This window comes from Rissa tridactyla, chromosome 6 (genome assembly GCF_028500815.1).
Source record: "Rissa tridactyla isolate bRisTri1 chromosome 6, bRisTri1.patW.cur.20221130, whole genome shotgun sequence".
In the NCBI taxonomy this organism is placed as follows: Eukaryota; Metazoa; Chordata; class Aves; order Charadriiformes; family Laridae; genus Rissa; species Rissa tridactyla.
The window spans coordinates 11,044,057-11,110,064 of NC_071471.1; the positions used below are offsets into that span (position 1 = coordinate 11,044,057).

A 66,008-nucleotide genomic window follows, 5' to 3' on the forward strand; every position below is an offset into this window, starting at 1 on the left:
TGCAGCCCCCAGGTCTGTGGGGCCACGCAAGCGGTTCCCAAAGAGCTTTAGAACAAGGCATAGTTTTCCCTGCTGGCTCTTTGGGCGAGGGACCAATCTCCAGCCATATGGCCATTTTTGTGCCTGGCGCGGCGCCAAGTGGGAAAGGGTGGTTTTGAGGCTGAAGGCAGCAGGAAAGCCTGCAGCCCCCAGGTCTGTGGGGCCATGCAAGTGGTTCCCAAAGAGCTTTAGAACAAGGCATAGTTTTCCCTGATGGCTCTTTGGGCGTGGGACCAGTGTCCAGACATATGGATATTTTAGATGTTGGCGCAGCACCAAGTGGGAAAGGGTGGTTGTGAGGCTGAAGGCAGCAGGAAAGCCTGCAGCCCCCAATCTGGGGAGCTATGCAAGCGGTTCCCAAAGAGCTTTAGAACAAGGCATAGTTTTCCCTGCTGGATCTTTGGGCGTGGGACCAATCTCCTGCCATATGGCCATTTTTGTGCCTGGCGCAGCGCCAAGTGGGCAACGGTGGTTTTGAGGCTGAAGGCAGCAGGAAAGCCTGCAGCCCCCATGTCTCTGGGGCCACGCAAGCGGTTCCTAAAGAGCTTTAGAACAAGGCATAGTTTTCCCTGCTGGATCTTTGGGCGTGGGACCAATCTCCAGACATATGGATATTTTGGAGGCTGGCGCGGCGCCAAGGGGGAAAGGGTGGTTTTGAGGCTGAAGGCAGCAGGAAAGCCTGCAGGCCCCAGGTCTGTGGGGCCACACAAGCGGTTCCCAAAGAGCTTTAGAACAAGGCATAGTTTTCCCTGCTGGCTCTTTGGGCGTGGGACCAATCTCCAGACATATGGATATTTTGGAGGCTGGCGCGGCGCCAAGGGGGAAAGGGTGGTTTTGAGGCTGAAGGCAGCAGGAAAGCCTGCAGGCCCCAGGTCTGTGGGGCCACACAAGCGGTTCCCAAAGAGCTTTAGAACAAGGCATAGTTTTCCCTGCTGGCTCTTTGGGCGTGGGACCAGTCTCCAGACATATGGATATTTTGGAGGCTGGCGCGGCGCCAAGTGGGAAAGGGTGGTTTTGAGGCTGAAGGCGCCAGGAAAGCCTGTAGCCCCCAGGTCTGTGGGGCTACGCAAGCGGTTCCCAAAGAGCTTTAGAACAAGGCATAGTTTTCCCTGCTGGCCCTTTGGGCGTGGGACCAGTCTCCAGACATATGGATATTTTGAAGGCTGGCGCGGCGCCAAGTGGGCAAGGGTGGTTTTGAGGCTGAAGGCAGCAGGAAAGCCTGCAGCCCCCAGGTCTGTGGGGCTACGCAAGCGGTTCCCAAAGAGCTTTAGAACAAGGCATAGTTTTCCCTGCTGGCTCTTTGGGCGTGGGACCAATCTCCAGACATATGGCCATTTTTGTGCCTGGCGCGGCGCCAAGTGGGAAAGGGTGGTTTTGAGGCTGAAGGCAGCAGGAAAGCCTGCAGCCCCCAGGTGTGTGGGTCTACGCAAGCGGTTCCCAAAGAGCTTTAGAACAAGGCATAGTTTTCCCTGCTGGCTCTTTGGGCGTGGGACCAGTCTCCAGACATATGGATATTTTGAAGGCTGGCGCGGCGACAAGGGGGAAAGGGTGGTTTTGAGGCTGAAGGCAGCAGGAAAGCCTGCAGCCCGCAGGTCTGTGGGGCTACACAAGCGGTTCCCAAAGAGCTTTAGAACAAGGCATAGTTTTCCCTGCTGGCTCTTTGGGCGTGGGACCAATCTGCAGACATATGGCCATTTTTGTGTCTGGCGGGGCGCGAAGTGGGAAAGGGTGGTTTTGAGGCTGAAGGCAGCAGGAAAGCCTGCAGCCCCCAGGTCTGTGCGGCTACGCAAGCGGTTCCCAAAGAGCTTTAGAAGAAGGCATAGTTTTCCCTGCTGGCTCTTTGGGCGTGGGACCAGTCTCCAGACATATGGATATTTTGAAGGCTGGCACGGCGCCAAGGGGGAAAGGGTGGTTTTGAGGCTGAAGGCAGCAGGAAAGCCTGCAGGCCCCAGGTCTGTGGGGCCACACAAGCGGTTCCCAAAGAGCTTTAGAACAAGGCATAGTTTTCCCTGCTGGCTCTTTGGGCGTGGGACCAATCTCCAGACACATGGCCATTTCTGTGCCTGGCGTGGCGCCAAGTGGGAAAGGGTGGTTTTGAGGCTGAAGGCAGCAGGAAAGCCTGCAGCCCCCAGGTGTGTGGGTCTACGCAAGCGGTTCCCAAAGACCTTTAGAACAAGGCATAGTTTTCCCTGCTGGCTCTTTGGGCGTGGGACCAGTCTCCAGACATATGGATATTTTGGAGGCTGGCGCGGCGCCAAGTGGGAAAGGGTGGTTTTGAGGCTGAAGGCGCCAGGAAAGCCTGTAGCCCCCAGGTCTGTGGGGCTACACAAGCGGTTCCCAAAGAGCTTTAGAACAAGGCATAGTTTTCCCTGCTGGCTCTTTGGGCGTGGGACCAGTCACCAGACATATGGATATTTTGAAGGCTGGCGCAGCGCCAAATGGGCAAGGGTGGTTTTGAGGCTGAAGGCAGCAGGAAAGCCTGCAGCCCCCAGGTCTGTGGGGCTACGCAAGCGGTTCCCAAAGAGCTTTAGAACAAGACATAGTTTTCACTGCTGGCTCTTTGGGCGTGGGACCAAACTCCAGACATATGGCCATTTTTGTGCCTGGCGCGGCGCCAAGTGGGAAAGGGTGGTTTTGAGGCTGAAGGCAGCAGGAAAGCCTGCAGCCCCCAGGTCTGTGGGGCTACGCAAGCGGTTCCCAAAGAGCTTTAGAACAAGGCATAGTTTTCCCTGCTGGCTCTTTGGCCGTGGGACCAGTCTCCAGACATATGGATATTTTGAAGGCTGGCGCGGCGCCAAGGGGGAAAGGGTGGTTTTGAGGCTGAAGGCAGCAGGAAAGCCTGCAGCCCGCAGGTCTGTGGGGCTACACAAGCGGTTCCCAAAGAGCTTTAGAACAAGGCATAGTTTTCCCTGCTGGCTCTTTGGGCGTGGGACCAATCTCCAGACATATGGCCATTTTTGTGTCTGGCGGGGCGCCAAGTGGGAATGGGTGGTTTTGAGGCTGAAGGCAGCAGGAAAGCCTGCAGCCCCCATGTCTCTGGGGCCACGCAAGCGGTTCCCAAAGAGCTTTAGAACAAGGCATAGTTTTCCCTGCTGGCTCTTTGGGCGTGGGACCAATCTCCAGACACATGGCCATTTCTGTGCCTGGCGTGGCGCCAAGTGGGAAAGGGTGGTTTTGAGGCTGAAGGCAGCAGGAAAGCCTGCAGCCCCCAGGTGTGTGGGGCTACGCAAGCGGTTCCCAAAGAGCTTTAGAACAAGGCATAGTTTTCCCTGCTGGCTCTTTGGCCGTGGGACCAGTCTCCAGACATATGGATATTTTGGAGGCTGGCGCGGCGCCAAGTGGGAAAGGGTGGTTTTGAGGCTGAAGGCGCCAGGAAAGCCTGTAGCCCCCAGGTCTGTGGGGCCACGCAAGCGGTTCCCAAAGAGCTTTAGAACAAGCCACAGTTTTCCCTGCTGGCTCTTTGGGCGTGGGACCAGTCGCCAGACATATGGATATTTTGAATGCTGGCGCGGCGCCAAGTGGGAAAGGGTGGTTTTGAGGCTGAAGGCGCCAGGAAAGCCTGTAGCCCCCAGGTCTGTTGGGCTACGCAAGCGGTTCCCAAAGAGCTTTAGAACAAGGCATAGTTTTCCCTGCTGGCTCTTTGGGCGTGGGACCAGTGTCCAGACATATGGATATTTTGAAGGCTGGCGCGGCGCCAAGTGGGAAAGGGTGGTTTTGAGGCTGAAGGCAGCAGGAAAGCCTGCAGCCCCCAGGTCTGTTGGGCTACACAAGCGGTTCCCAAAGAGCTTTAGAACAAGGCATAGTTTTCCCTGCTGGCTCTTTGGGCGTGGGACCAGTCTCCAGACATATGGCCATTTTTGTGTCTGGCGCGGCGCCAAGTGGTAAAGGGTGGTTTTGAGGCTGAAGGGATCAGGAAAGCCTGCAGCCCCCAGGTCTGTGGGGCTACGCAAGCGGTTCCCAAAGAGCTTTAGAACAAGGCATAGTTTTCCCTGCTGGCTCTTTGGGCGTGGGACCAATCTCCAGACATATGGATATTTTGAAGGCTGGCGCGGCGCCAAGTGGGAAAGGGTGGTTTTGAGGCTGAAGGCAGCAGGAAAGCCTGCAGCCCCCAGGTCTGTGGGGCCACGCAAGCAGTTCCCAAAGAGCTTTAGAACAAGGCATAGTTTTCCCTGCTGGCTCTTTGAGCGGGGGACCAGTCTCCAGACATATGGATATTTTGATTGTTGGCGCAGCGCCAAGTGGTCAAGGGTGGTTTTGAGGCTGAAGGCAGCAGGAAAGCCTGCAGCCCCCAGGTCTGTGGGGCTACGCAAGCGGTTACCAAAGAGCTTTAGAACAAGGCATAGTTTTCCCTGCTGGCTCTTTGGGCGTGGGACCAGTCGCCAGACATATGGATATTTTGAAGGCTGGCGCGGCGCCAAATGGGCAAGGGTGGTTTTGAGGCTGAAGGCAGCAGGAAAGCCTGCAGCCCCAAGGTCTGTGGGGCTACGCAAGCGGTTACCAAAGAGCTTTAGAACAAGACATAGTTTTCCCTGCTGGCTCTTTGGGCGAGGGACCAATCTCCAGACATATGGCCATTTTTGTGCCTGGCGCGGCGCCAAGTGGGCAAGGGTGGTTTTGAGGCTGAAGGCAGCAGGAAAGCCTGCAGCCCCCAGGTGTGTGGGTCTACGCAAGCGGTTCCCAAAGAGCTTTAGAACAAGGCATAGTTTTCCCTGCTGGCTCTTTGGCCGTGGGACCAGTCTCCAGACATATGGATATTTTGAAGGCTGGCGCGGCGCCAAGTGGGAAAGGGTGGTTTTGAGGCTGAAGGCAGCAGGAAAGCCTGCAGCCTGCAGGTCTGTGGGGCTACACAAGCGGTTCCCAAAGAGCTTTAGAACAAGGCATAATTTTCCCTGCTGGCTCTTTGGGCGTGGGACCAGTCTCCAGACATATGGCCATTTTTGTGTCTGGCGCGGCGCCAAGTGGGAAAGGGTGGTTTTGAGGCTGAAGGCAGCAGGAAAGCCTGCAGCCCCCAGGTCTGTGGGGCTACGCAAGCGGTTCCCAAAGAGCTTTAGAACAAGGCATAGTTTTCCCTGCTGGCTCTTTGGCCGTGGGACCAATCTCCAGACATATGGATATTTTGGAGGCTGGCGCGGCGCCAAGTGGGAAAGGGTGGTTTTGAGGCTGAAGGCAGCAGGAAAGCCTGCAGCCCCCAGTTCTGTGGGGCCACACAAGCGGTTCCCAAAGAGCTTTAGAACAAGGCATAGTTTTCCCTGCTGGCCCTTTGGGCAGGGGACCAATCTCCAGACATATGGATATTTTGGAGGCTGGCGCGGCGCCAAGTGGGAAAGGGTGGTTTTGAGGCTGAAGGCAGCAGGAAAGCCTGCAGCCCCCAGGTGTGTGGGGCTACGCAAGCGGTTCCCAAAGAGCTTTAGAACAAGGCATAGTTTTCCCTGCTGGCTCTTTGGGCGTGGGACCAATCTCCAGACATATGGCCATTTTTGTGCCTGGCGCGGCGCCAAGTGGGAAAGGGTGGTTTTGAGGCTGAAGGCAGCAGGAAAGCCTGCAGCCCCCAGGTCTTTGGGCCTACGCAAGCGGTTCCCAAAGAGCTTTAGAACAAGGCATAGTTTTCCCTGCTGGCTCTTTAGGCGTGGGACCAGTCTCCAGACATATGGATATTTTGAAGGCTGGCGCGGCGCCAAGGGGGAAAGGGTGGTTTTGAGGCTGAAGGCAGCAGGAAAGCCTGCAGCCCGCAGGTCTGTGGGGCTACACAAGCGGTTCCCAAAGAGCTTTAGAACAAGGCATAGTTTTCCCTGCTGGCTCTTTGGGCGTGGGACCAATCTCCAGACATATGGCCATTTTTGTGTCTGGCGGGGCGCCAAGTGGGAAAGGGTGGTTTTGAGGCTGAAGGCAGCAGGAAAGCCTGCAGCCCCCAGGTCTGTGCGGCTACGCAAGCGGTTCCCAAAGAGCTTTAGAAGAAGGCATAGTTTTCCCTGCTGGCTCTTTGGGCGTGGGACCAGTCTCCAGACATATGGATATTTTGAAGGCTGGCACGGCGCCAAGTGGGAAAGGGTGGTTTTGAGGCTGAAGGCAGCAGGAAAGCCTGCAGTCCCCAGGTCAGTGGGGCCACACAAGCGGTTCCCAAAGAGCTTTGGAACAAGGCATAGTTTTCCCTGCTGGCTCTTTGGGCGTGGGACCAATCTCCAGACACATGGCCATTTCTGTGCCTGGCGTGGCGCCAAGTGGGCAAGGGTGGTTTTGAGGCTGAAGGCAGCAGGAAAGCCTGCAGCCCCCAGGTCTGTGGGGCTACGCAAGCGGTTCCCAAAGAGCTTTAGAACAAGGCATAGTTTTCCCTGCTGGCTCTTTGGGCGTGGGACCAGTCACCAGACATATGGATATTTTTGTGCCTGGCGTGGCGCCAAGTGGGAAAGGGTGGTTTTGAGGCTGAAGGCAGCAGGAAAGCCTGCAGCCCCCAGGTCTGTGGGGCTACACAAGCGGTTCCCAAAGAGCTTTAGAACAAGGGATAGTTTTCCCTGCTGGCTCTTTGGGCGTGGGACCAGTCGCCAGACATATGGATATTTTGGAGGCTGGCGCGGCGCCAAATGGGCAAGGGTGGTTTTCAGGCTGAAGGCAGCAGGAAAGCCTGCAGCCCCAAGGTCTGTGGGGCTACGCAAGCGGTTCCCAAAGAGCTTTAGAACAAGACATAGTTTTCCCTGCTGGCTCTTTGGGCGTGGGACCAATCTCCAGACATATGGCCATTTTTGTGCCTGGCGCGGCGCCAAGGGGGAAAGGGTGGTTTTGAGGCTGAAGGCAGCAGGAAAGCCTGCAGCCCCCAGGTCTGTGGGGCCACGCAAGCAGTTCCCAAAGAGCTTTAGAACAAGGCATAGTTTTCCCTGCTGGCTCTTTGGGCGTGGGACCAATCTCCAGACATATGGACATTTTTGTGCCTGGGGCGGCGCCAGGTGGGAAAGGGTGGTTTTGAGGCTGAAGGCAGCGGAAAGCCTGCAGCCCCCAGGTGTGTGGGGCTACGCAAGCGGTTCCCAAAGAGCTTTAGAACAAGGCATAGTTTTCCCTGCTGGCTCTTTGGGCGTGGGACCAATCTCCAGACATATGGATATTTTGGAGGCTGGCGCGGCGCCAAGTGGGAAAGGGTGGTTTTGAGGCTGAAGGCAGCAGGAAAGCCTGCAGCCCCCAGGTCTGTGGGGCCACGCAAGCGGTTCCCAAAGAGCTTTAGAACAAGGCATAGTTTTCCCTGCTGGCTCTTTGAGCGGGGGACCAATCTCCAAACACATGGCCATTTCTGTGCCTGGCGCGGCGCCAAGTGGGAAAGGGTGGTTTTGAGGCTGAAGGCAGCAGGAAAGCCTGCAGCCCCCAGGTCTGTGGGGCTACGCAAGCGGTTCCCAAAGAGCTTTAGAACAAGCCACAGTTTTCCCTGCTGGCTCTTTGGGCGTTGGACTCATCTCCAGACATATGGCCATTTTTGTGCTTGGCGTGGCGCCAAGGGGGAAAGGGTGGTTTTGAGGCTGAAGGCAGCAGGAAAGCCTGCAGCCCCCAGGTCTGTGGGGCTACGCAAGTGGTTCCCAAAGAGCTTTAGAAGAAGGCATAGTTTTCCCTGCTGGCTCTTTGGGCGTGGGAGCAGTCTTCAGACACATGGGGAAAGGGTGGTTTTGAGGTTGAACGCAGCAGGAAAGCCTGCAGCCCGCAGGTCTGTGGGGCTACGCAAGCAGTTCCCAAAGAGCTTTAGAAGAAGGCATAGTTTTCCCTGCAGGCTCTTTGGGCGTGGGACCAATCTCCAGACATATGGCCATTTTTGTGCCTGGCGCGGCGCCAAGTGAATTCCCTCCTGGCACTTTCCATGTTGGAGACACAGCAAGACGATTTTCTGATTGTTTTGCACCTATCTCTTTGAAGAATGTAGCCAAGGAGATAACTAGGTGACTTGAAGCAGATCCTATCGAGTCTAAGAACAGTCCCCATTTTTCCCTGCTGGCACTTTCCATGTGGGAGCTATGTCAAGATGTGTGTTGGTTTTGAGGGCAACTCCCTGGAGAGAATGTTAGCAAAGACTTAACCAGGAGAGTAGAAAGCAGTATTCAAAGATAGGCAGAGCAAGTCCTATATTTCCCTCCTGACACTTTCCATTTAGGACATATAGCAGGATGCTTATTGGTTTTGAGGAAATGGCCCTGGAGACTGTAGGCAGGAAAGTTTCTGGCACATTGAATGCCATTCTTGGAGGCACTGCGATGAATTCCTGCAATTCTCTCCTGGCACTTTACATGTTGGAGATAGCGCAAGATTTTTGTGTATATAGGGCACAGCGCTCTGCAGGGTGAGAGACACTGAGAACAAGATCGACAATTCCCTCTTGGCACTTTCCTTGTAGGAGATACCGCAAGACGTTTCTGTATATTGGGCACTGCGCTCTGCAGGGTGTTAGCAGAGACTTTCCCGGGACAGTGAAACCCGATGTCAGAGACACTGAGAAGAAGCCCCAATGTTCCCTCCAGGCGCTTTCAGTGTGGGTGCCTTCTCCACGTGGTTCCTGGTTTCACTGCAGCTCTGAAGAGAATGTTAGCAAAGAGGTAATCGGGACAGTGAAAAGAGTACTCAAAGACAGGGAGAGCAAGCTCTACATTACTCTCTTGGCACTTTGGATGTGGGACATACAGCGAGATGTTTGCTGCTTTTGCGTTTGGCTGTTGGGAGACTTACAGCACAAAGATATCTCATTGATTTGAAGCAGTTCCGAGAAAGTCTAAGCATAATCCCCACTTTTCCCTCCTGGCACTTTCCATGTGGGAGATATAGCAAGATGTATATTGCTTTTGAGGACAACTCAATGGACAGTGTAGGGAGAAAAGTTCCTGGCTCCTTGAATGCCGTTCCTGGAGACACCGCGATCAATGAGGGAGATCTGTCAAGATGTGTGTTGGTTTTGAGGACGTCTCTCTGGAGAGTCTTAGCAAAGAGGTCACACGGATAATCAGAGCAATTCTCAGAGACACTGAGAACAGGATCGACAATTCCCTCTTGGCACTTTCCTTGTAGGAGATACCGCAAGACGTTTCTGTATATTGGGCACTGCGCTCTGCAGGGTGTTAGCAGAGACTTTCCCGGGACAGTGAAACCCGACGTCAGAGACACTGAGAAGAAGCCCCAATGTTCCCTCCAGGCGCTTTCAGTGTGGGTGCCTTCTCCACGTGGTTCCTGGTTTCACTGCAGCTCTGAAGAGAATGTTAGCAAAGAGGTAATCGGGACAGTGAAAAGAGTACTCAAAGACAGGGAGAGCAAGCTCTACATTACTCTCTTGGCACTTTGGATGTGGGACATACAGCGAGATGTTTGCTGCTTTTGCGTTTGGCTGTTGGGAGACTTACAGCACAAAGATATCTCGTTGATTTGAAGCAGTTCCGAGAAAGTCTAAGCATAATCCCCACTTTTCCCTCCTGGCACTTTCCATGTGGGAGATATAGCAAGATGTATATTGCTTTTGAGGACAACTCAATGGACAGTGTAGGGAGAAAAGTTCCTGGCTCCTTGAATGCCGTTCCTGGAGACACCGCGATCAATGAGGGAGATCTGTCAAGATGTGTGTTGGTTTTGAGGACGTCTCTCTGGAGAGTCTTAGCAAAGAGGTCACACGGATAATCAGAGCAATTCTCAGAGACACTGAGAACAGGATCGACAATTCCCTCTTGGCACTTTCCCTGTAGGAGATACCGCAAGACGTTTCTGTATATTGGGCAAAGCGCTCTGCAGGGTGTTAGCAGAGACTTTCCCGGGACAGTGAAACCCGACATCAGAGACACTGAGAAGAAGCCCCAACGTTCCTTCCCTGGGGATTGGTCCCACGCCCAAAGAGCCAGCAGGGAAAACTATGCCTTGTTCTAAAGCTCTTTGGGAACCGTTTGCGTAGCCCCACACACCTGGGGGCTGCAGGCTTTCCTGCTGCCTTCAGCCTCAAAACCACCCTTTCCCACTTGGCGCCGCGCCAGCCTTCAAAATATCCATATGTCTGGACACTGGTCCCACGCCCAAAGAGCCAGCAGGGAAAACTATGCCTTGTTCTAAAGCTCTTTGGGAACCGCTTGCGTAGCCCCACAGACCTGGGGGCTGCAGGCTTTCCTGCTGCCTTCAGCCTCAAAACCACCCTTTCCCACTTGGCGCCACGCCAGGCACAGAAATGGCCATGTGTCTGGAGATTGGTCCCACGCCCAAAGAGCCAGCAGGGAAAACTATGCCTTGTTCTAAAGCTCTTTGGGAACCGCTTGCATGGCCCCACACACCTGGGGGCTGCAGGCTTTCCTGCTGCCTTCAGCCTCAAAACCACCCTTTCCCACTTGGCGCCGCGCCAGCCTCCAAAATATCCATATGTCTGGAGATTGGTCCCACGGCCAAAGAGCCAGCAGGGAAAACTATGCCTTGTTCTAAAGCTCTTTGGGAACCGCTTGCGTAGCCACACAGACCTGCGGGCTGCAGGCTTTCCTGCTGCCTTCAGCCTCAAAACCACCCTTTCCCACTTGGCGCTGCGCCAGGCACAAAAATGGCAATATGTCTGGAGATTGGTCCCACGCCCAAAGAGCCAGCAGGGAAAACTATGCCTTGTTCTAAATCTCTTTGGGAACCGCTTGCGTGGCCCCACAGACCTGGGGGCTGCAGGCTTTCCTGCTGCCTTCAGCCTTAAAATCACCATTTCCCACTTGGCGCCGCGCCAGCCTCCAAAATATCCATATGTCTGGAGATTGGTCCCCTGCCCAAAGAGCCAGCAGGGAAAACTATGCCTTGTTCTAAAGCTCTTTGGGAACCGCTTGCGTAGCCCCACAGACCTGCGGGCTGCAGGCTTTCCTGCTGCCTTCAGCCTCAAAACCACCCTTTCCCACTTGGCGCCACGCCAGGCACAAAAATGGCCATATGTCTGGAGATTGGTCCCACGCCCAAAGAGCCAGCAGGGAAAACTATGCCTTCTTCTAAAGCTCTTTGGGAACCGCTTGCGTAGCCCCACAGACCTGGGGGCTACAGGCTTTCCTGCTGCCTTCAGCCTCAAAACTACCCTTTCCCACTTGGCGCCGCACCAGCCTTCAAAATATCCATATGTCTGGACACTGGTCCCACGGACAAAGAGCCAGCAGGGAAAACTACGCCTTGTTCTAAAGCTCTTTGGGAACCGCTTGCGTGGCCCCACAGACCTGGGGGCTGCAGGCTTTCCTGCTGCCTTCAGCCTCAAAACCACCCTTTCCCACTTGGCGCCGTGCCAGCCTCCAAAATATCCATATGTCTGGAGATTGGTCCCCTGCCCAAAGAGCCAGCAGGGAAAACTATGCCTTGTTCTAAAGCTCTTTGGGAACCGCTTGCGTAGACCCACACACCTGGGGGCTGCAGGCTTTCCTGCTGCCTTCAGCCTCAAAACCACCCTTTCCCACTTGGCGCCGCGCCAGCCTCCAAAATATCCATATGTCTGGAGATTGGTCCCCTGCCCAATGGGCCAGCAGGGAAAACTATGCCTTGTTCTAAAGCTCTTTGGGAACCGCTTGCGTAGCCCCACAGACCTGGGGGCTGCAGGCTTTCCTGCTGCCTTCAGCCTTAAAATCACCCTTTCCCACTTGGCGCCACGCCAAGCACAAAAATGGCCATATGTCTGGAGATGGGTCCCACGGCCAAAGAGCCAGCAGGGAAAACTATGCCTTGTTCTAAAGCTCTTTGGGAACCGCTTGCGTGGCCCCACAGACCTGGGGGTGCAGGCTTTCCTGCTGCCTTCAGCCTCAAAACCACCCTTTCCCACTTGGCGCCGCGCCAGGCACAGAAATGGCCATGTGTCTGGAGATTGGTCCCACGCCCAAAGAGCCAGCAGGGAAAACTATGCCTTGTTCTAAAGCTCTTTGGGAACCGCTTGCGTGGCCCCACAGACCTGGGGGCTGCAGGCTTTCCTGCTGCCTTCAGCCTCAAAAGCACCCTTTCCCACTTGGCGCCACGCCAGCCTTCAAAATATCCATATGTCTGGACACTGGTCCCACGCCCAAAGAGCCAGCAGGGAAAACTATGCCTTGTTCTAAAGCTCTTTGGGAACCGCTTGCGTAGCCCCACAGACCTGGGGGCTGCAGGCTTTCCTGCTGCCTTCAGCCTCAAAACCACTCTTTTCCACTTGGCGCCACGCCAGGCACAAAAATGGCCATATGTCTGGAGATTGGTCCCACGCCCAAAGAGCCAGCAGGGAAAACTATGCCTTGTTCTAAAGCTCTTTGGGAACCGCTTGCGTGGCCCCACAGACCTGGGGGCTGCAGGCTTTCCTGCTGCCTTCAGCCTCAAAACCACCCTTTCCCACTTGGCGCCGTGCCAGCCTCCAAAATATCCATATGTCTGGAGATTGGTCCCCTGCCCAATGGGCCAGCAGGGAAAACTATGCCTTGTTCTAAAGCTCTTTGGGAACCGCTTGCGTAGCCCCACAGACCTGGGGGCTGCAGGCTTTCCTGCTGCCTTCAGCCTTAAAATCACCCTTTCCCACTTGGCGCCACGCCAAGCACAAAAATGGCCATATGTCTGGAGATGGGTCCCACGGCCAAAGAGCCAGCAGGGAAAACTATGCCTTGTTCCAAAGCTCTTTGGGAACCGCTTGCGTGGCCCCACAGACCTGGGGGCTGCAGGCTTTCCTGCTGCCTTCAGCCTCAAAACCACCCTTTCCCACTTGGCGCCGCGCCAGCCTTCAAAATATCCATATGTCTGGACACTGGTCCCACGCCCAAAGAGCCAGCAGGGAAAACTATGCCTTGTTCTAAAGCTCTTTGGGAACCGCTTGCGTAGCCACACAGACCTGCGGGCTGCAGGCTTTCCTGCTGCCTTCAGCCTCAAAACCACCCTTTCCCACTTGGCGCCACGCCAGGCACAAAAATGGCCATATGTCTGGAGATTGGTCCCACGCCCAAAGAGCCAGCAGGGAAAACTATGCCTTGTTCTAAAGCTCTTTGGGAACCGCTTGCGTGGCCCCACAGACCTGGGGGCTGCAGGCTTTCCTGCTGCCTTCAGCCTCAAAACCACCCTTTCCCACTTGGCGCCGTGCCAGCCTCCAAAATATCCATATGTCTGGAGATTGGTCCCCTGCCCAAAGAGCCAGCAGGGAAAACTATGCCTTGTTCTAAAGCTCTTTGGGAACCGCTTGCGTAGCCCCACACACCTGGGGGCTGCAGGCTTTCCTGCTGCCTTCAGCCTCAAAACCACCCTTTCCCACTTGGCGCCACGCCAGGCACAAAAATGGCCATATGTCTGGAGATTGGTCCCACGCCCAAAGAGCCAGCAGGGAAAACTATGCCTTGTTCTAAAGCTCTTTGGGAACCGCTTGCGTAGCCCCACAGACCTGGGGGCTACAGGCTTTCCTGCTGCCTTCAGCCTCAAAACTACCCTTTCCCACTTGGCGCCGCACCAGCCTTCAAAATATCCATATGTCTGGACACTGGTCCCACGGACAAAGAGCCAGCAGGGAAAACTATGCCTTGTTCTAAAGCTCTTTGGGAACCGCTTGCGTAGCCCCACAGACCTGGGAGCTGCAGGCTTTCCTGCTGCCTTCAGCCTCAAAACCACCCTTTCCCACTTGGCGCCACGCCAGGCACAAAAATGGCCATATGTCTGGAGACTGGTCCCACGCCCAAAGAGCCAGCAGGGAAAACTATGCCTTGTTCTAAAGCTCTTTGGGAACCGCTTGCGTAGCCCCACACACCTGGGGGCTGCAGGCTTTCCTGCTGCCTTCAGCCTCAAAACCACCCTTTCCCACTTGGCGCCGCGCCAGCCTCCAAAATATCCATATGTCTGGAGATTGGTCCCCTGCCCAAAGGGCCAGCAGGGAAAACTATGCCTTGTTCTAAAGCTCTTTGGGAACCGCTTGCGTGGCCCCACACACCTGGGGGCTGCAGGCTTTCCTGCTGCCTTCAGCCTAAAAACCACCCTTTCCCACTTGGCGCCGCGCCAGCCTTCAAAATATCCATATGTCTGGCGACTGGTCCCACGCCCAAAGAGCCAGCAGGGAAAACTGTGGCTTGTTCTAAAGCTCTTTGGGAACCGCTTGCGTGGCCCCAGAGACATGGGGGGTGCAGGCTTTCCTGCTGCCTTCAGCCTCAAAACCACCCTTTCCCAATTGGCGCCGCGCCAGGCGCAAAAATGGCCATATGTCTGGAGATTGGTCCCACGCCCAAAGAGCCAGCAGGGAAAACTATGCCTTCTTCTAAAGCTCTTTGGGAACTGCTTGCGTGGCCCCACAGACCTGGGGGCTGAAGGCCTTCCTGCTGCCTTCAGCCTCAAAACCACCCTTTACCACTTGGCGCCGCGCCAGCCTTCAAAATATCCATATGTCTGGAGATTGGTCCCCTGCCCAAAGAGCCAGCAGGGAAAACTATGCCTTGTTCTAAAGCTCTTTGGGAACCGCTTGCGTAGCCCCACAGACCTGCGGGCTGCAGGCTTTCCTGCTGCCTTCAGCCTCAAAACCACCCTTTCCCACTTGGCGCCCCGCCAGACACAAAAATGGCCATATGTCTGGAGATTGGTCCCACGCCCAAAGAGCCAGCAGGGAAAACTATGCCTTGTTCTAAAGCTCTTTGGGAACCGCTTGCGTAGCCCCACAGACCTGGGGGCTGCAGGCTTTCCTGCTGCCTTCAGCCTCAAAACCACCCTTTCCCACTTGGCGCCGCGCCAGGCACAGAAATGCCCGTATCTCTGGAGATTGGTCCCACGCCCAAAGAGCCAGCAGGGAAAACTATGCCTTGTTCTAAAGCTCTTTGGGAACCGCTTGCGTAGCCCCACACACCTGGGGGCTGCAGGCTTTCCTGCTGCCTTCAGCCTCAAAACCACCCTTTCCCACTTGGCGCCGCGCCAGCCTCCAAAATATCCATATGTCTGGAGATTGGTCCCCTGCCCAAAGGGCCAGCAGGGAAAACTATGCCTTGTTCTAAAGCTCTTTGGGAACCGCTTGCGTGGCCCCACACACCTGGGGGCTGCAGGCTTTCCTGCTGCCTTCAGCCTAAAAACCACCCTTTCCCACTTGGCGCCGCGCCAGCCTTCAAAATATCCATATGTCTGGCGACTGGTCCCACGCCCAAAGAGCCAGCAGGGAAAACTGTGGCTTGTTCTAAAGCTCTTTGGGAACCGCTTGCGTGGCCCCAGAGACATGGGGGGTGCAGGCTTTCCTGCTGCCTTCAGCCTCAAAACCACCCTTTCCCAATTGGCGCCGCGCCAGGCGCAAAAATGGCCATATGTCTGGAGATTGGTCCCACGTCCAAAGAGCCAGCAGGGAAAACTATGCCTTCTTCTAAAGCTCTTTGGGAACTGCTTGCGTGGCCCCACAGACCTGGGGGCTGAAGGCCTTCCTGCTGCCTTCAGCCTCAAAACCACCCTTTACCACTTGGCGCCGCGCCAGCCTTCAAAATATCCATATGTCTGGAGATTGGTCCCCTGCCCAAAGAGCCAGCAGGGAAAACTATGCCTTGTTCTAAAGCTCTTTGGGAACCGCTTGCGTAGCCCCACAGACCTGCAGGCTGCAGGCTTTCCTGCTGCCTTCAGCCTCAAAACCACCCTTTCCCACTTGGCGCCCCGCCAGACACAAAAATGGCCATATGTCTGGAGATTGGTCCCACGCCCAAAGAGCCAGCAGGGAAAACTATGCCTTGTTCTAAAGCTCTTTGGGAACCGCTTGCGTAGCCCCACAGACCTGCGGGCTGCAGGCTTTCCTGCTGCCTTCAGCCTCAAAACCACCCTTTCCCACTTGGCGCCGCGCCAGGCACAGAAATGCCCGTATCTCTGGAGATTGGTCCCACGCCCAAAGAGCCAGCAGGGAAAACTATGCCTTGTTCTAAAGCTCTTTGGGAACCGCTTGCGTAGCCCCACACACCTGGGGGCTGCAGGCTTTCCTGCTGCCTTCAGCTTCAAAACCACCCTTTCCCACTTGGCGCCGCGCCAGGCACAAAAATGCCCGTATCTCTGGAGATTGGTCCCACGCCCAAAGAGCCAGCAGGGAAAACTGTGGCTTGCTGTAAAGCTCTTTGGGAACCGCTTGCGTAGCCACACACCTGGGGGCTGCAGGCTTTCCTCCTGCCTTCAGCCTCAAAACCACCCTTTCCCACTTGGCGACGCGCCAGGCAAAAAAATGGCCATATCTCTGGAGTTTGGTCCCACGCCCAAAGAGCCAGCAGGGAAAACTATGCCTTGTTCTCAAGCTCTTTGGGAACCGCTTGCGTAGCCCCACTGATCTGGGGGCTGTAGGCTTTCCTGCTGCCTTCAGCCTCAAAACCACCCTTTCCCACTTGGCGACGCGCCAGGCACAAAAATGACCGTATCTCTGGAGATGGGTCCCACGCCCAAAGAGCCAGCAGGGAAAAGTATGCCTTCTTCTAAAGCTCTTTGGGAACCGCTTGCATAGCCCAACAGACCTGGGGGCTGCAGGCTTTCCTGCTGCCTTCAGCCTCAAAACCACCCTTTCCCACTTGGCGCCGCGCCAGGCACAAAAATGCCCGTATCTCTGGAGATTGGTCCCACGCCCAAAGAGCCAGCAGGGAAAACTATGCCTTCTTCTAAAGCTCTTTGGGAACCGCTTGCGTAGCCGCACAGACCTGGGGGCCGCAGGCTTTCCTGCTGCCTTCAGCCTCAAAACCACCCTTTCCCCCTTGGCGCCGCGCCAGGCACAAAAATGGCCATATGTCTGGAGATGGGTCCCACGTCCAAAGAGCCATCAGGGAAAACTGTGGCTTGCTGTAAAGCTCTTTGGGAACTGCTTGCTTGGCCCCCCTGACCTTGGGGCTGCAGTCTTTCCTGCTGCCTTCAGCCTCAAAACCACCCTTTCCCACTTGGCGCAGCGCCAGGCACAAAAATGGCCGTATCTCTGGAGATTGGTCCCACGCCCAAAGAGCCAGCAGGGAAAACTATGCCTTGTTCTAAAGCTCTTTGGGAACCGCTTGCGTGGCCCCACAGACCTGGGGGCTGCAGGCTTTCCTGCTGCCTTCAGCCTCAAAACCACCCTCTCCCACTTGGCGACGCGCCAGGCACAAAAATGCCCGTATCTCTGGAGATTGGTCCCACGCCCAAAGAGCCAGCAGGGAAAACTATGCCTTCTTCTAAAGCTCTTTGGGAACCGCTTGCGTAGCCCCACAGACCTGGGGGCTGCAGGCTTTCCTGCTGCCTTCAGCCTCAAAACCACCCTTTCCCACTTGGCGCCGCGCCAGGCAGAATAATGGCAATATGTCTGGAGATTGGTCCCAAGCCCAAAGAGCCAGCAGGGAAAACTATGCCTTCTTCTAAAGCTCTTTGGGAACCGCTTGCGTAGCCCCACAGACCTGGGGGCTGCAGGCTTTCCTGCTGCCTTCAGCCTCAAAACCACCCTTTCCCCCTTGGCGCCGCGCCCGGCACAAAAATGGCCGTATCTCTGGAGATGGGTCCCACGCCCAAAGAGCCAGCAGGGAAAACTATGCCTTGTTCTAAAGCTCTTTGGGAACCGCTTGCGTGGCCCCACAGACCTGGGGGCTGCAGGCTTTCCTGCTGCCTTCAGCCTCAAAACCACCCTTTCCCACTTGGCGCCGCGCCAGGCACAAAAATGCCCGTATCTCTGGAGATTGGTCCCACGCCCAAAGAGCCAGCAGGGAAAACTATGCCTTCTTCTAAAGCTCTTTGGGAACCGCTTGCGTAGCCCCACAGACCTGGGGGCTGCAGGCTTTCCTGCTGCCTTCAGCCTCAAAACCACCCTTTCCCACTTGGCGCCGCGCCAGGCACAAAAATGCCCGTATCTCTGGAGACTGGTCCCACGCCCAAAGAGCCAGCAGGGAAAACTGTGGCTTGCTGTAAAGCTCTTTGGGAACCGATTGCGTAGCCCCACACACCTGGGGGCTGCAGGCTTTCCTGCTGCCTTCAGCCTCAAAACCACCCTCTCCCACTTGGCGACGCGCCAGGCACAAAAATGCCCGTATCTCTGGAGATTGGTCCCACGCCCAAAGAGCCAGCAGGGAAAACTATGCCTTCTTCTAAAGCTCTTTGGGAACCGCTTGCTTGGCCCCACTGACCTGGGGGCTGCAGGCTTTCCTGCTGCCTTCAGCCTCAAAACCACCCTTTCCCACTTGGCGCCGCGCCAGGCAGAATAATGGCCATATGTCTGGAGATTGGTCCCAAGCCCAAAGAGCCAGCAGGGAAAACTATGCCTTCTTCTAAAGCTCTTTGGGAACCGCTTGCGTAGCCCCACAGACCTGGGGGCTGCAGGCTTTCCTGCTGCCTTCAGCCTCAAAACCACCCTTTCCCCCTTGGCGCCGCGCCCGGCACAAAAATGACCGTATCTCTGGAGATGGGTCCCACGCCCAAAGAGCCAGCAGGGAAAACTATGCCTTCTTCTAAAGCTCTTTGGGAACCGCTTGCATAGCCCAACAGACCTGGGGGCTGCAGGCTTTCCTGCTGCCTTCAGCCTCAAAACCACCCTTTCCCATTTGGCGCCGCGCCCGGCACAAAAATGCCCGTATCTCTGGAGATTGGTCCCACGCCCAAAGATCCAGCAGGGAAAACTATGCCTTCTTCTAAAGCTCTTTGGGAACCGCTTGCTTGGCCCCACTGACCTGGGGGCTGCAGGCTTTCCTGCTGCCTTCAGCCTCAAAACCACCCTTTCCCACTTGGCGCCGCGCCAGGCACAAAAATGCCCGTATCTCTGGAGATTGGTCCCACGCCCAAAGAGCCAGCAGGGAAAACTATGCCTTCTTCTAAAGCTCTTTGGGAACCGCTTGCGTAGCCCCACACACCTGGGGGCTGCAGGCTTTCCTGCTGCCTTCAGCCTCAAAACCACCCTTTCCCACTTGGCGACGCGCCAGGCACAAAAATGACCGTATCTCTGGAGATGGGTCCCACGCCCAAAGAGCCAGCAGGGAAAAGTATGCCTTCTTCTAAAGTTCTTTGGGAACCGCTTGCATAGCCCAACAGACCTGGGGGCTGCAGGCTTTCCTGCTGCCTTCAGCCTCAAAACCACCCTTTCCCACTTGGCGCCGCGCCAGGCACAAAAATGCCCGTATCTCTGGAGATTGGTCCCACGCCCAAAGAGCCAGCAGGGAAAACTATGCCTTCTTCTAAAGCTCTTTGGGAACCGCTTGCGTGGCCCCACTGACCTGGGGGCTGCAGGCTTTCCTGCTGCCTTCAGCCTCAAAACCACCCTTTCCCCCTTGGCGCCGCGCCAGGCACAAAAATAGCCATATGTCTGGAGATGGGTCCCACGTCCAAAGAGCCATCAGGGAAAACTGTGGCTTGCTGTAAAGCTCTTTGGGAACTGCTTGCTTGGCCCCCCTGACCTTGGGGCTGCAGTCTTTCCTGCTGCCTTCAGCCTCAAAACCACCCTTTCCCACTTGGCGCAGCGCCAGGCACAAAAATGGCCGTATCTCTGGAGATTGGTCCCCTGCACAAAGAGCCAGCAGGGAAAAGTATGCCTTGTTCTAAAGCTCTTTGGGAACCGCTTGCGTAGCCCCACACACCTGGGGGCTGCAGGCTTTCCTGCTGCCTTCAGCCTCAAAACCACCCTTTCCCACTTGGCGCCACGCCAGGCACAGAAATGGCCGTATCTCTGGAGATTGGTCCCACGCCCAAAGAGCCAGCAGGGAAAACTATGCCTTCTTCTAAAGCTCTTTGGGAACCGCTTGCGTAGCCCCACAGACCTGGGGGCTGCAGGCTTTCCTGCTGCCTTCAGCCTCAAAACCACCCTTTCCCACTTGGCGCCGCGCCAGGCACAAAAATGCCCGTATCTCTGGAGACTGGTCCCACGCCCAAAGAGCCAGCAGGGAAAACTATGCCTTCTTCTAAAGCTCTTTGGGAACCGCTTGCGTAGCCCCACAGACCTGGGGGCTGCAGGCTTTCCTGCTGCCTTCAGCCTCAAAACCACCCTTTCCCACTTGGCGCCGCGCCAGGCACAAAAATGGCCGTATCTCTGGAGATTGGTCCCACGCCCAAAGAGCCAGCAGGGAAAAGTATGCCTTCTTCTAAAGCTCTTTGGGAACCGCTTGCGTGGCCCCACAGACCTGGGGGCTGCAGGCTTTCCTGCTGCCTTCAGCCTCAAAACCACCCTTTCCCCCTTGGCGCCGCGCCAGGCACAAAAAGGGCCATATGTCTGGAGATGGGTCCCACGTCCAAAGAGCCATCAGGGAAAACTGTGGCTTGCTGTAAAGCTCTTTGGGAACTGCTTGCTTGGCCCCCCTGACCTTGGGGCTGCAGTCTTTCCTGCTGCCTTCAGCCTCAAAACCACCCTTTCCCACTTGGCGCACCGCCAGGCACAAAAATGGCCGTATCTCTGGAGATTGGTCCCCTGCACAAAGAGCCAGCAGGGAAAAGTATGCCTTGTTCCAAAGCTCTTTGGGAACCGCTTGCGTAGCCCCACACACCTGGGGGCTGCAGGCTTTCCTGCTGCCTTCAGCCTCAAAACCACCCTTTCCCACTTGGCGCCACGCCAGGCACAGAAATGGCCGTATCTCTGGAGATTGGTCCCACGCCCAAAGAGCCAGCAGGGAAAACTATGCCTTCTTCTAAAGCTCTTTGGGAACCGCTTGCGTAGCCCCACAGACCTGGGGGCTGCAGGCTTTCCTGCTGCCTTCAGCCTCAAAACCACCCTTTCCCACTTGGCGCCGCGCCAGGCACAAAAATGGCCATATGTCTGGAGATGGGTCCCACGCCCAAAGAGCCAGCAGGGAAAACTATGCCGTGTTCTAAAGCTCTTTGGGAACTGCTTGCATAGCCCCACAGACCTGGGGGCTGCAGGCTTTCCTGGCGCCTTCAACCTAAAAAACCACCCTTTCCCACTTGGCGCCACGCCAGCCTCCAAAACAACCATATGTCTGGAGATTGGTCCCTCACCCAAAGTGGCAGAAGGGAAAACTATGCCTTATTCGAAAGTTCTTTGGGAACCGCTTGCGTAGCCCCACACACCTGGGGGCTGCAGGCTTTCCTGCTGCCTTCAGCCTCAAAACCACCCTTTCCCCCTTGGTGACGCGCCAGGCACAAAAATGGCCGTATCTCTGGAGATGGGTCCCACGCCCAAAGAGACAGCAGGGAAAACTGTGGCTTGTTCTAAAGCTCTTTGGGAACCACTTGCTTGGCCCCACTGACCTTGGGGCTGCAGGCTTTCCTGCTGCCTTCAGCCTCAAAACCACCCTTTCCCACTTGGCGCAGCGCCAGGCACAAAAATGGCCGTATCTCTGGAGATGGGTCACACGCCCAAAGAGCCAGCAGGGAAAACTGTGGCTTGTTGTAAAGCTCTTTGGGAACCGCTTGCTTGGCCCCACTGACCTGGGGGCTGCAGCCTTTCCTGGCGCCTTCAGCCTAAAATACCACCCTTTCCCACTTGGCGCCGCGCCAGTCTCCAAAACAACCATATGTCTGGAGATTGGTCCCTCACCCAAAGTGGCAGGAGGGAAAACTATGCCTTGTTCTAAAGCTCTTTGGGAACCGCTTGCTTGGCCCCACTGACCTGGGGGCTGCAGCCTTTCCTGGCGCCTTCAGCCTAAAATACCACCCTTTCCCACTTGGCGACGCGCCAGGCACAAAAATGGCCATATGTGTGGAGATTGGTCCCACGCCCAAAGAGCCAGCAGGGAAAACTATTCCTTCTTCTAAAGCTCTTTGGGAACCGCTTGCGTAGCCCCACAGACCTGGGGGCTGCAGGCTTTCCTGCTGCCTTCAGCCTCAAAACCACCCTTTCCCACTTGGCGCCACGCCAGGCACAAAAATGGCCGTGTCTCCGGAGATTGGCCCCACGCCCAAAGAGCAAGCAAGGAAAACTATGCCTTCTTCTAAAGCTCTTTGGGAACCGCTTGCGTAGCCCCACAGACCTGGGGGCTGCAGGCTTTCCTGGCGCCTTTTAACCTAAAAAACCACCCTTTCCCACTTGGCGCAGCGCCAGCCTCCAAAACAACCATATGTCTGGAGATCGGTCCCTCACCCAAAGAGCCAGCAGGGAAAACTGTGGCTTGTTGTAAAGCTCTTTGGGAACCGCTTGCATGGCCCCACATATTTCGGGGCTGTGGGCTTTCCTGCCACCTTCAGCCTCACACCCACCCTTTCCCACTTGGCGCCAGGGATGGTCTCCAAAATTTTCATATCTCTGGAGATTGCTGCCATGTCCTAGAGCCAGGAGGGAAAACTGTGGCTTGTTCTAAAGCTCTTTGGGTACTACTTACATGGCCCCACAGACTTTGGTGCTGCGGGCTTTCCTGCCGCCTTCAGCCGCAAAACCACACTTTCCCACTTGCGCCGTGTCAGCCTCCCAAATATCCATAGGTCTGCAGATTGCTGCCACGCCCAAAGAGCCAGGAGGGAAAGCTGTGTCTTGTTCTAAAGCTCTTTGGGAATCGCTTGCATGGCCCCACAGACCTTGGGGCTGTGGGCTTTCCTGCCGCCTTCGGCCTCAAACAACCCTTACCAAATTGGCGACGTGCCAACCTCCCAAATTTCCATATCTCTGGAGATTCCTGCCACGCCCAAAGAGCCAGGAGGGAAAGCTGTGTTTTGTTCTAAAGCTCTTTGGGAATCGCTTGCATGACCCCACAGACCTTGGGGCTGCGGGCTTTCCTGTCGCCTTCAGCCTCAATCCACACTTTCCCAATTGATGCCGTGCCAGCCCCCAAATTTACATATGTCTGGAGATTGCTGCCACGCCCAAAGTGCCAGGAGTGAAAACTCTGACTTCTTCCAAAGCTCTTTGGGAACCGCTTGCATCGTACCACACAACTTGGGGCTGCACCTTTCCTGGCGCCTTCAGCCTACAGACCACCCTCTACCATATAGCGCCTCGAAGTGTTTTCAAAATTTCCATATGTCTACAGGTTGCTGCCACCCCCAAAGAGACAGGAGGGAAAAATGTGACTTGTTCCAAAGCTCTTTGGGAACCGCTTGCATGGCCCCACAGACCTTGGGACTGCGGGCTCTCTCGGTGCGTTCAGCCTCAATACCACCCTTTCCCAATTGGCGCCAGGGACGGTCTACAAAATTGCCATATCTCTGGAGACTGCTCCTACGCCCAAAGAGCCAGTAGGGAAAACTGTGGCTTCTTCTAAAGCTCTTTGGGAACCGCTTGCATGGCCCCACAGTCCTTGGGGCTGTGGGCTTTTTCGGTGCCTTCAGCCTCAATACCACCCTTTCCCAATTGGCGCCAGGGACGGTCTCCAAAATTTCCATATCTCTGGAGATTGCTGCCACGCACAAAAAGCCAGGAGGGAAAACTGTGGCTTGTTCCAAATCTATTTGGGAACCGCTTCAATGGCCCCACAGAACTTGGGACTGCGGTCTTTCCTGCCGCATTCAGCCTCAAACGACCCTTTACCACGTGGCGCCAGGGACGGTCTCCAAAATTTTCATATGTCTGGAGATTGCTTCCACGCCCAAAGAGCCAGGAGGGAAAACTGTGGCTTCTTCTAAAGCTCTTTGGGAACCGCTTGCATGGCACCACAGACCTTGGGGCTCTTTGCATTCCTGGCACCTTCATCCTCAATACAACCCTTTCCCACTTGATGCCGTGCCAGCCCCCCAAATTTCCGTATATCTGGCGATTGCTGCCACGCCCAAAGAGCCAGGAGGGAAAACTGTCGCTTTTTCTAAAGCTCTTTGGAACTACATACATGGCCCCACAGACTTTGGGGCTGCGGGCTTCCCTGCCGCCTTCAGCCTCAAAATCACCCTTTCGCACTTGCACCGTGCCAGCCTCCCAAATATCCATATGTCTGGAGATTCCTGCCATGCACAAAGAGCCAGGAGGGAAAACTGTGGCTTCTTCTAAAGCTCTTTGGGAACCGCTTGCATGGCCCCACAGGCCTTGGGGCTGTGGGCTTTCCTGCCGCCTTCAGCCTCAGAACCACCCTTTCCCAATTGCACCAGGGACAGTCTCCAAAATTTCCATATCTCTGGAGATTGCTGCCACGCCCAAGGAGCCAGGAGGGAAAACTGTGGCTTCTTCTAAAACTTTTTGGGAACCGCTTGCATGGCCCCACAGACCTTGGGGCTGTTCGCTTTCCTGGCACCTTCAGAATCAAAACTAGCCTTTGCCACTTCGCGACGTGCCAAGCTCCCAAATTTCCATATATGTGGAGCTTGCTGCCACGCGAAAAGAGCCACGAGAGAAAACTGTGGCTTGTTCCAAATCTCTTTGGGAACCGCTTGCATGGCCCAACATAGCTTGGGGCTGTGGGCTTTCCTGCCGCCATCAGCCTCAAAACAACCGTTACCAAATTGACACCATGCCAGACTCCCAAATTTCCATATGTCTGGAGATTGCTGCTACGCCCAAAGAGCCAGGAGGGAAAACTGTGGCTTGTTCTAAAGCTCCTTAGGAACAGCTTGCAAGGCCCCACAGACTCCGGGGCTGTGGGCTTTCCTCCTGCCTTCAGCCTCAAAACCACCCTTTCCAACTTGGCGCCATGCCAGCCTCCCAAATTTCCATATGTCTGGAGATTGCTGCCATGCCCAAAGTGCCAGGAGGGAAAACTGTGGCTTGTTCCAAAACTCTTTGGGAACCGCTTGCATGGCCCCACAGTCCTTGGGGCTGTGGGCTTTTTCGGTGCCTTCAGCCTCAATACCACCCTTTCCCAATTGGCGCCAGGGACGGTCTCCAAAATTTCCATATCTCTGGAGATTGCTGCCACGCACAAAAAGCCAGGAGGGAAAACTGTGGCTTGTTCCAAATCTCTTTGGGAACTGCTTCAATGGCCCCAGAGACCTTGGGATTGCGGGCTTTCCTGCCGCATTCAGCCTCCGTACCACCCTTTCCAAATTGGCGCCAGGGACGGTCTCCAAAATTTCTATATGTCTGGAGATTGCTGCCACGCCCAACGAGCCAGGAGGGAAAACTGTGGCTTGTTCTAAAGCTCTTTGGGAATCGCTTGCATGGCCCCAAAGGCCTTGGGGCTGCTGCTTTCCTGCCGCCTTCAGCCTCAAACAACCCTTACCCCATTGGCGCCGTCCCAGTCCCCCAGATTTCCATATGTCTGGGGGGATTGCTACCACGCCCAGAGAGCCAGGAGGGAAAACTATAGCTTCTTCTAAAGATCTTTGTGAACCGTTTGCATGGCCCCACAGAACTTGGGGCTGTTCGCTTTTCTGGCACCTTCAGAATCAAAACTAGACTTTCCCACTTGGCGACGTGTCAACCTCCCAAATTTCAATATATGTGGAGATTGCTGCCACGCCCAAAGAGCCACGAGAGAAAACTGTGGCTTCTTCTAAGGCTCTTTGGGAACTGCTTGCATGGTCCCACAGACCTGGGGGCTGCGGGCTTTCCTGCCGCCTTGAACCTCAAAACCACCCTTTCCCAATTTGCGCCATGCCAGCCCCCCAAATTTCCATATGTCTGGAGATTGCTGCCACGTCCTAGAGCCAGAAGGGAAAACTGTGGCTTGTTCGAAAGCTCTTTGGGAACCGCTTGCATGGCCCCACAGACCTTGGGGCTGTGGGCTTTCCTGCCGCCTTCAGCCTCAAAACCACCGTTACCAAATTGACACCATGCCAGACTCCCAAATTTCCGTATGTCTTTAGATTTCTGCCAAGCCCAAAGAGCCAGGGGGTAAAACTGTGGCTTGTTCTAAAGCTCTTTGGGAACTGCTTGCATGGCCCCACAGACTTCAGGGCTGCGGTCTTTCTTGGTGCCTTCAGCCTAAACACCGTGCTTTCCCACTTGGCGTCGTGCCAGCGCCCCACATTTCGATTTGTCTGGAGATTACTACCATATCCAAAGAGCCAGGAGGGAAAACTGTGGCTTCTTCAAAAGCTCTTTGGGAGCTGCTTGCATGGCCCCACAGACCTTGGTGCTGTTCGCTTTCCTGCCGCCTTCAGCCTCAAAACCACCGTTACCAAATTGACACCATGCGAGCCTTTTAAATTTCCATATGTCTGGAGATTGCTACCACGCCGAAAGTGGCAGGAGGGAAAACTGTGACATGTTCCAAAGCTCTTTGGGAACCGCTTGCATGGCCGCATAGACCTTGGGGCTGTGGGCTTTCCTGCCGCCTTCAGCCTCAAAAGCACCGTTACCAAATTCACACCATGCCAGACTCCCAAATTTCCATATGTCTTGAGATTTCAACCACGCCCGAAGAGCCAGGAGGGAAAACTGTGGCCTCTTCTAAAGCTCTTTAGGAACGGCTTGCATGGCCCCACAGACTTCGGGCTTGTGGGCTATCCTGCCGCCTTCAGCCTCAAAACCAACCTTTCCCACTTTGCGCCAGGGACAGTCTCCAAAATTTCCATATGTCTGCAGATTGCTGCCACCCCCAAAGAGCCAGGAGGGAAAACTGTGGCCTCTTCTAAAGCTCTTGGGGAACCACTTGCATGGCCCCACAGGCCTTGGGGCTGCGGGCTTTCTCAGTGCCTTCAGCCTCAATACCACCCTTTCCCAATTGGCGCCAGGGACGGTGTGCAAAATTTCCATATGTCTGGAGATTGCTTCCACACTCAAAGAGCCAGGAGGGAAAACTGTGGCTTGTTCCAAATCTCTTTGGGAACCACTTCAATGGCCCCACAGACCTTGGGACTGCGGGCTTTCCTGCCGCATTCAGCCTCAAAACCACCCTTTCCCACTTGGCGCCAGGGACGGTCTCCAAAATTTCTGTATGTCTGGAGATTGCTGCCACGCCCAAAGAGCCACGAGAGAAAACTGTGTCTTGTTCTAGGGCTCTTCAGGAACCGCTTGCATGGCCCCACAGACCTTGGGGCTGCGGGCTTTCCTGCCGCCTTCAGCCTCAAAACCACCCTTTCCAAATTGGCGCCAGGGATGCTCTCCAAAATTTCCATATGTCTGGAGATTGCTGCCACGCACAAAGAGCCAGGAGGGAAAGCTGTGGCTTCTTCTCAAACTCTTAGGGAACGGCTTGCATGCCTCCAAAGACCTTAGGGGTGTTCGCTTTCCTAGCACCTTCAGAAACAAAATTAGCCTTTCCCACTTGGTGTCAGGGACATTCTCTCAGATTTTCATATGTCTGGGGAATGCTGCCACGCCCAAAGAGCCAGGAGTGAAAACTGTGACTTGTTCGAAAGCTCTTTGGGAACCGCTTGCATGGCCCCACAGACCTTGGCACTGCAGGCTATCCTTCTGCCTTCAGCCTCCATACCACCCTTTCCCAATTAGCGCCAGGGACGGTCTCCAAAATTTCCATGTGTCTGGGGATTGCTGCCACGCCCAAAGAGCCAGGAGGGAAAACAGTGACTTGTTCTAAAGCACCTTGGGAACTTCTTGCATGGCCCCACAAATCTTGAGCATGTGGGTTTTCTTGCTGCCTTCAGCCTCAATACCACCCTTTTCCTGCTTGCTGCCGTGCTAGTCCCCAAATTTCCGAATGTCTGGAAACTGCTGCCACACACAAAGAGGCAGGAGGGAAAACTGTGGCTTCTTCTAAAACTCTTAGGGAACAGTTTGCATGGCCCCACAGACCTTGGGGCTGCGGGCTTTCCTGCTGCCTTCAGCCTCAAAACCACCATTTCCCAATCAGCGCCGAGTCAGCCCCCCAAATTTCCATATGTCTGGAGATTGCTGCCACGTCCTAGAGCCAGGATAGAAAACTGTGCATTGTTCTAAAGCTCTTTGGGAACCGCCTGCATGGCCCCACAGACCTTGGGGCTGCGGGCTTTCCTGCCACCTTCAGCCTAAATACCACCCTTTCCCACTTGGCGCGGTGCCAGCCCTCCACATTTCCATATGTCTGGAGATTACTGCCACGCCCAAAGAGCCAGGAGGGAGAACTGTGACTTGTTCTAAATCTCTTTGGGAACGGCTTGCAAGGCCCCACAGACTTCGGGCTGTGGGCTTTCGTGCCGCCTTCAGCCTCAAAACCACCCTTTCCAATTCGGCACAGTGCCAACCCCCCAAATTTCCGTGTGTCTGGAGATTGCTGCCATGCCCAAAGAGCGAGGAGGGGAAACTGTGGCTTGTTCCAAAGCTCTGTGGGAACTGCTTGCATGGCCCCACATACCTTGGTGCTGCGGGCTCTCCTAGCGCCTTCAGCCTCCAGACTGCCCTTTCCCACTTGGCGCCAGGGAGGGTGTCGCGTTAAAAGGACTGTAGTTTCGATATTTGTCTGTCAGAGTCCCAGGACTTTCACCGATTTACTATCAGAGTCCCACCAAGGGACTTTCACTGAATCGGATTCACAAATAATCAAAATTAGTTACTTTATTGAGAGCAACAGTTGCAGATTCGGGATTGCCGTTGATAAATTCACTGACTACAATAGCGCTAATAACTTAAGGTTAATTTTGCTAGCAAATATAATGATAGTACAACAACCCGGGCTAACATCCACCAAAGCGTGAACGGCACAGCGCTTACCCAGGAAGGCGTCCCTGCCTGGGGTAGAGGAAGAGAATGCAGCCCCTCGACTGGTCCGTCAGGTATCAAGTTTCTTCTTTCCCAATTTACCAGTCATTTTAACCATCCTTTTATGCCCAAAATTACGAGGTTTCCCTCCCCTAGGTGATGTGTAGTATGATTTGGGTGGAGAGACGAGTGCTATAGTAATATATGTTTAGCATGATCTCTAAAATCTTCATTAGCATATACAGGGGTGTCAACTTTAATATGCATTTCACAGGTAATGAGGCAAAGGTCAATTATCGGGCATGGTAGCCTCTCAAGGAAACAAAGAGCTACACAAAGTCTCTGTTAACTTGATTGTACTACCTCTACTGACGAAAAGCAGGGCTGTCCTGCCTCCACAACACTACCCCATTATTTATGTATCCTGTGATAGACAGACAAGCTTTCACTCCCCTGGGTTGCACAAGAGATAGTAAACCCAGTCTTAATTGCTCTTTGAGCACAGAGACTTCACCTCATTATGCAAATTCCACAGAGGATCTCAAAATTTCCATATGTCTCGAGGTTCCTGCCACGTCCAAAGTGCCAGGAGGTAAAAACTGTGGCTTGTTCTAAAGCTCTTTGGGAACCGCTTGCATGGCCCCACAGGCCTTGGGGCGGGGCGCTTTCCTTGCGCCTTCAGACTCAAAACCACCCTTTCCCACTTGGTGCTGTACCAGCCTCCCAAATTTCCATATCTCTGGAGATTGCTGCCATGCCCAAAGTGCCAGGAGGGAAAACTGTGGCTTGTTCTAAAGCTCTTTCGGAACGGCTTGCATGGCCCCACAAACCTTGCGGCTGTTCGCTTTCCTGGCGCCTTCAGCCTCCAGACCACCCTTTCCCAATTGGCGCCAGGGACGGTCTCCCAAATTTCCATATGTCTGGAGACTGCTGACACGCCCAAAGTGCAAGGAAGGAAAACTGTGGCTTGTTCTAAAGCTCTTGGGGAACCGCTTGCATGGCCCCACAGACCATGGGGCTGCGGACTTTGCTGATGCCTTCAGCCACAAAACCACCTATTCCCAATTGGTGCCAGGGAAAGTCTCCCAAATTTCCATATCTCTGGAGATTGCTGCCACACACAGAGACCCAGGAGGGAAAACTGTGCCTTGTTCTAAAGCTCCTTGGGAACCGCTTGCATGGCCCCACAGACCTTGGGCCTACGGGCTTTAGTGCAGCCTTCAGCATCCAGACCATCCTTTCCCAATTGCCACCAGGGAGGGACTCAGAAATTTCCATATGTCTGTAGATTGCTGCCATGCCCAAAGAGCCAGGAGGGAAAACTGTGGTTTGTTCTAAAGCTCTTTGGGAACCGCTTGCATGGCCCCACAGACCTTGGGGCGCCGGGCTTTCCTGACGCTTTCAGGCTCAAAAACACTCTTTCCCACTTGCTGCCGGGCCAGCCTCCGAAATTTCCATATGTCTGTTGACAGCTGCCACGCCCAAGGAGCCAGGAGGGAAAACTGTGGCTTGTTCCAAAGCTCTTTGGGAACCGCTTGCATGGCCCCACAGACCTCGAGACTGTGGGCTTTCCTGGCGACTTCAGCACCAAAACCACCCTTTCCCACTTGGCGCCAGGGACGGTCTCCAAAATTTCCATATGTCTGGAGCTTGCTGCCAGGCACAGAGATCCAGGAGGCAAAACTGCGGCTTGTTTAACAGCTCTTTGGGAACTGCTTGCATGGCCCCACAACCTGGGGGCTGCGGGCTTTCCTGCCGCCTTCCGCCTCAAAATCACCCTTTCCCACTTGGCGCCGTGCCAGCCCCCCAAATTTCCATATGTCTGGAGATTGCTGCCACGCCCGAAGAGCCAGGAGGGAAAACTGTGGCATGTTCTAAAGCTCTTTGGGAACCGCTTGCATGGCCCCACAGACCTTGGGGCTACGTGCTTTACTGCTGCCTTCAGCCTCCAGACTACCCTTTCCCAATTGGCGCCAAGGACAGTCTCCAAAACTTCCATATGTTTGGAGATTGCTGCCACGCCCAAAGAACCAGGAGGAAAAAGTGTGGCTTCTTCTAAAGCTCTCTGGGGGCACCTTGCATGGACCCACAGAACTTGGGGCTGCGGCTTTTCCTGCCGCCTCCAACCTCAAAACTACCCGTTCTCTCATGTCCAAGGACCCATTTGAAAAATCGGCATCTATCCGGCAATATGTTTTTAGGGCAGCTCCTTTGGGAGTGATAGCACAGAGGTAGCTGGTCCAATTGGATACAGTTTGCGGAGACAGTGAGGAGAAGCCCCACTTTTCCCTCGTGGCTCTTTCTATGTGGGAGGAACCTCCAATGTTTCCTGCTTTTCAGTGCAGCTCTCACGTGAGTCTTAGCAAAGAGATGACTGGGGCAGCGAGAGCAGTTCCGAGAGACAGTGAGAACAAGCCCCACTTTTCCCTCCCGGCACTTTTTGTGTGGGAGCAATCTCCACATGCTTCCCGGTTTTCAGTGCAGCTCCGAAGAGAGTGTGAGCACACAAGTTCCTCGGACAGTGAAAGCACTTCTAGAGACACTGAGAACAAGCCTTACTTTTCCCTCACGGGCCTTTCCATGTGGCAGATATCCCCAGATGTTTGCTTGGTCGGTTGGTTGTTTTGAGGAAGGCTCTCTGGAGAGGGTTAGCCCAGAACTGCCTGAACCAGTGAGAGCAGTTCCTAGAGACCGTGAGAAGAAGCCCTACATTTCCCTCCGGGCACTTTCCATATGGGAGCAAAACACCGGGACACTCCTCCGAGACCCAGCGCTGACCCCCGACCGCGTTGGCTACTGTCGCTTTACGGGCACCGGGAGCGCAGTTTTGGTGTAACTTCTGGTGCACCTTTTCTCTCCGCGGAGAGAAAAGGCGGGGGGAGTGAATTCGGACCCGCCGTCGCGACCGGGGTGCCCCGCTTTAAAGAGACAGTGGCCGAACAGGAGAGCTGGCAGGACCCGACGGGGTGGGCGGGGAGGGTTGGGTGGGGGTGGTTAAAGGCTGTGTTGGGTGTGGCCGGGCGCTGCCCGGGGGTGCGGCGGGGAAGAAGCGCCGCGGGCAGAGCTGCAGGGGTGGGGAGGGGGCGAGCCGCCCGCCCGACCGCCCGCTCGCCCACGCACACTTCTCTCCCATCCCCGGCGGAGAAGTAAAAGAGGTTTGTTTTGTTGAGCGGTGTGCAGTGCGGGGGTTTTTTTTGTTGTTGTTTGTTGGTGGTGTTTTTCTTTTTTTTTCTTCCTCTTAAAAAAGGTTGCGTGGTTTTTGCGTTTTTCTTTTTTCATTATTTTTTTTTTCCCTTTCCTCCCCCCTTTTTTTTCCCCGATAACTTTCTTCGCACGCACACACACCGATAAGACCAGGACGGGCCGAAAGGGGAAGGTGATGGCCAGCCGGCAGAAACCCGCCAAGCCCCGCCGCCGCTGAGCCCTCGGGGGCCGGCAGCGCCCCCTCCTCCCCACGCCCGCCCCGGGCCCCCCGACAAATGCCGGAGCGCACCGCCCGCCGCAGTCCCGGACCCCGATGGCCTCTGCTTCTGCCTGTCTTTGACGCCAAGGTGTTGCTTCCAGCCGCCTGAAGGATATTTTTTTCCCCTCTCTTCCCCCCCATTCCCTTTTCCCCCCACCCCCCGGCCTCGCGCCCCCGCGGGCTCCCGGCGACACAAGGTAAGAGCGGCGAGCGCTACCCCACGGCCCCGCGGGACGGGGCTGCCCTGCCCCGTCGGTGCCCGCCGCGCCACCGGGCAGACCCTCCTCCGCCGCCCCGGGGGGTGGGGGGTGAGCTTCCCCCCCCTTCTTGGGGGTTTGAAAGGGAATGTTAAATGCCTCCCCCCCCGTCCTTCCAAAAAATAATCATCGGAGGTGCGGACAGCGTGGGATGGGACGCACCGTGCGTGGCCGCGGGGCGCTCGCTGGGCCCCGCCGGGATTTGGGGTGGCGGGTGGGGGATGGGAGGTGTTGGGGTTTCCCCCTTCTTTTTTTTTGTCGGGGGGGGGAAAACCCGCATGGGCAGGCACGGACTTGCACACCTCGCGCACACACGCACCCCCCCCCCCCCGCGCACACACACGCCCCCCCCGCGCACACACACGCCCCCCCCGCGCACACACACCCCCCCCCCGCGCACACACACCCAGACGGGCCCGATCCTGGCAGCCGCGGGGGGGTGTTGGGGGGGGGGGGGGAGGTGGGGGGCGATGACCCGGGCAGCCTCCGCCGTACCTGGGCTACCCCCAGGCCTGTCCACCCCCGCGGGGAGAGCAGCTTTCCGCAGGGCTCGTTTAATTAATGAAGATGAAGCGGGGCTGAGGCGATGTTGTGAGCCCTTGATAGGAAATTTCCGTGGGTTTTCATTAACTAAGTGACACACAATGCCGGGGCTCCCGGCCATTCAGCCCGGAGGCCAAAAGTGCGCTGGGGCCGGGACGCCAACACAAACGTTTCCCATCGGGGAAACAACCTCCCTCTCCCTTTGCTTTTCAGTTGGGGCGTGTGTTTTAAGTTTTGGTTTTGGTGTTGGGGGTTTTTTGGGGGTTTTTTTGTTTGGGTTTTTTTTTTCCTGCTAAAAGTCAGGTGTTTTGGTGCCGGTGCCCAGCCGGGAGAAAGTTACAAATGGAGCAGGGAGCTCCCTGGGATGCTGTGGAAAGTTTAGGATAGGCCGGTGGTAAAGCTTGCAAATAAGTAATGATATTCAGTCGTATCTAATGATTAGTAATTTGTCATAATATTAGAATAGAACATCCTCTTCAGCTTGTCCATGAGCGATCTCATTATATTTGTTTATTGTCTGCATAATTGGAAGCATGTATTGGTATGTATTGAATACTGCCATGTTTTGCATGAGTGTTTACATTGTTTTTCATTTATTTTCTCTAGTTTGGCATAGGGAGTTCTATTATTTGCTTCAATTAAGTGGAGTGATTTAAGTGTTGCACAGAAGGGCTGTTTGGGAAGCGTAGTATTAAAACAAGATAAATAACTCTGCCTACCAAATAAAGTGACGAGCATCACCCACTCAAGGTCACGATCAAGTGTGCAGCAGTGTCAGTGTTTTCGCTGGCAGAGCTTTGCTGCCCTGCAGCGTGAAAATGTGTCCTGGTTCCGGTGGGGATAGGGTTAATTTTTCCTGGTATTCCATGCCATGTGAGCCACGCCCACCCTGAGCTGCCGGGGGAGGGGGCAGGAAGTTGCTGCTTAAAAGCGGGCTGGGGCGTCCCGGGTCCGGCCGGCGAGCAGCGGCGAGCGGCGGTTCCGTAATCGTGTTTGTATATTCCCCTATCCGTGTTGTTGTTGTTGTTTGCCTGTTCCCTTTGCTGTTCTGTTAAACTGCCTTTGTCTCAACCCAAGAGTCCTGCCTTTTCTTACGATTCTTCCTGTATTAGGAAGGCGCGAGCGAGCGGCACGTGGTTCTTTGTTGCCGTCTGAGGCTAAACCACGACAAAATGGAACCCGCAGCCTGGGCACAGTGACGCCGACAAAAGCACTTGCTTCACAGCACCTTCTGCAAGGTGATCCAACATTACCAGTCCTATGGACCAACACGCAGGACCCGACGCCCACCTCACAGGCCAGCCAGAGGCAGCTTTGGGCTGCGTGGCTGCTGTAGCGTATCCTGTGCTGCCCCTCGGTGACGTCTCCTTTGCGGCCACAGCAGAAAGGGAGCGAGAGGGGAACAGGCCTCGTGGATTTGTCCTGAAGGTGCTTCCTACACTCACTGTGTTACTCTGCTGGGGTGTAACACGCACAAAAAGCTTCTCCTATGAGCATGTTGCATGCCTGTGCCGAGAGGCCTTGCTGGCACAGCTCACGGCAGGGGTTTTCCCAGTGGAAGTGGGAGTTTCCTATGGTGCAATTCTCAAAGAGGAGTGAAGATATCTACCTCTGCCCACTCCAGCACATCCGTAATTAGCAAACAGCGATTCCCAACCAGAGCAACTGAGCGTGGAGAGGATCACCAGTCTCTTCTCATTGCTCACACGCGATTCCTCCAACAATTTCACACAATAAGGACTAAAGTCACCGCTCTCTAACGCTTCCAGTATAGAACATGGCATCTATGTTGGGATAACTCCTTTCATAGCCTCTTTCATGTCCTTCCAATGGTCATGTTCTCACATATAGCTGCTTTGGTTAAGTTTGGGCCCAAAGAGAAAAAGAAAGAAAAAGCAGTGCAGAAGCAGCCGTGGGTTTTTGTTTGAAGCCCATGAAAGTCTGTCCAAATACAGGGGGCAGGACAAGATGACTCATCTGTATCAAGCCCCAACATCAGAAAGCTGGCATACTGTTTTGTGTTCCAGCTTCAGATGCCACAGAGGAGCTCCTGTACAGGCTGTGGTGCAAGCACCTTGCAGTTCTTGTATGCTCACCATTAGAGAACAGAGCCAGCCAGGGCCTGAAGAAGTGGGAGGAGAACACAGATGCTCAAGACGGCCCGCAGTTTTGGCATCGGATCCAAGCCCTGGCATGCCTGGGGAAGGCTAGTTCCTTACACCGCTTTAAAGTTCCCACACTTTCATTTACTGACATGACTATGAAGAGACATTCCTCTCACGTACCTGCTGAACATAAAGGCCACAGCACAGACACCATGGCCAATGCCACATCAACATAACGGGGACTCTAAAAAAATCACTTAACAGTTTATCACGTCTTAACTTTGCTTAAAAGCATTTTGCTTTTTACAATGCTCATGCCTCTTAGGTGTTTCCTGTGACTCATTCTTGTTTGGTGTATTACAATCCGGCAGAGAATTGTTGTCCACCTCGTCCAGGACATTTTGCACAGTAGTCATGAGATTGAACTGTGCAGTGCTTCCTCAAGCCCCTGTGCTTTGTATTGTGACTCCGTAGATGAAAGACAAAAAGGGAACATGACCCATTTCCACCTGTCTCCCATCTTAGCATCCCTTCTCCCCGTTATTTTGGGCCTTGAGATTGAGATCTATATACACACGCATATACATATACACACACACACAAAACAGCCCCCATACTGGAGTCTTGTTGATTCTAAAGGCCTCCTGTAGAACAAACCACTATAAGCCTTGCAAAGGTAAGATTTCACGTCAGTCTGTTAATGAAGAAAGGCAAAAACCAGGCATAACTGACCTGCTGGGTTCTTTTCCTCAGGTTTGGGGTGCATGAGACGGAACGGCAGCTCTGTGCCCACTTCACTTTGGGGAGAAAAGAGAATTCATCAGACCCACAGCTCCATTCACGCCTGGTTCAGTACCCTTCCCACCTGCGGCCAGCCCGAGCCCTGAACTCCGGCTTCACCCGTTCTTTCATCTTTTTCCAATCATAATTTTCCCCTCAAAAAGAGTTAAACTGATTTCTCCACAAATAGCCCAGGCTTAACCACTTTAATAAACTGGGTTTATTAAGTGCTGAATGTACTCGCCTGTACATAAAACCAGAAATATTTTTGTACTTGCTTAATTTTCACAGCTGAGTGCAATTCTTATTTCTGTCAGGTTAGGGGAGAATTAATGGTGGTGGGTTTTTTTAGGGAGGCAGGACAAGGAATAGGAAAGAGGGTAAAAAAAATTCATGAATTAACAACTACAACTGCATGGTCTGAAAAGGAAGATGACATTTACCTGGAAGTGAGGTCTCCCAGCATGCTACAGAAGAAAACAAGGAGAAAAACACAACCATATTTAGTGCCTTTCCATTCCAGCGCTCTACCAAATGCTGTTTTATTGGTGGGCTATTGAAATCTCCTTCCTCGTATTCTCCTCTCTACTTGCCACAAAGCACAACATCCAAATAAACTTGGTTTTGAAAAAGGTAATTTTCGTTTTTCATGTTCTTCCCATGGAGAAAGAGTCTAAGTTTTTGAAATCCTGACCGAGTGTTGGGCATGGGTCCTTTCTTGGGAGCCAAAGGACAAGGGCAATCGGAGGACCACAGATGGCAGCAGTCATTCTGTCATGCTTTAGGCAAATCATTGACTCATTTTTATACTAGAAAGAAGGCTAGATGAATGAAATACAAATGTAAACAGTGACTATCACCAGAGTTATCCTTGTCCTCTTTCGCACTGTGTGCTGGGGACTAGCTCGTGTTGATAGCATCAGTACAGAACCTGAGCTACGGTGTTGATGACTCTCAGGCAGATGTCTCTACCTTCTGCTCTGGGAGAACGAGAATGCCAACATAAAGGCTCACACAAAGTTTCGCTTCGGTTCTCGCAAAATAAGTTATGGCTTTGAAACAGAAAATTTCAATGCAAACCAGAGGTTCATACTTCAGTCATAAAGTCACACGGTACCTAAGGAAGGTAATCCAGCCCCTCTGGCTCTGGCAAGTTCTTTGGATAGGCCAAGACTGATTTCCAGGCAGTTTATGCTTTAGAGGAGGCCGGATATGCTACAACACTAGGACTAGACTCTAAAGAGTCTGTTATTCTTACCCTGGAACAGTGAGCTTCACTTTGACCTTGTAGGAAACCAGAATCCCCATCACTGTCTTGTCTATTCCGTCCTTAATACTAGCAGAGAAAACAGACAGCAGCGTTAGGCAGCACGGCAACAGAGCGACAATATACGGCTGCAGCAAGAACTGGGTGAACATCCTATTCTCCTGACAGGGACAGAGCGGACGAGCCCCAGGGACAGCGAATACCTCTCCAGATCTGTGCTCACTGTTTAGCCTGAACAAATGCGACAGGTTAACTCATGCGACGTAGACCAACCCATTTGGACACACATTTAGAGTACAAACTCCTGACAGGAGTGTCTCCTCCATCCTCCCCGCTTCTCTATAACCCTCCACTAGCTAAGACCATTTAGAACTCTACTCACATGGTACTAGAAGCCAAGTTGGTGTCCTCATCCTTTAGCTTTCCATCCAGAGCTATTTCCCGGTTCTCCCTGTTATTTGCTAGCAAGGGCAAAAGTATCAGTGTCTTGGTCAGGCTGCTGTTTGGCTGCACCTTTTCCCTGAAAATAAGCAGTAGGTGAGAGAAGGAAAGCGATACGGTGATTTGTGTCACACAACCCAAACCAAGAGAATTTCAAAACAGATTACACACCCATCCAAAAGGAGCGGGATTTATCTGTCCAAATTTAGTTGTCTACAATGCAGACATCTACATCTAAACTGGTCAGAAAAATTCCCTTTATAATCAGCAGAAAGGAACAAGCACTTGCAGAAAATCATTAATTTCACATTAAGGCAGACTGCTAAAGTAGGTCAAACTATGCTGCAAACCTCTAAATTTGGACAAAATAAATCCTAGTTTAGAAGACCAGTACTCAGTGGAAAACGTGCCCCTAAGCTACAGGAGAAAAAAGCCAGAAAAATATAAAATATCCGTGTGTGCCCAGCTCTCCTCACAAAGCAGGGTTCAATGCTGCACTGCCAATGCAGTGCAGTGCAGAAGCACAAGTGGTTCTCCACACTGTCAATAGGCTCGAGGTTTTTATGGGCTTCCTGAGGCCAGAGGATACCAAACGAAACGGTGCGAAGAAGACTGACCTCAAGCTAGAGCATCCATGACTTCCACCCAAACAGCAGCACCTTTCAGAAAAATGTTGCATCTCTATTTAAAGATTTCAAGCAATGGGGAGCCTTCCACAGCCCCCGCTAAGTTTTTCAAGTAGGTAACTGCTCTTCAGACAAAACCCCCTCTTCCGCAACCTCCCCCTGTTCCCCGAAAAAAGGTGCAGGGTACCTGCTGGCTAGGAGAAAAGGAGACCGGCTGCACCTAGAGAGCAGAGGTGGTGTGGGGAACACACACAGGAGGTGAGGTGAGAGGAGAGAGCACTGTAACAGCGGGCAACTGCAAGACTATAGCTAGGAACACCTCCCATTACTGAGGAGGAGGGTAATTAAAGGGTATGAAAGAGGAAGAAGGGATAAGCAGAGCATTCACTCACTGTGCTTCCTCAGCAGCTACCACTTTTGTATAGTAGTCACTGGAGTACAAAACCACGTTGGCGACCTGTTCCACTGAGTGAGAAAGGAGAAAGCGGACCATCAGTTGTGCATAGGCATCAGAAACAAGATCGCTCCCCCCTCCTCGAGTCTCAGGAATGGAAGACGTGATGAGGACAGCAGCAAAACCCATCCATTTAGAGCCCGAAGGGTCAGGCAGCCTGACCAGGATAGAGACCAACAGCACGCAAATGGCCAAAGATTATCTTCCCTGAAAGGCATTCAGCCTTGATTTGGAGACAACAAAAACTCGATAACCCACGGTTTCCCCTGGGAGCCTGCTCTTTCCGTTATGAAGATCTCCCTCTTCTTCTCTAAGCGTGTCCACTTTTACCTCTGGTCACTGGTATCTCCTGTCTATCTGTAGTCAATGCGTTTGCATTCAGGAGACACCAGCATCGAGCAGACTGGATACCAAACTGCAGTCAAGAGCCTGCGATAATAAATAGCTTATATCCTCCAATCACACACCAAAAAATACCCCATAGGGTAATTCTGACTGAAACGCTGATGAGGAAAGAATCTGGGGACCCACAAGATCTTTTTAAGCCTGACAGAGGCGTGTCAGCCTAAAAATATTTGGGAATCACTAGACAGCACATCCAAAACCAGCACTGAATCGGCTTTCTCTAGTATAGGGTTTTGTAAAAACCTCAGCAGCTTCGTTCCCTCCTTGCCTTCCCTTCTCTTTCTCATCTTTTGTCTCTCAGACTGGCTTGCACAGGTCCACGTGCAATGGGGCTCATGGGGTGAAAACACGCAGTGCCACAAATAAAACGCAGGCACAGCACTGAAACTCCTCTGAAACTCAGCCCCTGCCCTCGGCTTCCTCAGGAGGAATTACACCATCGCTGGCAGAGCAGATGTTTCTAACGTCACCAGATGTTTCTGAAACCCCAAGCAAAATTGTATGCAACCTAGGCACGTTCAGAGTCAGCAGGAGTTGACAGGGAAGCCCTTCCCACCGGCCTCTCAACAGAGGTGGATTTCTCCCCACAGCACCTGCCTTGCCCACTGCAGGCGTCAGACCTTTTTTCTGTTTACCAGAGGGGACATGACAGTACCTGAAATTAAGCCATACAAGTAACCATGGGAGTTGCAGTGTTTCACTTGATGAACAGCAAACAAAAAGCAACGGACAGGGTGGAGGAACAAATTCCTGCCTTGTCCCATGCTGCCTGCTTAAGCTGTTGCAAGCGCTAAATCCTGTCTGGTTTTCAGCCCTCCCACCATTCCTCTACCCCTCAAAAGAATCCCAAGCAACAGTAAAAACATACCCTGGACTTTGATCTTCTTCACTGTTTTCTCTGTGCTGTTGTTGATGGTGACAGTGACCGGAATGGGCTCACCGTGGTAGTACACCTAGAAGGAATCTGATGCTCAGAAATCCAGCCAGGAGGCCTCTCCCAAGCCCTGAACCCCTCTCTCCCTCCCAGATTAAATCTTCTCACAGAGGCCAGATAAGGCAAGACGACCCTTTCTCAAGGATTCCCGACCCTTTCTTCAACGATGTATTTAGCCTCAAATGCATCTTTGTAATGGGGTCTTGGCCTCCCCTAACAGTAGCTAATGAGAGGAATGACATTAGAGCCCTTGAGTGGAGGCCAAGTCAGTCTCAGCTGAGACCATCCAACTAACAGCCAAAGTAGCTGCTGCGGGCAGCAAAACGCATATTGGCGTGCTGATACTATCACGCCCGCGGCCCCGGGCAAACTCCTTACCTCTTTACTGAGGCAAGCTTTCAAGTGTAACGGCTTGGTGGACATGAAGAACTGCCAGGTGGTCTCCGCACAAGGTTGGGGTCCTGGGTTTTCTGGAGCGTATTGCACCTTACGGATCAGCAGACGTGCAGAGTTCCTGGGAAGCAGCAGAGGACAACACGGTGGTACTTTGTGCTTGGCAGAGGCAGGAGCTCTGCATTCACATGTGCTTACACCCAGGAAATCCAACGGCAAGAGGGGCAAGCCTGAACAATCGGCCAAGGTGCGTTACTGAACCGCTCACCCCTTTAAGAAGGGCAAAGCTGAAGACAGAGACACATTCTGTTACCTCTTATGAATTCTCTCTTCCACATTCTCTGTTGAGAAAGCTTTCACCTCAAAGTTCACCCCACAGCTCTGCCAGAGAGAGAGAAGACAGCTGTGAAATCAGTGTCAGAAGCCAAGAACATCTGTAGATGTTTAAACATCCTTCTATACACCAGAAATTGGCAGATTCCTGCCAGCTGCGAATTCTTCTGGCCTCCTACCATTGTAATAGAGATTCCTGCCAAGGCGTGCGGCAGCACCCACCTGTTCCACAAGTTCCATAACCGAGGCTTAGTGCCCAGCCCTTGACCGATGACATCCCTACTCCTCAAAGGCTTCCTGTGAGAGCAGTGCTGTAGAGGTCTCAGCACACTGCAGGCCAGAAGCCTGAGCAGCCTGCAAGACTCCCCAACCCGCCTTGAGTTTCTGAACTGAATTTCTGAATGGCTTTGTAATGCCAATACCTGTCTTGGGTCAGCCTTATTTCCCAATGTCTAAAGGCCAATCGGGCCAAGCTGACCTGTGTTTTAACGGGTTTTTACCGGCATGGGACATCTGTGTGAGTCACAGATAACTGTCTACAGAGCAATATGGGAGTTTTTGCTGGAATATCGTTCCTTGGCAAAAAACACAGCTTATCCTTGTGGCATTGGATTCTACAACCTGCGTCCCACCTTGCCCGGCTGTTAGTCTAGCTCAGCTGTTCAGAGAGCGTCCAGTGAAGTATAAAAGGAATATTTTAAATCGTGTCAGAAACCTTACAAAACCTTTCATTACCTGGTGACTTTTACTCCAGGGTTTTTGCTGTGTTTACACACACATGCAAGCCAGACCTCCTCTGCATTTGTTTTAATTCAGAAGCAAATCTTAACACGTGCTATTTATAGCGGTCTATGAGATTTTAGGCACTCAGTCTCCTTTTCTCTCACGTAGCCTGACAGCTACAATCATTTTATGCACAGCCAACCCGCAAATCATGTGGTACCCTTAAGGAAAACACAAGCATTGCAGATTTACTGGCCTTGCTGCTATTTGACTTGATTCCCTTTCTCATTCTGAGGACTTAAATTCCAAGTCTGTGACACGCACTTGTAGCTCTCAAGTCAGGCTCCTGACATTTGTGGCGTAGCGCAGTAAACCCTGGCATCACCTTATTCTACTCTCAAGGTAGCCAAATAAAGTCACGTGACTTTTTCCATATGACTTTCCCCGTCCACGATAAGCACAAGCGTCCCATTGGTCTCACCTTATCAACGTCACAAGGTGCAGGCTGTAGACAGACTGAACAAGGCAGGTAATCTGGAAACTGAGGGAGGAAGAAGAGAAAAATACCCCAAAAGCTGTATTACAAAGATTTCCAACTCTGCGATGCTCTAATTAACACATTGCTCACAAACGGTACAAAACAATCCCGAAGACAACAGGCCACTTGCTGTAATATAGTAACCCTTTGAAGTTCTGGTGAAGATAGGGGCCTTAATGTACTGAACAAGTCCCTCTAGTCAAAAAATGCTGTAATAGCCAAGGAAGGGGAAAGAAGAAAAAAAAAAAAAAAAAAGAAGAAGACAAAGAAGAGAGAAAAAGTAAAACAAGCCCAGGCACGTGAAGCACCTGGTCTAAAAATCAAACAGAGCCTTAGAGGCACAGCTTAGAGAACATCTGGCTCCCCACCCAAGATGCTCAATATGGCTCACAGCAGTGCTGCTCACTCTTCACGTGGGCTTGAAGCTTGAGCAAAGCTTCTCTGTGTCAGAAACACAACTAAGGCCACAAAGACCAGCCAACTACCAGCCAGTGCCCATTGCTCCTGGCCTCGGCAGGGCCAGCAACTCCAGGTGTCAACTGGGAAGGCTGCAGAGTAGCTCATGGAGACCAAGTGCTACCACCCCATGAGAGACTCCATTAGTTTGAAGATCACTAGATTGTATTTGCGTGGTTAATAACATTACAATAGGTACCAACCCATTTAGCAAAATCATTCAAAGACTTATTTGTTGCAATATCTGAGCATGTGGTTTTCAAACCTGGATCTTCCTAGGGAATGCTAAAGCAGACATATCACTGACAGTACTGGAAGCACATCCCGTCAGAATCAGAATTTGGCAATGAGCCGTTATTTGTTGACAACATCTGGTAAAGAGCCCTTCATCCATTTGTTTGATCCATACAATTTTAAAGAGAAAGGATTTGGCAATTTCTTTATGAGCTCCAAGGCAACGGTATAAAGTATTCCAGCCCCTCAGGAAGGGGGAAGACAAGGATATATGGGGCTGTTTCTAGCATAAAGCCATTGCATGTTCCCTTGCCTTTTCAAGGAAAGCACTTTTCACGTGCAGTTAGGGTCTTCTTGCACTTTACCACTCAGGATGGCGAAGAAAAAAAATTGGTACGTTACCTGTCACTCAAAATTGGAACTTTGCATAACATGAATTCGCTATTAATCCCTGTCTCTAGTCCATCACTGAGCCTCAGCAGCCTGGTAACAACAGGCAAGGAGGAGAGGGTCAGAGGCTCTTAGGAGATACTTACCGTAAAGAAAAAGGGATAAGCATTTTTCCCCAGCTTCTTTAGCAGAGATTCCTGCAAGTGGGAGAGAGTCTCTGGCTTGTCAGCAGGTGGGTACACTTGGACCCTGGAGAAGAACAGGTCCCGTCGGAAGGTGAGGCCAATCACATCAATGTCTTCTTGGCCGTACAGGAAAGCACAGGTCAGGGACACGTACACTGGAAAGAAGCACATGACGGGTAAAGCAGGCAGCAGGCTAACAATGCAGCCGGGGCGGGGGGGGATGTAAAATCCTCCTGCTCTATAGAGTCAGGGAAACCCATTTCAACGCTGTCGTGTAACCCGTAAGTATTCATACCATATGTAACAACATACATTACGTTGAGTGAGAAGCCCATTCACTGGGGAAGAGAGTTACATTTCTACCCTTGAAACAATAAAAAGGGTTCTATCTCAGCATCTCACTTCAAAAGAGGACTAACAATCTCTGGAACATACGTTGCATAAAACCTCAAACCTTTTTTCCCCTTGATAATTGCAGGATCCACCAATACAACGCCATCTGAAAGAAAGGGAAAAAAATAAAAGAGATTAAGAGAAGAAAATCAGGGCTGAGAGAGCAGGAAGGGCAGCATGTATCCTTATGGACTTACCTACAGGTTCCACGTTCCCCATGTTATCAATGAAGTCCCGCTTTCCCAGGTAGATGGTCAGCTGCAGGGAGAAGATGATGGTGGTTGAACTACGAAGTGTTGTATTTGGGTGTTGGGTGGGGGGACACAGCAGAGAGCTGTAAATCTTGTAGAAATCAGAACAATTCCATTTTAAACGGAATTCTTTTTTTCCCAGCAAATATGCGATCCCCACCAGAGTCAACAGGATTATTCACGTGCTTCAGGACATCGGAATTGAAGACCTGATGTAGACCATCGCCCAAAAGTGGGCCCAAAAGACCATCGCCCAATATACTTGGACATTGGACAAAGAACTATAGATGTAAAGATTTTTGGTGCCATCAGGTTGAAAAGACAATGATTCAGCTTTGTTTTAAATGCTTTCCAGCAGGACTACAACCCAGGGGGAGTGAGAGGCGAGTTGCCTTCCTCTTGTATTATAATACATGGGAAGCTTGCCCTATAAACGCTGTTTACATCACCTCCTCAAACTTGGCACTAAATACAGTTCATGGTCCTTCTTCGGAAAAAAAGGAAGGGGGCAGGAAAGAGCTTTCTAACGTCTCCAGTCAGACTACAAATAAAAGTCATACCCATGACTTTTATATATAGAAATATATATATTTATACCCATACCTATATAAACCCATTATTGTGGTACTTACAGCTTTGTCCCGGGTGCTTTTTTTGAAGATAACTTGTTTATTAGCATTCTTCCCACTCGCCCCTGTCTTTTGAGACTCAGGGCAGCTCATGGTCAAAGATGGGTGTGTGACCGTGCGTGAATGAAGCTTTTCTGCCCCAAAAGGTCCTGGGAAAGATGTCAGGAAAAAAACAGGTGGATGAGATAAAAGCAGAATTATATTTGGTGGGTAAAGCACTCTACTCCCAGGTATAGTTTACCAAAGACTATTTCACTAGATACTCAGGCATGGCACAGAAGGTGGCTTTCTTGTCATTTTTGCAGTTCCTCGTTAAAAAAAAAACAAACCAAAAAACCAAACAAACAGAAACAAAAACCAAACAACCAAACATAAAAACATCTATTTAAGAACAGCTCTTCGGAAACATTACAAAAGACCAAGAACTCTTTTTAATTGATATTAAAAAAAATCAGAAGACCAATAGAAGAATCTTGAGGGGAAGGGAGAAGCTTGGCCCTTGCAGAGAGGTTTGTAGAGAGTAATTTTGTGACAAAATCCATAAGAGTACAGATAAAGGTAATCTCATCAACACAAGGCACTGCAGTTTTCAAAAGGTACCTCAAGGTTTGTCGTCAGAGGCTCCAAATTGTCATGAGGTAAGAAGGAAGGTCACCTCACTCATTAATAATGGGATAAAATTTAGAACATCAATACATAAGGGTTTGGGCTTCTTTCGGCGTTTGGACTGTTTTGGGGGGTTTTGTTTGGTTTTTGGGTTGTTTTTTTATCACTGCAAGTATATAACAACGCAGTCTCATCCGTCCTGGGACATTTGCTGTTGAGCGTGTCCTTGAATGAATGGAAAGAAGGCTAGATAAGGAGCGAACAGCCTGCCCACAGACACAAGGCTCTTCTGGATTCCCCAAAATAAAGCTGCCTACATACCCATAGACCGGCTAGGTGATGAAATGGCGTACGTCCTGTAAGAGTAAGTGAAAAGTTCTGCGCTCAAAGAAAATACAGGTATAGTCTGACATGCGCAGTTATGCTCAGCATCAATTAGGAAGAATGTCTTGACATAAGCAGAGTAATTACTAGGAAATAACACAGCCGAGAATGCCATTTATACCATTTTAGAACCCTTCACATACCCACATCTTGTAACGCAGCACGCTCAGTCTAAGACCTAGAAAGGTGGTATATATTGGTAAGGAGTCAGACCAAACCCAAAATGGGAACTCACCTGTCCAACTGTATTTTCCTAAACCAGAACCGAATGTAACCCCTTACTTTCAGGGTATCATCGAACTCAAAACGGAACGGACCATCAGAATAAGGCCCAGCTACCTGCCCAGAAAGGTAACAAGTATAAACAGGAGTAGGAACAGCTCGTACCCAAGAAAAAAACACAAGTAGAATAAGATTCTTTGGGGCAGGGGAGAAGAAAAGAGGGGAAGGGCGGCAAAAGGACAGAAGAGAGAGATGTCCAGAAAACCTACGTGTTAACGAAGTGAAGAGAGATTATTTTTTCATTTTGCCCTAAGTCATAAAAAGCAGCATCCCATAAAGTGATCAGACAGCAAATTCAAAACAAAGTGAAGCGTTTCCTCACATAACACAGGACTCAAGAGCAGAGCGCGTTGCTGCAGAAGGCTCTGGAAATCACCAGCGTGAGTTGATTCAGAGGATTAGATGCGTTCACAGGGAAAAGGCTTTTGGCAGACATCGGACAGGATGATCTAGGCGCGGCCCTAACTGGAAGACTCTGAAGCGAAGGAGCAGCATCAGGAAAGGACGATGCTCCACGTATGTGCCCTGTTCTTACACTTTTCCCTGTTGGACCTGTGTGGATAAGTATGTATTGTGTTACACTGTCAGAGCAACAGTCCGTCTACGGCCATCCTTGCAGTTTGCTCCCATTCTATTTTGCTTCTTTCTTTTCCCATTTTAAAACCATTTTGAGAGTAGAAACAGTTTCTTGGGCCTATTTGCATACAACAGCCTGTAGAAAAAGCAAATACTTCCCTTCTTAGAAAGCTAGAAAAAATGTTAAGGTAGAGATTCAAGACCGACCTTACACGTGTTTTAAGCATTTCTATTTTTAAGAACTATAGGTAGGTTTTCCAAGTCCAGGATAGTATTTTTTTGCTGAACAGACACCCTACTTACGCCGTAGACCCAAATAACCAAACTAGCAAATAACATTAAATACCTTGCTATGTTCCAAATGCCACAGGAGCTGCCACGGCACAAAGATGTGAAATCCTAAACCCCTGAGGAGAGGTGGATGTTCCACACGGCCGCGTCCTACGCTTCTTCGCATCTACTAGAGGGAATCACTAACCTCTTTGCAAACAAGGAAGACAATTTGTAGGGGATTTGAAAGCATGTCTCTAGTTGCGTCCATCCAGGATTTCAAGAATTAATCCCCCTCCAAAAGCAAATATTGTACCCGGGCTAAGATCCAACTGGAAAGTGGTTAAGTCAGCAACATAAAGCATTAACCTAAGGAAGCTCAGATCGTCAATGAAAAGGTCTACAATGTCATACTCACACACTTTGTAAGGACTACAGACTTACATAGAACAGGATGGTTACTGAAAGCAGCTTTATTCTAAAGCTCTTTCTCTGTCTTCTTCCTAGGGTTGCAAACCATCCAGCCTGGTAAGAAGCTGAACAGACAAGAGCCATTTATGAAAAAGAGTTTATAAAACACCAAACCAAGCCTCTATAAAGAGATGCCGTTATGAAGGACTACCAAACATTGAGAACTCATCATCGCTAAGTAGTTTATCTGTTAGTGCTCCACCAGCATCCCATGGGCATGCTGATGCAAAACAGTATGTTGCTAGCTGGTACACCTCCCCTCCTTCATTTATTTATGGAGCGAGGCACAACATCCATCGTGTAAGACACATGAACAGAGATTTCAATCAATTTAGCCTTTCTGTTCGGGAATGTCCCAAGAACAGATTTCCATCCCCTCCCTCCATTAATTTAGCCTTGATATTATGCACAGGAATGCGTAATTTTTGGCTTGCAAGCTGCATGAACAGCTGTAGCTTTCCTCTGGGCTGCATCTGTTAGTTTGATTAGAAAGACCACATGATATCCTTCTCTACTTGCCAGCCCCAGCAGCACCCTCCATATCTCAGGCAACCTCGCAGTCGCAAATCAAACTTGCTTTTTGCAAACAATCACTAGCATTTGCCTGAATATAGTGATCTGGGTACACAAATTATTCCAAAAAAAAAAAAAAATTAATGCAGATCCAGCGTTCCTCAGCTCTTTCAGTGGTTTACAAATTCCAGCAACATTTTATTAACTGGAGGTGGATTATTTGGAAAGCGTAATCACTACTCTGTTTAATCAACTCTGGCAAACGCAAACCAGGCAGCCCTAAACCAGAGACATTCCACATGTGCCTGTGCTTCTGAAGGAAAGCCAGATCCTGGTTGCAGGAAGTAGGGAAGAGACCCCAGAAATTAACTCGCAAAATCAACATGTTGTATTCAGCCACACAGTACAAAAGCAAAGGGGAGAAAGCTGGTTTTGTTAAGAGTTTGTGCTGCTGCCACTGCAGGATCAGCAGCCCTTGAGGAGGGGAACGAGCATCCTGTTACACCCGCTGCTGCTCCTCTGGGGGCCCGGAGGTGTGGGTACATGCCCCATTGCTTGGAAGCACCTTCTCCATAACACATGCTTCCTAATGTCCGGAGAAAGATGCCCGCCCACCCGCCCCCCAAAACCACCTGAAGGGCAGCTCCACCTTCAGTGCAACAGCCACCTCTGCCCAACGGGTACTTTTGTTTTCTCTTCTTCCCTCTGCAGGTTGAAGCAGAAAAGGGGGCAACAAAAGTAAATAAATAAACTATAGCCAAAAAAAAAAGCTAAAATTGGTCACTAGAATTTCTTACATACCGTGGTCATAAGGAATTTTAATCTAAAATGCTTAAGGTCTTAGCTAGCTAGCCATTTTATTAACCTACTTCCTAACAGCATCAGCAGGGAAAACAAAGCCCTTTGTATAAGATGTGTCCATGTTGTAGAAAAACACAAGTATAGCAGCCTAAATTATAAACATCCTAAACCCATTCTGACCCTCCTCAGCAGAGCCTGCAGAGTTTTTATTCCATTAATCTCCCAATAATCTTTCATCATGCTGACTTGTCATGTAGCGATCTGCTTTTCTGCAATAACCAAGGTCACCTGGACTCGTGGTAGGTGCCTTTGCAAGGACCTTCTGCCACAGCAACAGCCACAAGAAAAACATATCTTGCCTTTAGAAATGCTTCAAAACGCCAATGTGAATCATTTCATTTTTGCTACAGTTCTCACTTCCAAGAGCTGGACAGAAGGCTTCATTTTCTTATGAAAACAGGAGGGTGGTCAGTGACGGCTCTTAGTTATGTATGAAACTTGTACATTAACAGCTGAAGGCTTTGCGCCACTGCTCTGAGTAGGAACCAGAGCATTATCTTCAACAAGGCACTTTGTGTTTTTAAAGAAACATGCAACTCCTACTGCTGGCTTAAAAACTTAACTAGGTCGCAGTCCAAGTACCACGACAGAAAAAGCCTTCTGTTTCCAGCAGTGTCTGAAATACAGATACTGATTTCCTCAATTCAGTAATTTATCCGAAAGATCCAAGAATACATCAGCCTTTCAAGGACAGAGGCACATGTTCAATGTGGTAAGACTTCCTTCAGTCTCAAGGCAGTATTCCCAAGACAGGACAAGACCAGGTTGTATCTGTGGGACGTCCAGCTTCAAGCTAAGAGCATTATCCTCTTTCCCCCTCTACACCAAATCCCACAATGCGGCTGAACACAAATCCACAATTCATCAGGAAAACAGCACAGAAAAAAACCCACATTTCAGGTTCCCCTCTTTGCTCATGCAGAATAAGATCTTGCACACAGACAGACAAATAAACGAGTCGGAGTATTGTGGGGTTTTAAAAGCAGAACACAGGTTTATTTACAATCAAGTTCTTACGGGCAGCTGAATAAATAAAAACTTTGCCCCATATACTCTAATTCCCCTCTGCAGAAAGTGTCTGAACAAAAGGCTAGGTTAAGGAGATGCCTGTTATAGCAGCTGCCCCCTAACCCAGCCCCTCCGAAGAACACACTTCCTTAGTAAAACACTATCAGAAAGAAGAAAATAAAGTGCAAATAAAAAGGCAATAAACCGCTGGTGGCTTGTCTTGAGACCCAGATGATAGGGAAAGGTTTGGCTGGGGAAAGTTATGTCGGGTAGCTCATACCCAGCCACCTCATGGTTTTGGATGCTTTAACAGGGACAGAGCCAAGACACTGCTCTGTAGCACAGAGAGGGCTCCAGCGCAAACAGGAATATTGCACTTGTGCTCAAGAAGGGGGCAAGTGGCCTGGAATTGCCAGCACCAAAACAATGGATTTGGGATTTAACCCCACTGCTCCCCTGTGTTCTACTGACAGCCGCCAGGACAGGACGGATGAACAGAAAAAGGGACCAAACATCTATATTCCGGTACTGAAGTCACAGTTACCACTACATTCCTTATCACAGCAGCACAACAGAAGTTGAACTTCTCTCTCCTCACACCCAGGAACCAAACTGCCTGTGGAATAAAAAGATTAAAAATCTCCTATTTTGTGATGCCCAAACTGTTGGAAGGGCATTTTAACAAAAGGGTGCAGACATCCTGAAGAATGGACCATTGCCCTAAGGACAGGTAAAACTGATACAAAGAGTTCACATGTGCTGGAGAACCTGCGCCTGGATCAGAGCAGATCTGAATTGAGCTGGTAACTCAACAGCAGAGCTGCCAGAGCCACGGGAGACTCTCTTTAAAAGCTGTTCAGACTGCCTAGGGCCTGTCCATGTTTCAGGATCTTCTCACCCCATGCCTGAACTAGGCCACAAGGACAGAACACAGGAGACAGGACATGTATTAAGTCAGCATACACAGTAACTTCTTTCCAACGGTTCCAACTCAGAAGTGCTGTAGATACATTTGTGTGACAGGGTATTTGGCACAGCTGTCTGGTGAGGAATCCCGCTAGTATCTTCAGCTCCACTTGGTGCATAGATACTGCATGTAAAGGCATGACTAAGTAGCATTCTCCATCCAGAACAGCTAATCCTTTGGTGAGTCCGAGTGCCACAGTGCAGTTACGGCCATAAGAAGTCTCTGACTCAGGCTCCTTCTCCATTGCTTTAGAACTTTCCTCTGGAAAGTGAAGCCCATGCACTTGTTAATATCCCGACTGAGGATGGATCTGGGCTCGGGTCTCCATTCTGTTCAGCCACGGACCAGCACCACCAGACACAGAGGCACTGGAGGCTCTGCCTTTCACCCTCCGTCCAGTCAAAATTCAGACCACAGGACAGCCTTGTTTCCTTTGTCCACACTGACCACATGGGCACCCGCTGGTGACCACGCGACTGCATTGATAGAAGAACTGAAATGGAAGCCAGGTACAAGTTTACAAAAAAGCTGAATTCCACAACAGCACTCAACATTGGAATTAAATATTATAGCACTGTGGCTACCAAAGAAAAAGCACTTTCTCAGCTCTCAAGAAACTTAGGCTTTTAATAAGCCTAAGAGAGATACAGTTTCTTCAGAATATACTAAATGTACTTCATTAGAATCATATCTCAGTTTAAGAAGTTGAACAATAACAAACCTAACCCTAATTCAATCTAGAGAACGCTGCCATGAATCCACAAAGAAGCTGCGTATTAAGAATTCTTACGCACCAATCTAAGTTGCAAAGCTGTACAACTACAATTCTTTCATAGCTCAGCAAGATTCCCAACCCAGATTGCCACTTCTCCCCCCAAAAAAATCTGGATCCCAGCATTTCCTTCACTGGAGGTGAAATTTTTGGTACATTTCCAAGAGACATTTCCATCCACCTCAGGGTTAAAAACTCTGACCTGGCTCCAAGTTTTTAGTGGAAGACTAAAATACCCACCCCCAGACTGGTAAACAAAGCAAGCTCACAGAACACAGCTGCTGTTAATGTAATAGCATTAACAGTGCTTCCTGCGTACACGTGACTTCTTATTCTGATTTCAGGTAACGGGCAGAAAGAAACAGATTACTTGAATAACAACAGTAGATGGCATGGCTCTGCTAGTTTTTGGGTTTTTTTAGGCTATCAAAGAGATGAAATAATCTGGCTGATGTCAGACTTCCATTTACATTCAGCAGAAGCACAGAACACGGATGAAAAGACAGCAGTTAGGTTTCCTTACAGACTTTGCTGTGGAGGTCCCAGAGCTTGAGGGTCCGGTCATGACTTCCCGAAACAATGCGTGCATTGTCCAGCAAGAACTTGGCTGACAGAACTTTACCACTGTGACCTGTCAGGGTGTGCTGAGAATGAGAGATTTACATGGTGAAACTGCACGGTTCTACTTGCTCCCTTTTCTCACAGCCTACTAAGTCCTGCTATTTAGCAACTCAAAGACAATATTAAATCATAATTTGCATGTCTACTGCATTGCTTGGAGACAAAAAAAAGAAGAAATCTATTATAGTTAAACAGAGATTAACACTGAGCGTTAAGTACCACAGAGTTCAGCCTGAAGCTGGGAGACACAGGTCACCTTTGGCTGCAGTTTCTCCAGCTACGCAGGGGACCTGCGAGCTCTCTCTTCCTCAACGCTCCATACACCTACGTTTCACAGACAGACGGCAACTGCAACACAGCCTCGCAGGAGCGATGAGGAGAAGGGGTTAAAGCATGCTGAAAACAGAAATAGGGCCTTCGGGTTTTTACAATGAGCTTCTCTCAAAGATACAACAGGGTATCTAGTCTCAACTGTTGTTACATCTTCAAGTCTGAAAGCTGAGACAACCAGAGATTTCAGAAAAACTCCCCACAGCAGTTTCTGTAACTGCAGGGGGAGGCTCTGTGAGGCTGAGAAGAACGTGAACCACATTCACTTCAAATTGCTGAATATTTACATCCTGAATCACAAAATAGATAATGACTGACTGAAGTAAGATTTGCAAAACACAAGAGAGAAATCTCTGGTTAAGATTTTTCTTTTAAATACTCAAAAGGACTATCAATTTACACAAAGCGATCTGAGCCTGGGAAATACAAAAGAAAAATCCTTAAGAATGGAAAGGAACGGGAGCAAAGTTTGGAAAAAACGCAAACCTGATACACAGGTTTTGTACACAAATTATCCCATAAAGACCCCTTTGTCTTAAGAAAGGACACGAACTCCAGAAAGGAGGATCTAAACTTTCACTCTGCATCTCTCTCCTGCTCTCACAATCATTACACACAGACATTTGCATTTAAATAGGGAGTCTGTGGCAAAATTTACCATGATTTCAGCTTCACTGCCTCCTGCTCATGTGCAAGCCATGACAAATCTGTACTACATATACTCAAAACAAAGAACGCACTATTTTGTCTCAGCAAACAGTGAATGCACTCACCCAAAGCTGGCAGTCACCAAGGACACCAAAAAATTACGGGAAGATACTGTGAAGCCAGATGGATGTTTGTAGGGGTAACTAACCTTTTGTAGTGAGTAATCTATAGTCTGCTTAATTTTTATTCACTTTAATTCACATCCAGTAGTAGGCTTTGCAGCCAAATAGAAGCTGCAAACGACCTGATGTTCTTCACTTTCCTAAATGAGACCTGACATCTCCACACTGAGACCTACCCGGTGTATTACAATGCAACTGCAGATTACAACTAACATGTGAAATGTCCTAAGATTCAGAACATCGAAGTAGCATCTTCCTAAAATAAGAAGTTGAGGGAGAGTGTACATGGGAATAACAAAAAAAATAAACCTCTCTGAAAGCTGAAAAGAAACTTTTCTTTTGGTCGAAGGTGAATCCTACTTTAAAGCAGAGCTACGTGCTGGAGACGAACCTGAGTACAAAGGTCTTGGGAGGAGAGGAGGAATCTTTCAAAAGGCACTGAGAATAAAGTCAAGGAGTTTTATGCTTGCTGCCTTTAACAGCCAGGCAAGAGATTCCTTTTCAAGAATGCTGCTCCTGACCTAAAACAAAAAAATCCCTCTTTCTCTTCTGCAAATCCTTCTTCAGCAGTCCCTTCCTTGGACTGAGGCCAAAACATTAAAGTGGTTCTCCATAAGCCATCAGAAGCATTTAAATTTTCACAGAGGGGGAAGCAAAGGTGTATTGATTTACATGGTAAGGTTTTGCTAGCAGGGGGGGCTGTACTGTGAAAATATGCAGTAATTGGAGTTTCCAGGTAGGCTGTGCAGAGACCAATACTGCATTTTAGGTCTTGCTGAGGACCCTTAAGAGAAACAAATATCCTCTTAACAGAAAGAATTATTGAAAGTGTCTAGAAATGCCCAACTTCCAAAATTACCATGTCCCCACTACACAAAACTGAAAATACGAGACAGAAACAGCCTGAGCAATGCTTTGCCTTCAAGAGACTCACCCGTAATCGATTGTCATCCACTGTCCAGATTCTGCTGGCAAAGTCATTGGAAGCTGCTAAGAGGTAAGAACCCTGTGAACACAAGATTTATTTAAAACTACCTCTGCAAGTCCATGTGCAAATTAAACTCAAAAGTATTTCCAATAAACCATTAAAACCATATTAGTGCTATATTGCCAAGGTGAAAAAAGAAAAAGAACAAAACCAAAACCACAGTAGTACATACTAAGGAAAGCTAGTGTAACAACTTTCAAAAAGGCTATGTCTTTCTTCTCAGAATGTCAGTGATATGTAGAATGACTACAGATAAAAGGAATGACAATAACCAGAGCAGAAAGGACATTCTCCTTTCCCTTCTGTTGCAGTGAGGAAATGCATTCTAGCTTCCCTCATCTATTGGGGTTTTTTCCCCTCCTCTTTTTTGATTTTTTCACAGGGAAAAAGCCCTGCGTCATCAACCCCCAGTACTCAGATAGGCCTCAGAGTGGAACTGGTCCAATTCTTGCAATTTTCATTACAATTCTAGCATTTTAAACTAAGATTACAAAAACTAAATCTGTCCAAGGAGAGATAAATTGACTTGTTAATGGCTTTAGGGTTAGGGCTTTTCCAAGTCATGCATAATGGAGAGTGGACACCACAAGATTCATGCTTACACTTGCGTCCATCTCAAAAGACTTTCCTGAATCCTTGAAGCCCATTAAGCACCTCACCTCAGGCAGTTCTCACTTCAAACGCGTTCAAGCAGCTTGCCAAAACCAGAACTAGTTTCTCCTGCAGAATAACAGTGCCAGCAAACCTCTAATGAGCTGGTCAGGGTCCAAAGGAAGGATCCTTTTGGGTGTGTATCAATGAAGTTTAGCATACAGAATCACCAAACGGAAGAAACAATGTCAGCTTTGGTCTACTGCCTATGCAGTAAAGCATCGTGTTTCAGGAGAGGTCTCAGCAGAAAAGTCAGATGACGTGTCCAGTTTTAACAATCCAAGACCCCAAACTCCTTCAAGTAAGACTGTCAGATGCTGATCCCAGTCATGTCTCCGATACTGCAGGCTAACACGAACCGAACACATCACATGCTGTCAGCAAACACTCTGCCAGCCACACCATTACTGTGCCATGACTGGTGAGAAACTGCTGGGAGAAACGGTCATGGAAGTACAAGTCTTTGGATAATCAGACCTTTTACTATTCATCACAGACCTCAGCAGAGCACGTAGGGAAGTAACTTCACAGAAATAATGCCTCGGTGTATTTCCTTCTTTTGTGCCAGCTTTAGTGCGAAGCTGAAGACTAATTTCTTACTTTAGACAAAGCCTATTGTATTTTATTGTCATTTTATCATAACAGCCCATAAAAGCCAGTGTCTGAGGTGCATAACGTCTTCTGAATTGTAAAGCAAAAGTGAGATATATAGACTGCAGCATATCAAATAAAGATCTTTTGTACAATTTTTAACTATCTGCAGTTACTCTCGTAAGTATTTTAATGAATTTCTTAGGTAACTTTTCAAAGTGTTGGAATGGAAATTGATAGCAGAGCACAACATAATTCAATTAATTTATTCCCCACCACAAACAGCAGATATTGCACAGATACTCACAGCACTATCAAATTCTATGCTTGTAATCCCAGCATTACTACCAGAGAGGGACCCTTTGGGCTCACACCTATCTGTACAGAGAAAAGACGAACAAAACTTAAGCAATGGATTAGAACACAAGCTGACACAAAGTGAATTACAATATGAGTTTGTTCACCATCCCGCCATACCCCAAAGCGAAAAGTTTACCTCCCAAGACTTCCCAAAGCTTAACCCTCCGGTCCATGCCTCCTGTTGCTAGTAACCGGGAGCCAGGGCTGAACTGCACTGCATTCACCTCCCCATCATGTGCATCCTGAGGAGTGGGAGGAACAGAACAGCCACCCAAAATGGAATTAGCACAGACCCAAAAAACCGCAGATGAGAAAGCTACAGAATTTAAAGGTTATACAGAACCACAGCTGTAGATCTTTCAGCAGTATATAGGAAATAAAGCCACAGACAAACTCTACTGAGGCTGATGGTATAGAAACAGAGCAAAAAGGCTGATCCTTATATAAAGAAAAACACAAAAGCATGTAAAGAAAGACACTAGCAAGGACTCGACAGTGACAATAAACTGCCAGAAGCCTTAAAACGCTTCCTAAATTTAGGCTTTATAAGGTGAGGCCCTTAAGTTACACCAGAAACACCCGGAAAACTGCCGGGCACCGACGGGGGCGCGGTAACGCATAAGAGCCGATATTGGAGCGCCGAGGACCGCTCTCGAGGCCGGGCGGGCGGCACCGATCCCGCTCCAGGCGGCTGGGAGCTCGGCGGCGTTCCGGCGGTCCTGGCTCTCCCTTGGGCAGCCGCTCTCTCGAGACCGGCGCCGGACGGGCGCCCGCGAAGCCGCGCATGCGCACGAGCTGCGGAACCAGCGCACAGCGCCGGCGGGGTCACGGCCGGCCGGGGCCGGGGCTGCCGGGGGCGGGGGCCAAGGAGGGCGGGAGGCGGGGCCACAGCGCAGGGGCGGCTCCCCACCTGCAGGACCAGCCTGCAGCCGCCGGGCGGCAGCACCCCCTGAGTTATCCCGCTCTCGGCGATCATTAGGGTGACGAGCCCTGACCGCTCTCACTCAGAATCAGTCAGAATATGACCAGGTAAATACCACTCGCTTTAGAGAGCCACATTGATTTCAAAAAAATGACCCAAAAAAACCCAAATCCAAACCAGTTTCTCCAGTAACGGATTGATGGCGATGTTCATCTCATCATCCATATGTCAGGATTTTTCACATCCTTATCAGGCAGTGACCTTTAACAGATGAATCGGCAAGCTAATTCTCCATTGGAGGTCTGTTGATAACTGCTCAGATCTGTAAAATTGATGCATTTTCTTGCAACCCTCACTTTGGCAATCTGCTTTTAAAACTGCAGTTGATGCTAAAACCTGCTTTTTCTGTGCATAAGGCAATAGTGCCATCTCGGGGGAAACACGCTGCTTTGCGCCTTATGGTGGGCAAAAAGAGCCTGGAACCTTTCTTCAAACAAATACCTCCTCATGAAAAATAGATTTTTATTTTTCTTTAAGTTGGCTCCCTCCGGTTAGCACATAAACTTTCATCTAAAATGCCCGCTAACCTTTTCTGGGTAAGGTTCCGTAAGGACTCGCCTCTTCTCCGAGATGCTCTCCTACAAACCCTGGCCCCAGCGTCCTGTTTGGGTACAGCCCAGGAGGGTCCCGCGGGCAGGAGGGAGAGCACCCAGCCCAGCTCCGACTCCGCCCACAGGCAGAGCAGTGCTGCTCGGCGTCCGCCCGCAAGACCAGCCTCGCTGGGCAAGCACGTGCCACGAGTCCTCAGCTCTGCTGTACGTGCAGTACGTACACACACACAGTTGCCAGTCACATCTCAACCCTGCTTCTCCTATCGACGTTTTTGGTCCATTTTATCTGATTTTGTGCCTCTTTACCTTTTTCGGCAGAGTCAAAACACAAACAGCACTTGGCACACTGAAGAGCACTGGAAACCTTTTTACGTTTAAACTGTCATCCATCTTACAGAGGGAAAATAACGAGGATTCATCTGTTTCTTCCACGAGCAGTGGAAGAAGCATGGCAGGAACAAGGCCCTTTCTTCCAGAGAGCTCCACCTGCATGGCTCCTTGGTGAAGAAGGGAACTGATTAACCCACATTGGCTTCCTTTTACACAAAGCAGGTGTTAAACAGAAACCCTCTGCCTCCTTCAGATTCCATGCTTCTCCTCCTACCGCCACACTGGTCCTCATCCCAGCCCTGGTCATCCCGCTGCTTGGTAAGCAAGTAAAGGTAAATGCCAGCACAGCTTTTTTTCCTAGATGCCTGTTAAACGTTGTGAGTTCTGGAGCCATCAGATAGATATTTACCATAAATAAGAATTAAACAGGATCCTGTATTCACAGCAAGTTTCCATTTGCAGCCTGCAGTCAGTGGTTCAAGACACACTCAAGAATGAATCTCAGGCTGGTACTTCCATGGTGCTGTTGGTTCAGCATTGCCAATGAAGCCAAGCGTCAGGAAAAATGGTAAACCACTGAACCACAGGGTATTTTCTCCTCTCTCCTTCCCGTTGGGGGCAGCAACATGGGAAGAAATAGACGGACACAGTCTATTAATATGTAGCTCCGTGGCTGATGTCACCCACACAATTTTGGGGTTTTCGAGAATGGGGCAGCCTGCACGGCACGAGGCTTGCTGGCGTCAGATGGAATTCACCTTTCTGAAAGGGTGAAGAGGGTCTTTGCTCACGAGTGAGCAGAGCTCATTGACAGAGCCTTAAACTAGGCTTGAAAGGGGAGGGGGACAATATCAGGCGTGCCCGTGACAAGCGGTGGGACAACACACCAAGGTAGAGGGTTGGGGTGCTAGTGAGGGCACTCAGCTGTTGCTCTGACACGTGCTGGGTACACTGGAGGACGCTTGAAGTCTTGCAGAGATGAGGGAATGACTCCTGAGGTAATGGTGGGGGAGCCAAAAGGGGAGGAGAAAAGAGGGGAACAGCAGTGAATACCTCCAAGAAATCAAGGTGTGTTCCTCTAAGAAGGTGACATGGCCGACAGCCCAGCTAAAGTGCCTCGACACCAATGCATGCAGCATGGGCAACAAACGGGAGGAGCTGGAAGCCGCCGCGCTGCTGGAAAGCTGACACCTAGTTGCCATTCCTGAAACCTGGTGGGACGAATCCCGTGACTGGAGTGTGACTATCCATGGCCAGCAACAGGGGAGGAAGCGGGGGCAGAGGGGCTGCCCTCTGGGTCAAGAAATGGGTAGAGCGTGAAGAGCCATCTCTGAAGAATAGCCAAGAGCAGGTTGAAAGCTTATGGGTAAGCATTAGAGAGCCAAGGCAACAAAGGGAGCCGTGGGTATGGTGTCTACTCCAGGCCGCCCGATCAAGGGGAGCCTATTGACGAAGCGTTCTTCCTCCAGCTACAGCAGCAGGCATCATGCTCACAGGTTCTCGTCCTGCTGGGGGACTTCCACCACCCCGACAGCTGCTGGAAAAGCAGCACGGCGAGCTGGAGGCAATCCAGGAGACTCCCAGAGCCGAGTGCCTTGACGATAACTTCTTGAGCCAGGTAATAGACAGCCCCAACAGAGGAGCGGCCATACTGGACCTGAAGGGCACCAACGCAAACGAGCTAATGGGTGACATCAAGATTGGAGGCAGCCTGGGCTGCAGCGCTCCGGCGCTGGTGGAGTTCACAGTCCCGAGGGGTCTGGGCGTCAGGGGGAAGAGTAAAGTCAGGACCCTGAATTTTAGGAAAGCAAACTTCCAGCTCTTCAAAGAGCTGGTCAATAGGACCTTCCGGGACACTGCTGAAAATCCAGTTCCTATGAGACTGATAGAAATGGCACTTGCAGATTTGCATGAGGGACGTGTAAGTACAGGGAACGTGGACTACAAATTCATACCATTGCGCACGTACGAGTTCCAAAGTTTTAAGCGGAGTCTTAACTGTCAGTAACGCTGAGTTTATTTAGAGAAAAAAAATCCCTTCTGTCCACACTTCCACCCTTCCTTGCCCAGCAAGACTACAATGTGCTGCCTCCTGTTCTGCAGGTCACGAGCAACCCATTTCAGAACGGCCTCGAACACGGCCTCTTCTTTCACAGGGGGCTCATCCTTCTCCAGCAGGCGTTCCAGGTCCTTGAAGGAGAGCACCAGAAACTCTGTGGACACCCTGGTCACCTCCTCGAAGTGACGCAGGATGAACTCATGGGCTGCTTCTTGCAGGTTAGGACAGTAGTAGTAGCCTGTGAATCTCCAGACGCCGATGCAATTTTCCAAGCACAGCTGGGATTTTAAGAAGTCGCAGCACAGTCTGACGATGTCCAGGACGTTGAACTGGTCTGCTGCGATTAGCAAACTTTCAACGTTGTCATCCGTGACCGGCACTGTCCCGGTGTAGGCGTACTCCATAAGGAGCCTCATCATTTCAGAGGAAGTGCCAGGGATTTTATAGACCTTCCTCTTGGCATTGCTCCAGTTGCTGGAGAACAAAGCCCTGAAAAAAACAAAGCAGTGCTGGGGAAGAAAGCGGCCTTGCTGTGTGACACCCTGACCCCATTATCCCCTGTGCCTCCTTCCCCGGGCACCAATTTGGGCACTAGCAGTAGCCATGCTGGGAGGACGTGGAGTTTTATGAAGGACCGTTTTACTAGCCGGTTGTTTTAAAAAGGAGCCACAGGGTGAGCGGGCACCTTGCTTCAACAGGAACACCCGAGAATAATGGTGTGTGGGGAAGGAAAACTTCCCGCCTGCAGCAGACCAGCCAGGCTGGCCACGCTCCCAGCCCTGCACCGTATCTGGGGGTTCGCCAGACACCACTTCCAGGGCTGATGTTCGATCTAAGCTTGTGGATGAATTTTGGTGTCCGGGGAGGTACCAGGACTAGGGTGAACTGCTGGAGGAGAGTTTGAGTGCCGAGGGAAGCGCTGGAGATACGCGAAGGCACAGTGTGGCACAGAGCAGGAAATACTGTTGGGCCCCATCCCCTCCTCCTTCAAGCACTCACCTGAAGTACGGACTGCAGCTGGAGAGGATCATCTTGTGAGCAATGAATTCAATGCCGTCCACGCTGATGAGCCCATCGCCCAGCTTTGCTTCCAGGCAAAGCCCCCTGAAGGTGGTGCAAGCCACAGCAGTCATCTTCCTCTCCCTGGGTGAGGAGGAGTATGCGGTGCAAGCCAAGCTATCGCCCACCTCGACGCCTGAGGCACGGGGAGATGCTTCTCTCTAGGGTCCTTATAGCACTTGCCCTCCCTCCAACATCATAGTAGAATCCCTGCCTGTCTGGTGGCTCTGGAACGGGCCCCATAATGACATCACAGACGTGGCGGGGACCGGGACCAGCCGTGAGCCCCTCCACAGCCCCTCTGTGGGGCCGAGGTCTGGGTTCCCGTGGTCCATGTTGTCGTGGGGCAGAGCCGTGGGCTCCCTGGGCACTGTGGACTTCCACACAGGAGAGGAAATAAAAGATGTACACGGCACTAGGCACCGTCTACAAAAGACTCCAAGCTTTTAAAAGAAAGCAAAGAAGAGGAAAGAGACATTTGGGAAACAGGAAAACTGACAGAGAAAGCAAGCTTTCAAAACAAGTAGCAGCGTATACTGCTCATTGTAACACATTATTGCCATGAGCATCTACCGTAGCTAGAAAAGAAAAATGCTTGCCAGCCTCGCGTTGGAAGCTTGGTACCTGAAAAACACTTGTGTTTAACGGAAGCTCTCTCAAGAGCTAGCGGTTTGAAGCAGCAACGCTACCACGTTCAAGGCCCACTTAAGCACATGCTTAAGTCAGTTTTGCAAAGCCAGCCAGAAAGCTGAATGGAACCTGAAAATAAAAACCGCCTCTTTCCACCAATGCAAGTAAAAATGCCACGAATGCAGCAGTATTGGAAGTTTTGTTGGAAATACATGAACCGCAACAGAATCCTAATCACCTTCCCATTTAGTATTTGCATTTTCAACCCCATACAACAAGAAAAAATGCAACTCCACTGGCAGTCTCCATAAAAGACACAATTCTAGCAGATAGGACCACATATGAAGACATGTACAGGTCTACGCAACCTGGGGGGTTCCCATGGGTATTTGGGGTTCCCTATGGGGGATAGTGAGGGGTTTTTGGGTCCCATGGGTGGGATTTAGGAGGATCCTGGGGGCTATTAGATGGTTAAAGGGAGGCTTGGGGGGGCACTGTGTGTCCTTGGTGGAGTTTGGGACGGGTTCCAATCCTCGTGTTTCCAATTTTCCCCAACAGGGTAAAATTCAACTTCTCTTCGGACAAGACAGGCCAGCAAATGTGTTAAAATGGTGCAGGTTTCTTTTGATGTAACCAGGAACAGTGACGCGTACGATGATTTGAAAAGAAATGTTGCAGTAGAAAATCAGCAAGGGTGGCCATCTGGTAAATGATCAACAAATGAAAAATTGCATGTTCGTCCCTTGCCTTGGAGCTGCACGGGTTGCTTTCCCATATGAAACTGTGATGTATCACTAATACTACATATATTAAGACCGCTGGTACACGGGGAAGGTGGATTGCTTTTGCTCACCAGTTCTTTTCTCATTTACAAATGTGTCACAATTGGCAGCAGGTCTCATAGGAGCATCTGGTAACCTTTCAGAAAGGATTCAGAGCTGTTCATACTCGGATACATCCAAAGCTCATTTACTGCTTTAGACTTTCAGTAAACCAAGTTGCTGGTGGGTGCCCGGAGTCGGATCCCTTTTGGTGCAGAAGAGCAGGAGAGGGACATGGCCACTGGAGAAGGCAGGGGGCCGCAGGGCCACACCTCCTCTTTGAGGGTGCAGACGTCTCCTCGTTGGCGTCGGTCACATTTATTTCTCTGCCAGCAGCAGCTCCTTTTCTGAGCAAACTTTTTTGGAGCCCAAATTTCAGTTGTCCAGACACGAGTGGGGTGGGGGATGCCCTTCTAAGCAGCTGAAGCAAGGAAGCACAGGGAAATGTCACTCCTGTGTTAAAGGCGATCTCTTCTTGTTAGACACACCAAAATCCTTTCAGTGGAAATTTCCAGATTTGATGAGGAGGAACGTGGGCCAAAGTGCTGAGACTCTCGTGCCTGCCAGTGGGATGGAGGGGATGCCCGCAGTGTGACGGAGGAGGAAGGGGGAGACCCCTCCCCCTCGGGAGGGAACGATTTTGCTCACAGGCTGGTGTGGCTGAAGCCTGGCCGGCAGCTCAGCACCACACAGCCGCTCCCTCGCCTGCGCAGGGGGAGCATCAGAAGGGGGAAAGGGAGAAAACGGGTGGGTTAGAAACAAGGAGAGTGGAAAAGAAAGCCCAAGGAAAACAAGGGATGCAAAAGAAAGCCACTGCTGACCAGCAAGCCAGCGATGCCCAGCCAGGCCCCGAGCAAGGGCAGCCCCCGCCACCCTTCGCCCCCCCAGCCCCTTGCAGTTTCATTGCTGAGCACGGTGTGGTAGGGTGTGGGATTAGCCCTTTGGGCGGTTGGCATCACATGTCCCCGCTCTGTCCCCTCCCAGCCTCTTGGGCACTCCCAGCACACTCGCTGGCTTGCAGTCTGAGGAGCAGAAAAGCCCTTGGTGCCACGCAGGCACTGCAAGAACTAGCGCTCCCCGGGGCTCTCCGGGCTCTTTTCAGCACAGCTGCAAAACAGAGCCCCGCACGAGCTGCTGGGAAGAATTCTCATCATTCAGCTCATGAGACGCTCAAGGTTCAGGACTTGTTTGGCACCCTTTTAGAACCCTCCTGGCCTTCACTCGCCTGTGCCAGCGCTTGTGGCTGCTCTAGGTTCTGCCAGTCCTCCTGGGCCATGACGGTCCCAGCCAAACCAGCCTCCAGACATGCCAGGCCCCGCACACCTGGGCAAAAGGCCGGAGCAGAGAAGAGCTTCCCTTGGGGCGAGAGGATCTGCTGGGCTCAGCTGGCAGAGGAGGAGCTCAGGCAACACTTCAGCAAAGGGCAGATGCCCAAGTCCCTGCCGGGCCCTGCTGGGCTGCACCCTCAAGTGCCCGGGGAGCCGGCAGATGGGCTGGGGAGGCCACTCCAACAGGGAGCTGTGCCTCAGGACTGCACGCAAGCAACCACCAGCCCTGGGCTGGGGTGCAGCAGAGCCAGCTCTCTGCTCAGGGAGAGCCTCTTGCCCACACTGCCTGCTGGGGCCAGCAGGGGCGGTGACCGGCGTGTTTCCCCTGGGCAGGGCCGGCAGCTGTGGGAAGGCCTGGGCAGCCTGGGGAGGGACGGCTGTGGGCAACGGCTGCTTCCAGACCACGAGCGGTGTTCCCCTTCCTGCAGGGTAGCCCACAAGTTGCCGGCAGCCAATCTCGTCTTGCTGAAGCGGCTGCTGTGCCTCCTGCGGCACATCGGGCACAACGCAGCCACCAGCAGGATGAGCTGCAGCAATCTGGTCATCTGCGTCGGGCCCAACCTGCTGAGCCCTCCCAACGAGGACCTGCTCCCGCTGGAGGCCATGCTGGAGGTCATGGAGAAGGTAGGCTGTAGCCACCGGCCGCCTGCAGCCTTCCCGGCCCAGGAGAGCCGGGCTGCTCTGCTAGAGGTCCCTGGCTGCCTCCTCTCTGCAGCAAGTGCTGGGGGGGTGACTGCCTGCAAGAGCAGCCCCACAGCCACGGCCACCTTCTGCGCAGAGGCGAGGGTGCGCACTGGAAGAGGCTGCTTGGTCCCTTTCCAGGCAGCAGACTTGAGAGCGCGGCTTTGATGCGTGCAGATGAAGGCGCTGGTGGAGTTTCTGATGGAGAGCGCCGGGAGATCTTTGGGGAGGAGGTGGCCGGCCTTTCCCCTGCAGCAGCCCAGGAGTGCCCAGCCCCCCCGCAGAGAGACACAGGTAAGAGGAGGGACTGAGGCTCTTGGCGGGCCGGGGCTGGGGCTGCCAGCAACCGCAGCATCCTTTCTGGCGGGGCTGGGCACCAAGCCTTCTCCTCTCCAGCTGGCCCCTGCTCGGCCCCTGCCTCTGGGAGCAAAGGTTACGGTTGCCCAAGAGGAGCTCTGGTTACGGACAAAGGACATGATGGAAGCAACAACTCACCAAAACCACATTAGGACTCGCCGTCACTAGTTACGAGGCTGCTGATGCTTCGTGAGAACGCCTGGAAAACAAGCAGAAGCGACGTCGCCTTGTCCCAGTTCGTAAATGTCTCTTCTTTGACCTTGATCGCCTTTAGGACAGGTGCCAGCATCTCAGTAAGGTTTCTGAAGTCCTACTATAAGATATCTTAAAGACTTATTGACTGAAAAAGCATAAAGCTTTTATCATGAATACAAAGTCTGCTTCTTCTGAACATCTGAACTCTTACAAACAGTTTCTTCCCCCTTTTAGTACACAATTTTTTTTATGGCATCGCTTAACAGTAAGCACACAGAAAGAGAAGATTATGCTTTCAGGAAGAGAAAATAAATGCAGGGAAGTAAGCCTTGCACGGGCGTAACATGCTCCACGACAGACCTTATATTATTTTTAGTGTTTTCTTAAAATATTTCATACAAAAACTATAGAATGAGAGCCGACAAAGCCTTTGTGTTAACTTCAAAGTCTACACTACAAGGACCTTCGGAAAAAAGCAGATGCCCATCGCAGACGCACCTCGTACTCACAGAGCACTCCGGATCCTTTCCATCGGTCCTGCACTGTCGTGGCAGAAGAAAGGGCGACTGTGGAGAAATGCTGGCAGTTGACGTTCTGCTGAGAGAAGAAAAAACCCTTTCGCATAAAGCTGCGTAGGAATCTAAAGCTTCCTTTCATGGAGGTTTGCAAAGACTGCAGCCGAGCGGAGGAAAAAGCATCTGGCATCACCTCTGGCACAATTGTTGATGCAGGCCACTGGAGCTTTTGCAGTTTTTTAGACAAACCTGCCTTTTTTTACTCACTGGCAGCTCTAGTTGCGCTAGAGCCTCTTTCCCAGATACACACTGCGACAGAACCCCACACCTATGTACATTCTCTTGAGCCTTCGTAGAGCCAGGGTTTCGTCACCCTACATGTCCTGAGTTGAATATTTTTGTCAAAGGGTACGGTAACCCACACATCCTTCTAAACAGCCTCCTTGCAACAAAGCAGTGATTTTTTCCAGGCCATTTCTCCCAACAGTCAAGATCTTGTCAAACTGTCGCGAAACCTGCTCAGGGGCCCTCCCAGCTTTTGGGTGCCCTTGGATTTACCAGGCGCACGCTCTCCTCTGCCTCCCAACAGCAAAAGCACGGTGTGCTCTCAGACCAGAGCACAACCCTGTGTGCGCCCGCGCACACCCGGATGCTTTGACGAGGAGCCCCCGAGCGTCCCCAGGAGCACAGGTCAGCTTTGCCTGCACCCATTACGGGGCATGCGGTTTCTGAAGCTGTGAACCGAAAACTGCATCTTGACGCTCGTCTGCGGCAGAAGCCAACCACAATGAGAACTCCACAAAAACCTAGCGACAAATCGCAAACCCGCAGCAGCAGCAGCTTCAGAGACCAGGAACAAGGGAGAAAAATAAAACAGCTTCATCTGGCGCACAGGAAAGCGGCAGATGGAGAAAAGGGTCAGCGTTCCTAGCCATTACAGAAAACGGGCATTCTCCTTCCCTTCCTAAACCCGTCTGTTAGGCCTAAATATCGCAGCACTACTGTGGCCATACTGAGGTAGGGAACAACGGCCCTGCCACCACACATTTACGCAGCAGGACACACAGACAGAGGGACTTCTTTTGCCACACACGGCCCTGAATTTCCTGAAAGTTTATGTTTACCAAACACACCCACGCGGAACGTACTGGCAAACAACGTTTGGCAATTAAACTTCGATGCGTTGGACACACGCGATTTTTGGGGAACTTGCCATTTGCTTCCTGCTGCTGCTGCTGCTGTTCTTCCTTCAGAAATTCTACTTGTAGACAAGTCATTCCCTACCGGTTTAAGCATCTACCTTCCTGGTATAGCCGGCACTTTTACGC

The 66,008-nt window shown here is 51.5% G+C and overlaps 3 protein-coding genes and 1 non-coding gene across 4 annotated transcripts; all 4 read right to left on the reverse strand.

Moving 5' to 3' along the window:
* Nucleotides 1-33,165: 33,165 nt before the first annotated feature.
* LOC128911681 (S-arrestin-like) lies at nt 33,166-45,685 on the reverse strand. Its single transcript, XM_054206961.1, has 14 exons — nt 44,095-45,685; nt 43,409-43,469; nt 43,273-43,317; nt 42,780-42,973; nt 41,497-41,556; nt 40,273-40,340; nt 39,945-40,080; nt 39,501-39,585; nt 38,166-38,238; nt 37,089-37,226; nt 36,698-36,775; nt 35,883-35,906; nt 35,392-35,456; nt 33,166-34,839 (listed from the first exon to the last, which is right to left on the reverse strand). The coding sequence occupies exons 1-14, from the start codon at nt 44,182-44,184 to the stop codon at nt 34,832-34,834; spliced, it is 1,125 nt and encodes a 374-aa protein (XP_054062936.1). The 5' UTR covers nt 44,185-45,685; the 3' UTR covers nt 33,166-34,831.
* A 3,335-nt stretch (nt 45,686-49,020) lies between these two features.
* On the reverse strand, nt 49,021-55,925 carry LOC128911653 (autophagy-related protein 16-1-like). Its single transcript, XM_054206883.1, has 5 exons — nt 55,309-55,925; nt 55,120-55,190; nt 53,517-53,588; nt 51,325-51,445; nt 49,021-50,522 (listed from the first exon to the last, which is right to left on the reverse strand). Exons 1-5 carry the CDS (start codon nt 55,343-55,345, stop codon nt 50,278-50,280), a joined length of 546 nt encoding a protein of 181 aa, XP_054062858.1. The 5' UTR covers nt 55,346-55,925; the 3' UTR covers nt 49,021-50,277.
* Nucleotides 54,458-54,720, reverse strand: LOC128912200 (small Cajal body-specific RNA 6). The gene has a single exon (XR_008467524.1). It is a non-coding gene; the product is annotated as a small Cajal body-specific RNA 6 (non-coding RNA).
* A 3,126-nt stretch (nt 55,926-59,051) lies between the features above and the next one.
* Nucleotides 59,052-60,488, reverse strand: LOC128911051 (kelch-like protein 10). The gene is made up of 3 exons (XM_054205288.1): nt 60,412-60,488; nt 60,094-60,237; nt 59,052-59,583 (listed from the first exon to the last, which is right to left on the reverse strand). Exons 1-3 carry the CDS (start codon nt 60,486-60,488, stop codon nt 59,052-59,054), a joined length of 753 nt encoding a protein of 250 aa, XP_054061263.1.
* Between the last annotated feature and the right edge of the window lie 5,520 nt (nt 60,489-66,008).

What these genes read in the sequence shown, in the direction of transcription:
- LOC128911681 (XM_054206961.1), bottom strand. Translation starts at nt 44,184, where the DNA reads ATGAGCTGCCCTGAGTCTCAAAAGACAGGGGCGAGTGGGAAGAATGCT. An exon ending in CTTATCCCTTTTTCTTTACG is followed by an intron (nt 41,557 to 42,779) that starts GTAAGTATCTCC and finishes TTCCTCCCTCAG; the next exon opens with TTTCCAGATTACCTGCCTTG. An exon ending in AAGCTTGCCTCAGTAAAGAG is followed by an intron (nt 39,586 to 39,944) that starts GTAAGGAGTTTG and finishes GATTCCTTCTAG; the next exon opens with GTGTACTACCACGGTGAGCC.
- LOC128911051 (XM_054205288.1), bottom strand. Translation starts at nt 60,488, where the DNA reads ATGGACCACGGGAACCCAGACCTCGGCCCCACAGAGGGGCTGTGGAGG. An exon ending in CTGGTCCCGGTCCCCGCCAC is followed by an intron (nt 60,238 to 60,411) that starts GTCTGTGATGTC and finishes CTCCTCACCCAG; the next exon opens with GGAGAGGAAGATGACTGCTG. An exon ending in AGCTGCAGTCCGTACTTCAG is followed by an intron (nt 59,584 to 60,093) that starts GTGAGTGCTTGA and finishes TGTTTTTTTCAG; the next exon opens with GGCTTTGTTCTCCAGCAACT.
- LOC128911653 (XM_054206883.1), bottom strand. Translation starts at nt 55,345, where the DNA reads ATGGACCGGAGGGTTAAGCTTTGGGAAGTCTTGGGAG. An exon ending in GCATAGAATTTGATAGTGCT is followed by an intron (nt 53,589 to 55,119) that starts GTGAGTATCTGT and finishes TTGTGTTCACAG; the next exon opens with GGTTCTTACCTCTTAGCAGC. An exon ending in TGGATGACAATCGATTACGG is followed by an intron (nt 51,446 to 53,516) that starts GTGAGTCTCTTG and finishes TCTCATTCTCAG; the next exon opens with CACACCCTGACAGGTCACAG.